Source organism: Gossypium hirsutum, chromosome D10 (assembly GCF_007990345.1).
Source record: "Gossypium hirsutum isolate 1008001.06 chromosome D10, Gossypium_hirsutum_v2.1, whole genome shotgun sequence".
Lineage (NCBI taxonomy): Eukaryota > Viridiplantae > Streptophyta > Magnoliopsida > Malvales > Malvaceae > Gossypium > Gossypium hirsutum.
Genome location: NC_053446.1, coordinates 58405528 through 58476904, shown reverse-complemented (window position 1 = coordinate 58476904; position 71377 = coordinate 58405528). Strand labels below are relative to the sequence as shown.

General features: G+C 32.1%; 7 protein-coding genes and 1 pseudogene across 13 annotated transcripts in view; 3 read left to right on the top strand and 5 right to left on the bottom strand.

The window, feature by feature from the left end:
• Positions 1-7759: 7759 nt before the first annotated feature.
• On the bottom strand, positions 7760-10024 carry LOC107915738 (deoxyhypusine synthase). 2 transcript variants are annotated; one of them, XM_016844875.2, is made up of 8 exons: positions 9902-10024; positions 9570-9802; positions 9222-9389; positions 8909-9127; positions 8680-8766; positions 8373-8478; positions 8057-8292; positions 7760-7970 (listed from the first exon to the last, which is right to left on the bottom strand). In XM_016844875.2, exons 2-8 carry the CDS (start codon positions 9762-9764, stop codon positions 7893-7895), a joined length of 1089 nt encoding a protein of 362 aa, XP_016700364.2. In that variant the 5' UTR covers positions 9765-9802; positions 9902-10024; the 3' UTR covers positions 7760-7892. The 2 variants fall into 2 exon arrangements, with proteins under 2 accessions (XP_016700364.2, XP_016700363.2); XM_016844874.2 differs by having other exon boundaries at positions 9570-9964.
• Positions 10025-16987: 6963 nt separating this feature from the next.
• Positions 16988-19854, top strand: LOC121222100 (TIP41-like protein; annotated as a pseudogene).
• Positions 19855-23106: 3252 nt separating this feature from the next.
• On the bottom strand, positions 23107-26224 carry LOC107915737 (deoxyhypusine synthase). 2 transcript variants are annotated; one of them, XM_016844873.2, is made up of 8 exons: positions 26004-26224; positions 25663-25901; positions 25124-25291; positions 24758-24976; positions 24190-24276; positions 23940-24045; positions 23611-23846; positions 23107-23464 (listed from the first exon to the last, which is right to left on the bottom strand). In XM_016844873.2, exons 2-8 carry the CDS (start codon positions 25855-25857, stop codon positions 23384-23386), a joined length of 1092 nt encoding a protein of 363 aa, XP_016700362.1. In that variant the 5' UTR covers positions 25858-25901; positions 26004-26224; the 3' UTR covers positions 23107-23383. The 2 variants fall into 2 exon arrangements, with proteins under 2 accessions (XP_016700362.1, XP_040959368.1); XM_041103434.1 differs by lacking the exon at positions 26004-26224 and having other exon boundaries at positions 25124-25287; positions 25663-25800.
• Positions 26225-35248: 9024 nt separating this feature from the next.
• Positions 35249-41911, top strand: LOC107915740 (phospholipid-transporting ATPase 1). 2 transcript variants are annotated; one of them, XM_041103432.1, is made up of 8 exons: positions 35342-35655; positions 36032-37599; positions 37699-38005; positions 38495-39212; positions 39313-39436; positions 39579-39798; positions 40374-40832; positions 41411-41911. In XM_041103432.1, the coding sequence occupies exons 2-8, from the start codon at positions 36084-36086 to the stop codon at positions 41628-41630; spliced, it is 3564 nt and encodes a 1187-aa protein (XP_040959366.1). In that variant the 5' UTR covers positions 35342-35655; positions 36032-36083; the 3' UTR covers positions 41631-41911. The 2 variants fall into 2 exon arrangements, with proteins under 2 accessions (XP_016700367.2, XP_040959366.1); XM_016844878.2 differs by having other exon boundaries at positions 35249-37599.
• A 133-nt stretch (positions 41912-42044) lies between these two features.
• Positions 42045-49702, bottom strand: LOC107915739 (chlorophyll(ide) b reductase NOL, chloroplastic). Of its 2 annotated transcripts, XM_016844877.2 has the most exons (13): positions 49391-49702; positions 49219-49287; positions 48475-48536; positions 48266-48352; positions 47453-47520; positions 47306-47354; positions 47148-47233; positions 45850-45907; positions 44901-44951; positions 42971-43021; positions 42854-42895; positions 42413-42523; positions 42045-42243 (listed from the first exon to the last, which is right to left on the bottom strand). In XM_016844877.2, exons 1-13 carry the CDS (start codon positions 49662-49664, stop codon positions 42196-42198), a joined length of 1056 nt encoding a protein of 351 aa, XP_016700366.1. In that variant the 5' UTR covers positions 49665-49702; the 3' UTR covers positions 42045-42195. The 2 variants fall into 2 exon arrangements, with proteins under 2 accessions (XP_016700366.1, XP_040959367.1); XM_041103433.1 differs by having other exon boundaries at positions 42854-43021.
• A 592-nt stretch (positions 49703-50294) lies between these two features.
• Positions 50295-52058, top strand: LOC107915741 (pentatricopeptide repeat-containing protein At2g13420, mitochondrial). The gene has a single exon (XM_016844879.2). The coding sequence runs from the start codon at positions 50373-50375 to the stop codon at positions 51948-51950; it is 1578 nt and encodes a 525-aa protein (XP_016700368.1). The 5' UTR covers positions 50295-50372; the 3' UTR covers positions 51951-52058.
• A 2223-nt stretch (positions 52059-54281) lies between these two features.
• Positions 54282-66605, bottom strand: LOC107915742 (uncharacterized). Its single transcript, XM_016844880.2, has 15 exons — positions 66091-66605; positions 65334-65431; positions 64899-65061; positions 64691-64801; positions 63302-64351; positions 63062-63214; positions 62876-62975; positions 62674-62768; positions 62288-62479; positions 62135-62191; positions 61987-62058; positions 61721-61819; positions 55462-55593; positions 55171-55344; positions 54282-54924 (listed from the first exon to the last, which is right to left on the bottom strand). The coding sequence occupies exons 1-15, from the start codon at positions 66493-66495 to the stop codon at positions 54763-54765; spliced, it is 3063 nt and encodes a 1020-aa protein (XP_016700369.2). The 5' UTR covers positions 66496-66605; the 3' UTR covers positions 54282-54762.
• A 4217-nt stretch (positions 66606-70822) lies between these two features.
• LOC107915743 (ubiquitin carboxyl-terminal hydrolase 5) overlaps positions 70823-71377 on the bottom strand; it is a 13017-nt gene continuing 12462 nt past the window's right edge. For 2 of the 3 annotated variants that reach the window (XM_016844881.2, XM_016844882.2), the window contains exon 13: positions 70823-71362. In XM_016844881.2, coding sequence (XP_016700370.1) covers positions 71183-71362 — 180 coding nt within the window. In that variant the 3' untranslated portion in view covers positions 70823-71182. The remainder of the gene's footprint in view (positions 71363-71377) is intronic. The other variant, XR_001689268.2, reaches the window with a different exon arrangement.

Below are 71377 nucleotides of genomic sequence, written 5' to 3'. Positions count from 1 at the left end.
ACATCGCATTAGTAAACACGAACAAGTAACGAGGTAAGTTCGTGTAACTTGAATTATATTCTTAAATGCCTGAAATGTTTGTTATTGATGTGAATATGATTTGAATGTTCATTGTATGAAAATTGGTAAAACATTGATATATTTGATAAAAAGGGGAAGAAATCCCGGTTGAATGAAAGGAAAATTCGATGGATCTCTGAAAAGGAATTGACGGTAAAAAGGATCTAGCCCGGACGGGTGATCCTATCCTGATATAGGCCTCCCGAAGAATATGTGTGAAAAATATCTAGCCCAGATGGGTGATCTTGATATGGCACTCCCGAAGAATATGTGGAAAATGGATTTAGCCCAAACGGGTAATCCGAATTAGGGTCTGAATTTAGCCTGGACTGGTAATTCAGACCCAAGCTCATTAGAGTAATTGTCGTTGCAGGGAATTTAGCCTGGACTGGTAATCCCGACAATACTCTATGAGTTTATATTACAGGGGATTTAGCCTGGACTGGTAATCCCACTGTAAGGAATAAGGTTCGCGGGAGTGTGCTCTCTTGTAGGGGATTTAGCCTGGACTGGTAATCCTGCTGTAAGGATGAGGTTCGCGGGAGTGTGCTCTCTAAAATGGAAATGTGCGCACATGAATATGAATTGACGGACCCGGATTTGTACACTAAAAGTGTACCTCTGAAAATCCATCGAATTTCCAAAAAATTCAACGGGATTAATTTGGTAAATAATAAGGGTAGTAGAAAACATGGAATTGAACCATTATTGGAAATATATTATCGAATTTAATATCCAGTTTAGATTGAACGCGGGATTGAGTACAATCGCTCTGTGCTAAAGGATGAATTGATGGCAAATTACCCAAGTAAACCGAGGTTCAGCATTTGTTGCGGACTTTCGAGTTTACTATCTGTTTAGCTCTCATGAGCTTAAGCTTAGCCTTCGGGCTTCTGAGAACGATGTACTCATATCCGTAAGTCGTTCTTCGATACAGAAAGAAACGGTAAAAGACTTTTGTGGTTGAATTGAAAGATTGAAAGATTATTATTGGTATTGATCTAAAATAAATGTAACCATTGATGTTTAAATGATATAACGGGTAAAGTTCTAAAGTGAGATAACATGAGTTTGGAAATGAACTATTACCGGTATGTACGCGAAATTCATGAAAATGACGGTATATGAAATATCGAAATAATGAAATGAATGATACATGCCTACGAAGAAACGATAAGAGAATAATATGTATCATGACATGTAAATGTATGATTATCTTTAATATGTTGATACAAGAAAATTATGCATGATGAGTTTATATGTAACGTGTGCAAGTACACTAACTAGTATTCTTGGTTTATGCTTAGGCAAGTGCCAAGCTATTAGTTGAATGGTATTATGATTATTTATATAATGCATCGAATTGGAAAGTATTTAAGTGAAAATATGCTAGCACTCACTAAAAAGTGATAAGGCTTAGATTATGCAATTTCTTATGAAATGACTTATCATGTGATCAATTCGAAAAAGACTGTGATTAAATACATTAGCTTGTGACTATGGTTGAAAGATATATTTATGTCTTGTGTGATATGCATAGGAAACGGGAGAGGAAAAGAAACGAAATACTAAGTTCATACTTGAAGTGTAAAATGACGTTAAGTTAAACGATAAATATGTATTAGTATAGAACTTTATGAAATTGAACTGTACGTGAATTAAATGAATTATTGTGGTATTGAAATGTATATTGGATTGAGAAATTGAATTGAATCGTGAACATAAGAATCGTGAATTAAATGAAATGGAAATGAAGTATTGGATTGTATGAGTATGTATTAGGTCTTAGATGCCCTATTTGTTACAAATATAGTAATTTGAAGTTATAACTTGAAGATTTATAAAGGCACGTTGAAAATTTGAAGAGTTTAAATTTGAATGAAATTTTATAACTCGGTTTAACATGTTTATAAGTGTATGTGTTCTAGTAATGCCTCGTACTCTATTCCGGTGTTGAATACGGGTAAGGGGTGTTATGTAACAGCCCGATTTTGGGTCTAGATGGAACAGTGGTTCGGGACCACAAATCTGACGAGGAAAATTTATTTTAAAATTATGACATGGGTTTCATTATGATAAGAAGGTTGCATGAAAATACTGATATGAAAATTTTATTGAATCAGTGATTAATTAAGGAAATGACCTATTTGTATAAAATGTAGAATTTGAATTCGAAAAGCTAGAAAGGTTAACTAGCTATGAAATTGTAATACCTCGAAAATTTCTATAGTAAGAAAGTGAGATAATATCCCTGATATGGTAAATTAAGGAAATAAAGTGATAAAAAGAGTAATTGAGTTATGTCAACATTGGAAAGTATATTATGACATATTAATTCAACAAAGGATTAAATTGCAAAAGTGAGAAAATTTTATTACCCAAGAGTAAATAATCAAAATTTGAGGGGTTAAAGTGTAAATATGAAAAGTTGAAAGACCAATAGTGTAAATATTTTAAGGGTGGAATGATCTAGAAACTAAGAAAAATGGATGGATTAGGACCAAATTAAAAAAGGTGAAGAAGTTTGAGGGACTAAATCATAATTTTACCAAATTAAGTGATGACTCAATGATGGAATTTTAAAAGATCATAAAGGGCAAAATGGTCAATTAGAAGGGAGAGAAATCTAGAAGATAATGATGATGTTGGAGATATTTTATATTAATAAATAAATAAATAGTTTATTAATATTTTAATTTGATTTTTTTAAAAATATTATTTTATTATTTTATTATTAATTTATTTAGTATATATATGTGTGGAAAGAAAGATGAAAAACCAACCAACCCATCATCTTCCATGCACCAACCTGAGAAGAAGAAGAAAGAAAGAATGTTTTCTTTTCTTTACAATTTGGTCTTTTTTACCAAAAATCCACAATTTTCACTTAGAATTCAAAGAAATTTCCATAATCACCAAGAGAGAAAATTGATAAGGAGACTATGGGGAGCTAGAATGTCAAGTTAGATTCAAGAAATAGAGGCTGGAGGAGAGAGAAAATCAAGCTAAAGATTGAAATCAATAGAGCAAGGTAAGAACATCAATATTTCAATATATTTTTGAGTTTGATGTTATTGAAAAAGTATGAAATTGATGTTAATGTAGGGTTTTATTATATAAGGTTATATGTTCTTGATATGTTAGTGAAGAAAAATAAGAGAAAGTGATGGGAATTACTATAGAGAAAGGGAATAAGGGTGTTATAAATTTAGTAATCACCATTTTGCACTAAAACAGTTTTGGACAGCAGCAGTAGGTTAACTTTTAAAAATTACCATAAATTGTGGAAATTGAATTAGAGGATGAGAAAAATATGGAATTAAATATTATTGAGTCTAGTTTTTCATAGAAGAAACGGTGTAAGTAATGGAATTGTAAATCATGAGATATAATGACTTTTGTGAGACTAGGTCAGAATGAATTCGGGTTCCCCTGTACTGACTTTGGAAAATTATAAAAAATTGGAGAAAAATAATTAGAGGATTAAATTTATATTTTTAAATTCTTAATGAGTCTATTTTTAATAGAAACAAACGGTAACATCATTTGAATTCTGTACGAGGAGATAATTAATTTTTAGTGAAGAAGGGTCAGAACTGTCAGACAGCAGAATAGGGATGACTTTAAAGAATAAAATCTACTTATTGGATAAACCAAAAATTCTGAAAATTTTATGGTAAGAAGATATGTGAGTCTAGTTTCAGATAAATTTAACGGATCTTAATTTTAAGTTCTGTAGCTCAAGATATAAATAATTTAGTGACTATGACTCAAGTGGACAGCTTTCCATGAATATATAAGTAAATGGTGAAATTATAGATAATGTTACCTATAAGCATGTTATATACATTAAGGATGTGGAATGGAGAGGAGGAGGAGGAAAATATATGATTATTCAACTAGCATGAGTTTTCATTAAAAATGACCAACTTACATGTTTTAGGTTCAGGGACTAAATTGAACAAATGTGAAACTTTATGGGTAAATTTATAAAAATGTCAAAAAGTAACCAAATTGCATGAAGTGAATTGTTTTATTATTTAAATTAGTAAATTGAATGAAATATTAATTTAGATCAAGATTGGGTGGAAATTCGAGAAAAATAGAAAATTTTCAAAATGTCCCTGAATTTTGGTATTTCTGCAATTTAGCCTGTTAAGTTCGTATGAACTATATTTTTTATAATTTTAATTGCAGTGAATGCTATTTGGTAATGAATATTATATAGATATGTGATTTATTATCGTAATTGAATTATTATTGGTAATATGTACAATTATTAGATGTATTGAAATGATTATCGGAAGCTCGATTGTGGTTGGCAGGAAATGTTGCATTATTTATATTTTGAAGAATTATAAAGGCATGTTAATAATTTGAAAGTTTTAATAATTAATGAAATTTTATGACTCGATTTAATACGTTTACAAGTGTATGTTTCGGTAATGCCTCGTACCCTATTCCAACGTCGAATACGGGTAAGGGGTGTTACATGTTACACCAAGGCAGAGGAGCGGCAACAGCCGGAGGCTTAGAGGTGGCTAGGGTTTCTTGTTTAGTTTTTAGGTTTTGGGCTTTGGGCTTTTAGGGTTTTTTATGTTAGCATATTTGGGTCAGGGTAAATTGGGCTTGTAATTTGCACTTTAGTTATTATTTTGTTTGTTTTGTTGTTTTATTTATTGGGTCGGACGGATTTGAGCCCTTAAAATGGAAGTTGAAAGTGGTGAAGAGAGCTTCGTTTCGGTGGTCAAAAATGTTGATCAAGCATAGGCGATGGTGCCGGGGATGGGAAGAAAAGATGGGGAAGAAGTAATGACCGAAAAAAGAAACTATGGAGAAGAAATCAATTAAAAAAAATTGTATGGTTAATTAATTAAAAAAGATTTTTAATTAATAAAATAAATGGAAATGGAAATTGAAATTGAAAATGAAATTGAATTTAATTTAATTTAATTTAATTTAATTTAATTTTCCTTTTTAATACAAATGGCACAATATATTTGGTTCATTAATATATGTGGCATGATTTGATTGGATGAGATAAAAAAAATTAACCGCCATCAATCAAGTAGTTTTTAAGTCCAAAAAGTAATTTATATACCAAATAGATATAAATTATTAAGTTGAAGTACCTGTTTAGATATTAACCCATATCTATATGTCTATCCTTATATTCTTAACAATAATGATTGATTTTCAATTTTAGCCCCTCTACTTTTTATCTATACTACTGTATATAATGAAAGCCCTAAGGCCTGATTATTTTCTTTTATATTTTTAACAATAATTGTTAATTTGTAATTTTGGTTTCTCTACTTTTTAACTATATAAAAATAGTCAAAATTTCAATTCTAATCCCTATATTATGCTAAAATTTAAATTTTTATTTTTATAATTGAATTTTTATATAATGTGGTACCTCAACGTTTATAATGTCATTAGTTAGTATAAATATTTACTTTTAGATAAAATGCTGATGTAAATTAAAGAATTGTTAACATTGTCAATTTTTTTGTTAAATTCAAATCCATTGTAATGTCATTTTCTGTGGCATGATTATCGAGTGGCTATTTTTTTTTAATGTTAGAATGTCACACAAAAAATTTTAAAAGAAGAATTTTAACAGTATTAACAACTGGACCTAAATTTTTTTATGACATGATATGTTCATGTGAAATTCAATTTTGATGATATATATCATACTTTAAAATTTAATTCGATTTACGGAGTGTGTTAATAATAACTTATTTAGATAAAGTTGGCTAAATTTTTAAAAATAATCGGGAAAATAAAATAAGATTTTGAAAATAATGATAAATATAAGAAGGAAAGGATATGTTAAATATTAGGTAATTAGATAAAGTAAAAAAATATCATTTCAATTTATCAAATTTAAATAAAAATAAAAGGTCAATTTAATTTATCAAACTTAAACAAAAGAAAAGTCTCATAAATATGCTAAAAGATACAAAAGAAAAAGAAGTGTTATCCACATCACAACTTCAATTTTGGTTTTCTAAAATTTAAACACTAAATTATTAAAAATAATTTGAATAAAAAATCAATTTAAAATATAATTGTAATATTAATTAAGAGATATATATTCAACAATTTTCATATAACTACGCATAACTCCTCTCTAACTCATAAATAGGAGGATAATAATGTGTTTCACCGCACTCGAACCCATATCCTCTTACATTGACAATAATGCTCATGCCAATCGAATTAAGACTCAATCAACAATTAAATGATAACTAATTTAAAATAACAAGTGTAATTTAATATTGATACAAAATCTAACTAAGTGATCATAATTATAACACTAATAACAAAAATTATTAATATATTTAGTATAATTGTAATTAATTTTCGTATGTGTTTGTGTCTTAGTTCATCTCATATTTTTGTATAAATTATTATAATCATTAAATATTCAATTTTAACTTAAAATTCATTCAATTAAGAATTACATTATTTAATGAAAAAAATAAAAAATTATAAAAAAATATTATTGGAACTAATATTATATTAAACTTTAATTTAAGTGTAGAGAGAGTATATTCTAGTATTATTTTTAGTCTTAAGGGTATAAAAAGTCTTCAAACTTTTTTAAATAAAAAACAATTAAGTTCTTTTTTTTTCACTCAATTGGGTACTTGAACCGCCAAAATGCATCAAAAAACCCTTTGACCGTTAACTTTAACAGTTGACAGTTAAAGTTAGTTGCCTCTAATTTTTTTCAGTTAAAGCTACCACGTGTCACAATCATGATGTGATATGTGACAAAAAATGATAAAAATAAAAATCAATAAAAGTTAAAAATTATTAAGTTTTAATAATAAAAATTAGGAAAAAATAGAAAAATTATAAATATCGTAAAAAAATTATAAAATATATAGAAATATAACAAATTTAATAAAGTCATAAGAAAATTATAAAAAAATGTAAATAAATATAAAAATCGTAAAAAAATTATAAAAATTATCGTACCAAAAAAATCATTTTATAATTTTTTCTATAACTTTTAATGATTTTTATTTTTATCATTTTCCGCCAAATGTCACGCTGTGTTGCAACACGTGATGGCTTTAATTAAAAAAATTGACCATTAAAGTTAATGGTTAGAGGGCCTTTTTTATGCATTTTATAATTTCTTTATGATGTTTATAAAACTTACAGTTTTTTTTATTTTCTTTTACGATTTTTATAATTTTTTCTAATTTTTAATAAATAATTTTAAATATTTGTTATTATAAGTTAATGGGTAAAAGGATTTTCTGATGCATTTTGACCGTTCAAATACTCAATTGAGTGCAAAAATAAAAAAAAAATGCTTAATTGTTTTATTTGAAAAATTTTGAGGGTCTTTTTTATACATTTTAAAAGCTCAAGTATCTAATCAAGCGCAAAAAATATAAAGACTTAATTTTTTTAATTTTTTTTTAAAAAGTTTAAAAGTTGTTTACAGTAAATCTTATTTTTACTACACTTGTAATGAAAAGTGATGAGAGTTTTCACCATGCAACTAAATAACTCGTCATCCCCTCTTCTAATATTATAATAAAAAAGTTATGATACGTAGATTTTTAATATTATATTATCATAAGATATTTATATAATTATTGGCTTAGCTTTAATTGGATGGTTGTTGTTGCATTTAAATACAATGAAATATAAAAAAAGAATATGAACACAATCAACAAACAGTCATCATATATTATCATTTAGACTTTTGCACAGCCACATCAAAAAGAAACAATACAAACTTATCATAGCTGTGGGTTATGGGCTCACCACGCTTCTGATTTATTAATATAAAATGTTAATTATTATGCCAAATTTTTGGACTTTGAAGCAAATGTTTCTGCCACCAGCAGAGGGAAAGCAATAGTTGCATCACAATGTACCTGATTCCATATAATCATGGAAGGGAGTCAAGAACTTATTGAAGTTGAAAAGGGAGTGTCTATCAATGGAAGATGGAAAAGCATACCTTAACTGTTTTAGCAGAGCCTCGTATTTTCCCCCATGAAACAGCTTCGTCTGGGCGAGCTCCGGAATCACTCCCATCATACTCTTGAGCTGTATTTATGTAAACAGCGTAATCGGCACCATTACGCATCATATTGGCATTACAGATATGATGCTTCGGCAATCCGCCTCCTAAGATTATCATTCCTGTTTTCCTAGGACTTGCACGGACTGCTTCACCGTTCATGGCCCTAATATCTGCTCAAAAAGTAATCAAGTTAGATATGCATATCCCCAATCCTCGAGCAGGAGCAGTCAACAAGCAATGAAACACCTACCTTGCACTACATCGATTATCAGACCCGGGCTGCGAAAAGAATGAAAATACAACATATCCCCTAAAGAGCCATCTGTTAATCCAGGACAGAAAACAGGAATATTGTTCTGGAAATTACAAATAAATAACAAAAATGAGCATAGTTAAGGAATGGATAACTGCTCAGATCATCATATCTTCCCAATGCAAGTAATTCAATCAGTAACACAATATCTTCACAATGCAATATTGCTTAATAGATTACACATATACGACTTCAATGGGTGGCATAGTTAACGAATGGAGGCTAAATTGGTAATGAAACTTGCCTTGTACGCCCAGTAGAGGTATGAACTTCCATTGTTTATTTCTCGTCCCAAACGTGCAATTAAATTTGATGGAGTCCACAATACATTCTGTAAAACCGAAAACAAGAGGTAGGAGGATATCCATATCTGGATATGGATAGAACATGGATGCTGGATGCAAGTACTTCAAAAAAAAAAGTGGAGCAACATATGGTATGACATAACAGAATCTATGTGTGTGTGTGATTACCTCTTCATGCTGTTCCTTCAACATCTGATCAAAAATTGGAATGATCCAATCCTCAAATTTGCAGTAATTGTCATTAGGAACCAACAAGTTACCAATGCGATTCAATCCTCTTGAACGTAACTGAGCACCAGGTAGCGAAAAATCACCCTTATATGTTGGAGCAAGACACTTTATAAGATCTTCTTCTATGCCACCAGTTGTAGTAACTATGACATCTACCTACAATCCAGAAACACACGACGAAAGATTATGAATAAAATATGTATCCCGAAATACCAGTTCTACACAAAGGAAAGTCTGATTTGGAACTCACCATGTGGTGCTCAGTAAGATATCGAACAGTGTCTCGAACACCAGATGAAATAAGATTTGATGTGAACCCCAAAAACACCTTGGATCTCACAGATTCTCTGTAGGTAGGATCCTTCTCCTCTTCACTGCTGTCCTCAGCTATAGGCTCATCAGAAAGCCTCCAATTTAACTTAATTGATCATCAAGAATAATTTTAATGAATTTAGCTAACAACCCAACATCCAAAACATCAATGCTACGTTTGGGAACATATAAATTATGAGATTCAATACGCTTATGTAATTTTGAGAAATAATCATAAATATTACATTTCTAAGTGAAAAACGATCTAAAAAGAAAGGAAACCAACCATCTCATTGACAATTTCAATAGCTTCTCCAAAATTGGAAGCTTGAAATCCAGAGGAAAGCATGGATTTAAGAAGTCTGGAGTAGTTTACACCTTGATTGAAATCATAACCTTCGATTCTAGTACAAATTCCTTCAAGGGAATCTGAGCCTTTGAAAACTGCTGAGTGTGCAGACTTTATAAGCTTATCATCCATGATCTCCTTCTACCGCCTTTCGTCCTTCGCCAAGAAAACTGTCACCTCCATATGATTAGCTTTAAGACTTAGAAATGCAACCATAAGCGGAAATGAAAAAGAACACTACACTGTCACTGAAAGGTTACCCAACATACCAATGCGTAGATGGGTTTCCTGTATCAAGAATGCTAATTGGCGGGGCAGTGGTGCTAGTTTGATAACCGATACACCGATGGTTTAAACTATAGATTATGGGAGGCAATCAAAGTGGTTCTAATAACAAGGGTAAATTATAAAAACGGTCACTAGAGTATTACTTTCATTTTATTTTGATCACTGAATTATTAACTTTTTTTCAATTCAGTCATTAAACTTTTCGGAAGTGGAAGCTGATGTGAGTTTTTTTATTAGTCTAGTAACAAATTTAGTCTACTAATATTTATATATGCTATTAATTTGATCCTAAATATAAAATAATCAACAAATTTAACTCTTAATATTTACAAATTTTATCATTTAAATTTGAATTCTAAAAATTTTAATAATTAAGGACTCAAATTTAAGAAAAAAGTCATTAAATATAATCTTTTAATTACCATCAACAAAGATTGGCCATATCTTTTCAATGGAGGATTTTGTTTTGAACAAACCAATAATAATCACATCTTTTTTCTTTATTTATTTAATCAAATGCCATCATCCAATTAATGGATAATATATATTTATAAATTATTAATTCACCAAATATAAATTCTAATAATAATAAATGTTCTGGTTATAAGCAATAACAAGGAAATGTCTTTACGTACATCGATCACCAACATCAATTTTTTTTATATAAATATAAATTCGCAATGTATAAAATAATATTATATTTATACACTTAACTAAAGTGAAATGATTTTTTTTAAAATCACATTTTTTTAGAATTAGAACTAGATTTATAGTAATTAAAAATTGTTATTTAAAAAATAATTAAATTAGAACTAAATTGATAATTTTTATAAATTTTGAGGACTGAATTTAATAAAAGATGTTGATATTGGTGGGCTAAATTAATTATAAATCTAATTACAAAAAAACCCCACAATGATTTGATGACCAAAATAAAACAAAGGCAAATTGCCTAATAAAAACTAAATCTTTTCACATGGTGAATCTTCTAAAATCTTATATTACATGAGCTTTTTTGTTTTTAAAGATATAAAGATAATTTAAAATTATAATATTTAAATTATAATACACCCTGTTAATTTTAAAATGATATGAGGATTGGTATCACATACCAAAATTTAAAAGGAAAATTATTAATCAATTAGAGTTTTTAAATTCTACGGGCAGGTTTGATAAGTATATTTTTAAATTAATTACATAAATAATATGACACTTGTGATACTTTCAATCCATTTGTAGAGTCTTAAAAACTCCACTGACAGTGTATTAATTATTAAATTTAAAATGGGTTAATATTCTGTCCATTGTCAATAGAGTTTTTTAATTCCACAAATGTTTAGTACATGACACGTGTTTATTTAATTTATTTTTAATTTTTTAATATTCCTTAAAAACTCCTACTAGTGGAGTTTTTTTTAACCTCCCCCATTCGGCCTAGACGTTAGACCTGAATTCGGGATATTACATCGGTCACCAATATGACCTAGTATGATCGGAGTTTTATAAAATTGTTATTTTAGAAATTTTATTTATTTTAAAAGAAAACTTAGCCTATTTTTAGAAAAACCTAAGAGTTAACAAAAACCAATTAATTTTAACTTTTTTTTGTAAAGGTGACTATTTTTAAAATTTTAGTTAATTTCTATTTTATTTATTATTCAGAATTTTACTTATACTCTAGCAACAAAAAAGTGATAATAATTTATATTTTTAATAAAAAACAAAGTTCATGCATAATTAATTAATATTCATATTAATATCCTAAAATCAATTTAAATGTCATGTATACTAAAAGAAAACGAAACCCTAAGTCTCACGCCACAAATTAGATAAAATATTACAATTTTGAAATAACATAAATTATAAAAATAAACCTAATAATTCTTTCATATAACTAAAACGTTTATGAGCAACCACACTGTTTAAATATTAAATGAAGTAGAAAATAAACGAGTGTGGGCAATAACCCAATTGGTTAAACATCCTCTTGAAACCAATGGGGGAAATTGGCGTGACTTGAACTTAGAAAACCAAGGGGGAAGGGAGGATGCTTAAATAATTAGGCCACTGCCTATACTTATTTATTTTTTAATCCATTTAACATTTATTTTAGGATGTTCTTCATTCTAGTTTGTTGATATTAAAAAAAAAATGAGAGAGATGAGGTCTGAGTCTAGGAGCTCTAAGGAGAGTACTAGCTATTTAACCATTAAGCCTAAGGCTTATTTCTTGGTTATTTATTTTATCTAATCCTCTATATTTTGGGGTGTTGCATTTTTAACTCTACTAGCAGTGAACCAGATAATTTCCCTTTTAAAATTTAATGCATTTATTTTTTTATTTCAAATTTAAAACATAAAATTTATTTTAAATTCAAGATAAGTATAAAATATATTCAATATAAATGGAAATTGATAAATATTGAAATTATACGTGAACTTTGATCTAATGCGCAATGTTATACATGAACTTTTATTTTGTGCGACTTTATACATGAAATTTTTATTTAATTCGATTTTTACAACAAAAAAAAACACTAACGCTACTGTCGAATTAGCATAATTTTACATTGATGTATTGAATAAATAAATAATTATATTAATTTAATATGAAAATAAATATATGTATTCATTCATTTAAATGTGTATAATTGAATCAAAATACTAACATTATTTCTGGCAACAAGTCCAAGTGCTACTATTGCAGAGGAGAAGTAAATTTGGAACATAAATTCAACATCATCTTTACTTTTTCTTATATTCTATTTCTCTTTTCGTTTAAGAAAGAAAATAAAAACCTGTTCGGCCATCACGTACGGTTGCTCCGCCATCGTAAATCGGAAATCGTTGGATTCTCAGCCGGTAGAATAATCTGAAGGGAAAAGTTATTTGCATGTTTGGGACTGATTCTTTTTAAATAAAATAAAATTCTATATAGGATTTGGGGGGAAAAAATTAGTGACTCCAAATATGAAATGAAATAAATTCAAAATAATAAAATAAAATAAAATTTGGTTTAATTTTTTTTCTTTTTTAAATATTAATCTCATTATAGGTTATAATCATATTTACTATTTTTGATATAATATTTCCCCAACATCTAAATAGAAGAATAATATGTCACATCATTAGTGACATGACAAGTTGAGTGGTGAAGTGGCAAGTTGGTTGACATTGACCGTTGTTCATCAACAAAAAATCATTAAAATTATAGAAAATTATTTTAAAATGAATAAAATTATAAAAATTACCAAACAATTATTTAGAAAATTTTAAATTTTATATAAAAATATATAATTATTTAAAAATATTAAAATGTTTAAAAAAAAATTTAACAAGTTGTAAACAATTGTTAAAAAATTATTAAATTGTATTTTTTTTAAAACGTAAAAAATTTTAAAAAATTGTGAAAATCATTAAAAATGATTAAAAATTATAAGAATTTTTTAAAAAAAATTAAAAATTATTATAACAAAGAGAGCAATATTGTTCAAATAAAGCGCTTGCAGATTCATCCCTATGCACATGAGTTATTCATGTATTACTAGGTTAATTAGGCCTTACTGTTTAATTGAAATTTTCCAATAAAAAGTTAAGAAAATTTTAGCAAATGAACTAAACTTTGAATTAGAAAACAAGAATTGAATTTGAATATTGGAAGCTATATTTAAGAAAAATTGTAAATATATATATTTATGATTTTCACAATTTTTAAATAATATTTGTAATTTTAAATCATTTCTTTAAAAAATCAATGATTTTTACAAGTTTTTACATTTTTAAAATATTTTTAACAACTTTTAATGTCTTTAAATAATTCTTATATTTTTAAATAAATTTAAAAATTTTCCAAATAATGTTTTTTGCTAACTTTCATAATTTTTTTTATAACTTTTACAATTTTTAATGATTTTTTTGGTAAACGACTGGTCAACATCAATCAATATAGGTCAATGACCCATCAACATGGGTCAACATCCGATCCACTTGGTCAATATATCGCGTCACTAGTCAACTTGCTATGCCAATTAACATGCCACTTAACCAATCAATCTACCTTGTCACCGGTGACATGTCATGTTCTAATTGGCCAAGTTCTTTTTTAACATCATTAGCTTTTAGGTATTAAAATGGGTAACGATGTAAAGTTTTAAGCACTAAAATGAGACAAAAAAATTAGGTACTAAAATGAAAAAACCGGTATAATTCAAAGGCTAAATTATGAATAAAACCTTTCTTAAAATCAATTAATTCAACAAAATATGTTTAGATCTCCACAAAACATATATGTTTAAAATAATATAAAATATTTTAATCCTATTTAAAACTCATAACCAATGTGACATATGAAACTGAATCATGTCAACCTCTTCTAAATTTTATGTCGGAAGTACAACAAAGTATATATTACTCTTGAGACTATTCGTGTTGACCTAAAAATAGTTGATAAGTAACAAGTTAAGTAATAGCGAATGTAACACCTTTTACCTGATCTAGTCGTCGAACCGGAGTTACAGGATGTTACAATAGTTAACAGAATAGTTCACATAAATTTTTTACGTTAATATTCAATAAATCAACAAAACATTTTATAGTTCAACTATAATATGAATTACAACCAAAACCGAGCCTCAATCGAGCTTACGAAGCTTTTGAACCAACTCGAAAATAATTCAGGACTAATTTGAAACTTTTACAAAAAGATAAAAAAAGGCAAAACAGGGGTCACAAGGCCATGTGGTCAGGCCGTGCAACAGGTTGATAACGTGTCTAATAGGTCACACAGTCATGTCACCAAGCCGTGTAACAGATTAAAGTCGTGTGGACCTAAATGCAAAATTTCTAACAAAAGTCACACGGCTGTGTCCTAGACAATGTAATAGACTGAAGTTGTGTAAGATACTGAGACCGTATACAACAATCACATCCCAAAAACTAATGACCACACGACTGTTTCACATGCCCATGTGTGGCACATGGCCGTGTGTGATTCACATGTACCTTACAAAATAAGCTTTTAAACCCTATGTTCATTTATGCAACAAGCATGCTTTATACCATTCAATAAACCTATTCAAAACACACCAATAGCATTGCAAAACACAACCTAAAACACAATTCTATATGCCTAACCAATATGCCATAAGGCACATCACAAACAACATTCAATACCAAAATGTTTTCCTATTTCACACAAGTTTGAGCATAGCTAAGCAAATACCGCAAGAATCACCAAATACCAAGCATGTATAGAAATGTATTCACAATTTTATTTGCCATCAAAAGAACTATTATACATAGCATTTCTATAATCTCCAAATCAAAGATCAATTAATTATGTCATATGCTTCAACCAAGATTTCACCTACAATTCATTCCATAACAAATTGATACTTATCAACTATTCATCTCATTCCATCATTTACCAAACACAATCTCACAGATCTCATAAACTTGCTTTAATACATTACTCAAATAAACATACCAAAATGAGCAAGTTCATAAATTTGAAAACCAAGCACACATATATAAATCACATCTATTACATGTCACTTATAACCAAATCAAGATAAACCAAAGATTACCGAAAGAGACGCTGGATAGTGTAAGCCTTGGAAGTGATTCAATAGCCAAGTTCCGCAAAGATGCAACTACAGAAGACAGAAAAATAAAACAAGGTAAGCATTGACATGCTTAGTAAGACAGGAAATTTTAAACACTAAATTATTAAAAATAATTTGAATAAAATTTTAATTTAACAGATAAATATAGTAATGTTGTTGATTGAGTCTTAGCTTAATGGGCATGGGCATGGGCATTGTTGCCAATGCAAGAGGACATGGGTTCGAGTGCATTGAAGCGTATTATCCTCTTATTTATGGATTGAGAGGAACTATGGATAGTTCTAGATATTATGTCAAAAAGAGAAAAATATGATCGGAACCTATAATAAAATTATTCAAAAAAATATAGTAATGTTACATTATCAAATATTATTAAAAACTAGTTTTGGGTTCTTTAGATACTACTCAGAATGAAACTCTCTTAATCCACTTATTAATAGCGCTAAATCTTAGTTTTAAATAGGATATAACTATAATACTAATTAAAAGATAATTAATTTAAAATAATAAATATAATTTAATATTGATACAAGATTTAATTAAGTGATAATAATTATAACATTACTAACAAAAATTATTAATATAATAAATATAATTGTAATTAATTTTCGCTTTCGTTTTTATTATATCTCAAATCATCTCATATTTTATATAAATTATGATAATGATTCAAATATTCAATTTTAACTTTGAGTTCATTTATTTAATAATTACATTATTTAATGAAAAATTTTAAAAATTAGAAGGAAAAAACATTATTGTAACTAATATTTTAAGTTTATATGAAAAGTAGGTAGTTAAATTATGCAACTTTTCTCATTTAGGTTACTTTTTTTTTTTGTCAAAGTAGGTTGTTAAAGTTTTATCCCATTATTACTTTAGGCATCAACCATTCACTCTGGTTAAAAAAATATTTAAACCAATCAAATTATGAGACATAATATTTTTAATTAAATAAAAAATTTTAAAACATTAATTTTGGTTTAAAAAAAACCTCTGAACCAATCAAATTATGGCACGTGATTATTTAATTAAAAATGTCATGTGCCATAATTTAATTGGTTTTGAGATTTTTTTTAACCGGAGTTAACGGTTGATACCTAAAGTGATAACGGATAAAATTTTAAGTACCTAAAGTGAGAAAAGTTGTATAATTTGAGTATCTATTCTTCATATAAGCTTTATTTTTATTATACTTGTAATGAAGAGTGATTAGAGTTTCGACCAGGTAACTAAATTACATGTCATCCTCTCTCCTAATATTATAATAAAAAATTATTGATTTAATCTTAACTCGATTGACATCGTTGTTATTGAAACATATTAAGAATTGTGAACAGTTTAAATATTTATGTAATTATGTAAAATATTATATAATTCTAAAAGCATTAGTATTTTTATTATTTAAGAATAAGTACTCTTATTTATTGGTTAAGAAGAGACTATGGGTAGTTCTATGTATTGTGTCAAAAAGAGCATATATAATCAGAACCTATAATGAGATTGTTCAAATAATAAAAGTCTTGATGGTAAACACTTAAAACGAAATCAATTTTTGTCTTTCGACTCAACATTTAATAATTAAAATAAAATGAAATATAAAAATAATAATCAACAAACAAACGTGTTTATCTTATAAACAATTATGACAAAATGAAATCAAGTTGTTATATACCTTGCAAGAATAGAGCATGTTTGGTTGGGTGTATTGGCATAGCCATTAAACCCCTAATCGGTGGGCCCCACTTAATCCCCCTTTAATCATTTGTTTGGTTTAGTGTATTGCTATTACAGGTCTAATACATTACAGACCTAATCCCAAAATCCACCGATTTCTATTCCGGAAGAAAAGCTCAGTTTTGTTGCGTATTAAGTTCTCCCCATTTCTTCTACCCTGTTTTACCCTCCTAATTGCTTCTTCTGATTTCTTCTGATTCCATAACTTTTTCCTTCCTTTCGGCCGCCACAACTGCTTCTTCTTCATCACTCATCAGCAGACTGCTTCTTCTTCTTCATCCGCTCGACCCTATTGTTGTTTCATGGTGGTAACCGCTTGATTCTCAACTTATTGGCTCTCCAACAATGGGAACAGAGACTCCAAACTTCGCCACTTTACCGGAAATGATATTCGGTGAAAGTTGTTTAGTTCTCTTAAAGGCGTCGAAAGCGACAACGATATTCGTTTCAATGCATTAGATGCTTTTTCCGGTTGGAAGCATAAAGGTTTACCTCCTGTTGAAGTTCCTTCTGCTGCTCAATGGAAATTCATAAGGTAAAAAGAAATGTCGATTATTTTATTTAACATTTTTGGTGATTTAAATTCAGTTTTACGATCATTTAGTTTGATTTTATTTTACTTTTGAATATTAAACTAAAAGTGAAGCAAAATTGATTGTTTGGATGTTTCAGTAAACCGTTCCGGCAGGTGATATTGGACTATGATTGTGGAAGTGACATGGTTGAGCTTGATTCAGACAAGGTATATTTTCTTTTAAAGGAGCTGCTAGAATTAGGCTTTTGTTCTATGTCATGCATTAGCAATTTTTGTTTGAGAATTTAGAGACTAGGAAATTTTGCAAAGGTTTATTTTTGTGTCCCAGGATATTTAGGATAGTGATTGATGGTGATTTTGTTGTCATTTTAAATTGCAATCAGAACCCAAGGGAAGAAATTTTAGAGGGGAGCTCAGGCCTCCATTTGGAGGATTGCACACTACGGCTTGATGTCGCTGCGCTTACATGAAAAGAACCAATTCTTTTCTATGATGAGGTCAGCGTCTTAAACTATAAACATGGTATGAAAGACGATACATTGTATTTTGTATGCTTTTCTTAACATTCTTAAGTTTGCATTTAGGGAAGTATTCATGTTTGTTACGCAGGTAGTTTTGTATGAAGATGAATTGACTGATAATTAGGTGTCACTTCTAACTGTGAAAGTGGTAACTTAGACAAGTTTTGGTTTTTTTCAATGGGTATAATCTTGGAAAGGTTAGAATGGAAGGCAGCTGATTGCATTATTTTCTTTTGTCTAAAGAGTCATGCCAAGTTCTTGGTTTCTTTTACAATTTTGGGTAAGTGGGTGACTACAAAATGCTTTTGATTATGCAAATCTATGTGGTTGACATTTTCTTAACCATCTCTTCATTTTTTCACTCTGTATCCTGGAAGAAATGCTAATTTCAGGTTCATCTAGTTGCTTGAAAAACTCTTAATACATAAGCCACTGCACTCTTTTTCTCTCCTGAATTGATTTCCCCTTTCAGCCACTTGCTGGTTGATGGAGTGCTACTTAGATTGTGGGACACCCGCATCTATTGTGTTTTTAGTGGGAGTGCACATCCTGCCATTCGTCGAGAAAGATGTTGGAAGGAAGGCACATATCAATCTTTATCTACTGTAAGTATATAATCATTGACTTATTCTCTGGTTTTTTGTGTTTGCCTATGCCACACTAGCATGTTCACTTTTATATGTGTTTACTTGGGAATATTATCTGTCATACTTGTTAATTTCCTTGTAAGTTAAAGTGACAAATATTATTTCCTTGTTACTGCAACTTTAAAATGTACCATTTCAAGTAGCTACTCTCCCCTTATCCTTTTGGTGTGATTGGGGGTCAAAAAGTATACCTCGAGAGGCATTATTTCCAATGGTGCACCATTGACCCTTTTGTCGGTGCACCATTGTCCGACTGGTGGTAGCCAAGATGAAATGTTATGACGATACAAATTGCTCTACTGGAAAAGATAGTACTTCAACGCCAGGAAAATCAAGAAAGCCAAGAAAGCTTTGGATTTCATAAAAGTATCCATAGGAGGACATGGTGGGCACCCGAATTCAGATATTAAGATTCATACTTTAATTCTTTTTTGACAGTTGACTTGTTATTGCTTGGTTTTAATTCATAGGATCATTGATGGACATCATTCAGCTTCATTGTTTAGTTTCTGGCATTGGTGCTCATGACATACGCAGAGTAAGTAGAGATTTGATCATCTTGTATCTCTATACTCACTGCATTTTCATTCAATGGTATATTGACTCATTGATATACATTTCATGTTTCATTTAAAAGCTAGTGATTGATCACCTGATTTCTGATTTTTATTAATGTTAATCAGAAATATTGTTTTTTTCTTATAACTTAGGCTTTTATGTTGATGTAAGACTAGGTGGTTGGTATTTTCTGTGCATTGTCTTTTAGAATTATATAACTTTGATCTCTATTGGTCTCAATGTCAAGGTTGTGACCAATGCAAGACAAAATTTATCTAACATTATAGATGTGCTTTTCAGTGACAGGGTTTAATGAATTGTAGTATAAGTAAGCCAAAACCTAGAGTTTAAGCTTCGACTTTAGAAATTTGCTACTATCAGGGGAATGAAGACAACAAAGAGTGTAGAGGGAATAAATGGCAGATTCCCTTCTGCTGAAAACGAGGAACAAGTAAGCTTTTAATTTCTTCTGCTGAATGCTTGCTTTATTTTGTAGTTGAACTAAGATCTTGAGGCAGTACTGCAACTTGTCAACAAATATGCCTTCTGGTTTTTGGTGCTTTAGAGGAAACATGTGCTCTTGGCAATTTAGCCTTCCTGGAGAGGTAAATTACTTTTGATTCATTGTGATTTTTTAGCAACCTTACATCATGGCCTTCTTTTTCCTGATTTATCAATGCATCATATAAATCCAGAATTGGCAGAGATTGCTTTTTCCCTTAACTTGTGGAATGGACACATGAAGTTGGAGGTTATTTTCAATGGCAACTTTGGACAGTATTCGTTTTCCTGCTAGATTGGTGAGCTATTTTGTTTGAAGTGAAGAATTGGTTTCATGGAAGGCCAATTGGAGTTAAGAGCAGGGTGAAAGAGATATTCTATCGGCTTGAATTTCTTCTATTGAATGCTTGCTTTATATTTTTAGTTGAAGTGAGATATTGAGGCAGTACTTCCATTTAATTCAAAATTGTTGTAAATTCAATCGAGTTGTTGATGATAATTCGATATGGTTATGTTTTTTTTTTTTAGAGTTCGATTCTTACTCACTTATTATTTATTAGTTATAATTATTTTAAATTTTATTAAATCATATATTTTAATTAAAATATATTTAATATTAATTATTTCAAATTATCTTTTATAGTATCATATATTATGATTTGAGTAAATTCATATAAGAATATTAATTATTAAGAATTTTATTAAATTATATATTTTAATTATAATATATTTAATAATAATTATGTTAAATTATCTTTTATAGTATCATATATTATGATTTGAGTAAATTCATATAAGAATATTAATTATTAAGAATTTTATTAAATTATATATTTTAATTATAATATATTTAATAATAATTATGTTAAATTATCTTTTATAGTATCATATATTATGATTTGAGTAAATTCATATAAGAATATTAATTATTAAGAATTTTATTAAATTATATATTTTAATTATAATATATTTAATAATAATTATGTTAATTTATATTTTATAGTATCATATATTATGATTTGAGTAAATTCATATAAGAATATTGATTATTAAGAATTTTATTAAATTATATATTTTAATTATAATATATTTAATAATAATTATGTTTAAATATGATTAAATTATTTATTATTGATATTAATAATCTTATTAAAATTTAAATAACAATAACAATAATCATTTACCCAAACAAATTTATGCTAAGGGTATTCTAGTCATTTTAGTTTTTTCCATTATGCTATTAAACCTCTATTCCATTCAACCAAACATAAGATTACTATTACGCCTCGATTCCATTACGCCTCTATTCCAATACAGCTAACCAAACGTGCTGTAACAGTTATAATATATTACCATTTTTAGCGCAACATTAATTATATGAAAAATTAATTAAGTAGTTAATTGCACATGACATCCTCAAACTTAAAACCTTATTCTAAATTAGATCCTAAACTTCAAAACGTTTTAATTACACCTTCAAATCGTTAATTTTAACCATTAAATGACACATAAAATTTCATGTAACATAATTTAAATTGAAAATTTTAAAGAAGGTAGTGTGAAAGATAGTTTCAATAAAGGTTTCAAAACCTCAAAGCTAAGACTTTTATTACATCTATTTTATGATATTCATTTTTCTTTAAAACTTCCATCTTTATTTATGTCACACTCATTTGACGGTTAAATTAATGATTTTATTAATGGAAAGACTTTATTGATATAAGGTCAATAGTTTAAGAATGTAATTATCTTGATATTTGTTTAACTCGCCAAACTTAATTAGGGATATTAACTAAAAAAAACTTATATAGCATTTTGCCGGCAAGATGTGATCACAAGTAAGCATTTTGGTGCGAGGTAGAGGTGTTCATGGACAAGGTCGATCGGGCCCATATAAGATATTTAAACCAATTTTTCAAGCACAAGCCTAGTCTAATTTAAGAAAAATAAATTTGGACCTAGTTTGCCCATATTTGATTTTTTTTAGATTAGTTTTTATTTAAAAATAAAATTTTAAAAATATATAAAGTGCACTAAATGCACTAAAAACGTTAAAATAAAATCTTTCTAACACATTAAAAGTACATTAAAAATATTTATATTAAAAAACACTACCATAATATAATAAATGTTTTATTATATCAAAAAACACTACCATAAATATAATAAATATTTTTATTATATTAAATATAAATTTTAAAATTTTATATTTTGAGTTGAGTAAGTTTTTTTTTAGGTTTTAGATAATGAGATTAATTGTTATTGGGTTAGTATTGAATATAAATATAAATATATATAATTATTATTTAACATTTATAATTAATATAATATCTTTTTATAACATAGTCTATATTCGAACCGAATGAAACTCAAGCCAAAAGATTCTGCCCAAGATCCGACCTATATAAAATACAGATCTTAAATTTTACTTAAACTAATTTTTCGGACATTATATTTTCTTTAAACTCCCTTATTTTTCGGGGGTGGGCAAGGTGTTAAAAGAAGAGGATACACTCTCGTGTTATATTGAACAGTATTTAAGTTACAAAATATTGTGTTTAAATGGTATTATATATATGACAGTTAAATGTCAAAAAATAGAGTGATGCAGTGGAAGTATGGATAGTCTGTAACCCGCAGGAGGGTTTTATTTTTTCCACATATAACTATTCAATTTCGCTGAGAACCATTGATGTGGGCCACCCATGGCCCACTGGGCTGAGAGCATTGGTTTTCTCTGTTTGGGTTTTACTCAATTTCCTAACTAATAATATTAGAAAAATAGAAATTACTCGTAAAAAATGTAGACACTGATTTTATATTGTTTTTTTAATAAACAAATTTGTAATTTTCACCGTCATGCACCAAGGTGAAGCTTTTAAAGAGGTTGCAGAGTTTATGAATGCTTTAATAACTCAAAATAGTTCGAGTTTGACTCAAAACTTAACAATGAATGGTGCATTAGTAACTCTCCCTGTGCATTTAAACAAGCAAATTGCTGCAAATTCTTCAACCATCAGATGGGTGCATTAGGAGAGGATAATGGTGACATATTGCCATAAAATGAAAGCAATTTCATCAATAGCATCTACACTACAACCAAAATTCTTATACAACGAACTAGAAAGAGTGATAACAGATTCGTCTGACTCTTCTACACTATAATAAACTCTCCCTTTAAAACAAATTTCGACAACTCTCAGCATGGTTTGGTTACCATGGAAAAGTACAAGTTACCTGATAAATAATATCATGAGAAATCATCTGTCTTCATTAGGATGCCACCACAGAGATAAATAATAAGATATTTAGATGAATCTGTGCGGTTGAAAAAAATGGTACTAGGCCACAAAATTTTTCGACCTCGAAGCAAATGTTTCAGCTACCAGAAGAGGGAAAGCAATAGTTGCATCACAATGTACCTGATTCCATACAAATCATGGAAGGAGTCAGGAACTAAGATGATATATTTGTTTATTTGAGGAAAAAGATATAGGGTAAGCAAAAGTTGAAAAGAGAGTGTATAACAATGGAAGATGAAAAGCAATAGGGTAGACAAAAGGCATACCTTAACTGTTTTAGCAGAGCCTCGTATTTTCCCCCATGAAACAGCTTCATCTGGGCGGGCTCCGGAATCGCTCCCATCATACTCTTGAGCAGTATTTATGTAAACAGCATAATCGGCACCATTACGCATCATATTAGCATTACAGATATGATGCTTCGGCAATCCCCCTCCTAGAATAATCATTCCTGTTTTCCTAGGACTTGCATGGACTGCTTCACCATTCATGGCCCTAATATCTGCTCAAAAAGTAATCAAGTTAGATATTCACGTCCCCAGTTCTTGAACAGGAGCAGTTAACAAGCAATGTAGATGGAACATAGAGCACCTACCTTGCACTACATCAATTATCAGACCTGGGTTGCGAAAAGAATGAAAATACAACATATCCCCTAAAGAGCCATCTGTTAATCCAGGACAGAAAACAGGAATATTGTTCTGGAAAATACAAATAAATAACAAAAATGAGCATAGTTAACGAATGGACAGCTGTACAGATCATCATTGACACCAACAAAAAAGCAGAGGCGAAAAAGTAGTTACATGCTCATAGCATTAGGCTAAACTGGTAATGATACTTGCCTTGTATGCCCAGTAGAGGTATGAATCTCCATTATTTATTTCTTGTCCCAAACGTGCAATTAACTTTGATGGAGTCCACAACACATTCTGTACAGACCAAAAGCATGAGGTAGGAGGAAATTAACAGAAATAATAGAAACCACCAGACACAAGAGAAACATGTACTGATGGTAACTGAAATCACTGGAAAAGACTACAAATGAAAGCTGAGCTATTCTACCATACACAATAATTAGATTCAAGAAATCAATCATCCTTTCAACATTTATGGAAAACTAAAAGGTCCCAAAATCATTGTGACAATTCAAAAATATCAGACTGACTAGAGGGCATGACCTATGTAACTCAAATTCAGATGTACCAGATATGTGTGAGTCTGACTTGAATATGTTCAAATTTTTTTTATCCAACACTTTTCCATTTATTTGGAAAGTCCTTGGAGGGTCATATCTCATACTCATATCTAGATATGTAATTGACATGGATGCTGAATGCCAGTACTTCAAAAATAAAGTGGAGCAACATCTATGACATAACAGAATCGGTGTGTGTATTTGTGTAAAAGTACCTCTTCATGCTGTTCCTTCAACATCTGATCAAAAATTGGAATGATCCAATCCTCAAATTTGCAGTAATTGTCATTAGGAACCAACAAGTTACCAATGCGATTCAATCCTCTTGAACGTAACTGAGCACCAGGTAACGAAAAATCACCCTTATATGTTGGAGCAAGACATTTTATAAGATCTTCTTCTATGCCACCAGTTGTAGTAACTATTACATCTACCTAAAATCATTTCAAAAGTAACAGTACTCAAAATCCAGAGGCACTAGGGCATCAAGAACATGACAGATTTTTAAATGAAGCCAAAGACTAAATGCGTATTCCAAAAATACCAATTCTACACAAAAGAAAGTCTGATTTGGAACTCACCATGTGATGCTCAGTAAGATATCGAACAGTGTCTCGAACACCAGATGAAATAAGATTTGATGTGAACCCCAAAAACACCTTGGATCTCACAGATTCTCTGTAGGTAGGATCCTTCTCCTCTTCACTGCTGTCCTCAGCTATAGGCTCATCAGAAAGCCTCCAATCTAACTTCATTGATCAAGAATACCTTTATGAATTAAGAAAACAATGCTACGTTTGGGAACATAAATCAGAAAGATTCGGATTTGGATTTCATTTAACATATAAATTGTAAGGATGAATAGTATACATTAGGTATAAACTAGTAGAGATCCAATACGATTATATAATTTATTTAAAAGGCATGAAGTTCAAATTCACAAATATCTAAAAGAATTTCAAATTCACTACTAAACATGCACCCAATATATCTATTATTTTGAGAAATAATCATAAATATTACATTGCTAAGTACTTTTAAAATCCAAATCTATCTTTTTGAATTTTAAGTTCCCAAAAACCATCTAAAAGGGGAAAAAATCTAAATAAACAAAACCAACCATCTCATTGACAATTTCAACAGCTTCTCCAAAATTGGAAGCTTGAAATCCAGTGGAAAGCATGGATTTGAGAAGCCTGGAGTAGTTTACACCCTGATTGAAATCATAACCTTCAATTCTAGTGCAAGTCCCTTCAAGGGAATCTGAGTCTTTGAAAACAGTAGAGCGTACAGAGTTTACAAGCTTATCATCCATTATCTCCTTTTACCGCCTTTCGTCCTTCGCAAAGAAAACTGCCACTGGAGAAAAAAAAAACTCCATATGATTAGCTTTGATACTTAGAACTGCAACCATAAGCGGAAAAGAAAAAGAACTCTACACTGATAGGTTACCAAACATACCAATGCGTAGATTGCTTTATTGTATCAAGAATACTTAATTGCAGGGTTGTCGCCAGTAGACGGTGGCGGTGCGGTGAAGATGAGAAGATAACGGTGGCGGAGATGGGATATGAAGAAAAAGAGTAGCTGAAGAATGGGAGCAGAGTGCTGAGGTTGAGGCTGCGTGCAACAAAAGCTAGTTTGATAACCGATAAAACGAGGGTTTAAACTATAACTAGATTATGGGAGGCAGCAAAAGTGGGTCAAAAATAATAATAATAATAATAATAATAATAATAATAATAATAATAATAATAATAATAATAATTTAAGTGAAAAAACAATTAGAAAAATGATAATTATTTGTTTTTTTGAGCTATAAATTGTTTTTTTAAACAAAACTAATACTTTTTTTTTGAAAGTCTAATAGTAATTTTTTAAATGAAAATGAAAGGTAATTTTTTTTTTAAATTATTTATATAATATTCATTTCATTTATTATTTTGTATATTATTTTATGTTTAATAAATTTAAAAACTAAGATAGTTAGTAAATTTATATGAAAAGATTATTTGATATATTAGGAAAAAATTAAGTATTAAATATTTTTTAAAATAATCTCATTATAAGTACTGATTAGACATGCTTGCTCACCCGAAAAGTGACAGGATTTGAGTAAAAATATTGGCCTGGAAAAAGGGCTTGGACAAAAAAATAAAGCCTTCTTAGAAAAAGGGTCGGACCTCAGGTAATGTATTTTTGCCCAAGCCCGGCCCGACCCGAATATACAAAAAAATGCAATTTTTTGCCTTTTTTGTTGTTTTTCACTATTTTGCTATCATTTCACTAGTATATTGCTATTATTTTGTTGTTATTGTATTACTCTTGTTTTATTGTTAATTGTGTTACTGTTTTAGAGGCATTTACTTGTTAAGTTGCACCTATATTAGTGTTATTTAACTATACATATTTTTTTTAAAATTTATTTTCAATTTGTTGGGAATATTTATTTTAATATTTTTAGTATTTTTGATGTATTATATTTTTAAATATATATAATTAATATGGGTCGGGCTCGGGTTTTAATACTTTTATCCAGGCTGGGCTTGGGTAAAATTTTAGGCTCATTTTCGAACCGAGCCTAGGCCTAGCAAACGTGCCTAAAATTTTGGTTGGACCCGGCCCAACCCATGAGCACCTCTAGTACCAATCATATCTGTTGTCCCACTCCAACTCATAAATAGGAGGATAATGCGCTTTAGCGCACTCGAACTCACATATTCCTACATTGGTAACAATGTCCATGCCAATCGAACTAAGATTTAATCGACAATATTCTTATCTTTTTATTATGGTAAAACTTGAAAATTATTCATTTAATATTTTTAACCTTTTTAATATAATATTTTTTTATTTTGAAAGCTTTATATAAAAGCAATAATTTTTTCATAAATTTGAAATATAATTGATTTAATACTTTCTAATTTAACATTCAGCATCTTTTGTTAAAAATTCATATTAACTAAAATTTAATATAAGGTATCAAATAAAAAAAATTAGTGTTAAATGTTTTACTTTTCTTTGAATATGTAAAATTTTGTCTTTGAATGTAATATCGAAATACTTTTTTTTTATTAATCTCATTATAAGTTCTTTATCATATCTACTCTTTTTGATAGTATGTCTAGCAATAATCCCTCCCCAACCCCCGTAGTTCCTCTCTAACCCTTAAAGAGCAGGATAATGCGTTTTAGTACACTCGAACCTACGTCCTTCTGCAATGATAATAAAAACTCAAGTCGTCAATATGTTTTGTATTGATTCACTTCAAATGAGGAGTTCTTTTTTAAAGTGGATTTGTGTAATGGAGAGGCAATTTTGGTTAAGTTATTGTTTTACTCCATCTCATTTCACTTTTAAAAACTTTCATTTTAGCCCCTTATAATATTGTACAATCTTTTTTTATATTTTTATTAAATATACAAAATTATATTAACATGTTATATATTTTTTAAATATATTAAATTATAGTACACTTATAACGCGAGAAAAAGAAATTATATAATAATATATTTATTAAAAGTTTATGTTAGAATTGTGTGACCCAAATTCTAAGAGATTTAGTATTTATTAGTATAATATATTTAGCATTTATTAGTATAGTTTATTTGACTTACTAATTTAGCCTATAAATAGGCTCCTTTACAATCTTAGAATAAAAGAGACACCCATTAGATTAGAACTCATAACACATTCAGAGAATTTTGTGTTTACGTTTGAGGGTTCTTTGTTTTTCGGGTTTTCAGGGTTTAGTTTTTATCTCCATCTTTTGTACTCTTCATTCTTTTGCCATTATAGTAAATTTATCTTTGCCCGTGGTTTTTATCCTCTTTTGAGGGGTTTTTCCACGTTAAATTTGTGTGTTCATCTTCTCAATTTCTTCTACTATTTTTACTTGTTAGTTGCTTAATCGGGACGATCCTAACAAGTGGTATCAGAGCTAGTTTAACTTTCATAGATCAGTCCGGTCAGAGATGGCAGCAACAAGGTTTGAAATTGAGAAGTTCGATGGTCAGACAAATTTCAATCTGTGGCAAGTTCGGATGATGGCAATTCTAGTTCAAAATGGCTTGAAAAAGGTTATTACAGGGAAAAAGCCTGAGAATCTAAATCAAACAGAATGGGAAGAGCTTGATGAAAAGGCCTTGTCTGCAATCCAGTTGTGCCTCGCGAATACAGTATTGCAGGAGGTATTAATGGAGAAGACCTCATTCGCCTTGTGGAAAAGGTTAGAAACTCTTTATGCGACTAAGTCTCTGGCTAACCGTTTAGTGTTGAAACAACGTCTATTTACGTTTCGCATGAACGAAGGTGAGCTTCTTAAAGATCACATCAGTCAATTCATTACTCTTTTAAATGATTTAAAGAATGTTGAGGTTCATATTGACGATGAAGATCAAGCTATGCTATTATTGTGCTCTTTACCCTCTTCATACAAATCTTTCAGGGAGACCCTAATTTATGGCAGAGACAAACTCTCGTTCAAAGATGTGAAGGGTCATTTGTTGAGTAGAGACAAACTCGACAATGAGTTTGATTTGAATAGCAAAGCAGATAGACAAGCTTCCGTTTTGGTAGCATCAAAGAAACGAGACAAAAGGTGTCGCTATTGCAAAAAGTTAGGTCACGTCAAAGCAGATTGTTATAAACTGCGAAATAAAAGAGCTGCTGAGAGTAACGAGGAAAATGTAGCTAGTGCTAATTTGGTCGATGAAGGCGGTGATGATTTCTTGTTAGTGTCAACGAGCGAAAACTCCAAGCTTACGTCTGAGTGGATCCTAGATTCAGGATGTTCTTTCCACATGTGTCCCAATAGAGAATGATTCTCCACATACAGTTCAGTTGAAGGTGGAGTTGTGCACATGGGAAACGATTCATCTAGTAAAATAATCGGTATTGGTATTGTTAAAATTAGGATACACGATGGGACGATTAGGACACTCTCAGATGTCAGGTATGTACCTGATTTACGAAAGAATCTCATCTCCTTGAGTATTTTAGACTTGAAAGGATGCAGAATCAACATCGAGTCGAGCAACATTAAAGTATCTCGTGGAGCTCTCGTTTTGTTAAAAGGTAAAAGAACCGGCAGTCTTTATATTCTGGAAGGTTCTACAGTGACTGGTGAAATCGGACGTCCTTCGTCCGTTACGGAGTCAAAGTCAACTCATTTGAAGCGGAGGCAACTTGGTCATAGGAGGGAAAAAGGTATGACCGTTTCGTTGAAGAGAGGTTCTCTTTTGGATGCAGGTTTTGAAAAGTTAGGGCACTGTATTCGTGAAAATCAGACCCGGGTTAGTTTTGATTTGGCAGTGCACAAGTCGAAGGCTAGAAGTCTTCCAGCTTCTAAGCATAGATTCGACTCAGTTAATTCCCTGCATAGTTCAAGATAGGCCCGTGGCGGGTTTTGGCAAAGATGGCATTGAAAGAATTTGTGTCAAGGTGGAGATTGTTAGAATTGTGTGACCCAAATTCTAAGAGATTGCTTGCAAGTCAAGTTAAACAAAAATATATTTTCTTTCTAGAAGATTTAGTATTTATTAGTATAATATATTTAGCATTTATTAGTATAGTTTATTTGACTTACTAATTTAGCCTATAAATAGGCTCCTTTACAATCTTAGAATAAAAGAGACACCCATTAGATTAGAACTCATAACACATTCAGAGAATTTTGTGTTTACGTTTGAGGGTTCTTTGTTTTTCGGGTTTTCGGGGTTTAGTTTTTATCTCCATCTTTTGTACTCTTCATTCTTTTGCCATTATAGTAAATTTATCTTTGCCCGTGGTTTTTTATCCTATTTTGAGGGGTTTTTCCACGTTAAATTTGTGTGTTCATCTTCTCAATTTCTTCTACTATTTTTACTTGTTCGTTGCTTAATCGGGACGATCCTAACAGTTTAATAATCAAATGAACTTATCAATGAAGAGATCTTTGTATGTAGTCTAAAGGTTTTGAAGATCCAAGATATCCTAATCATGATTATAAACTTACCCTAGACTTGTATGGTTTAAAGCAAGCTTCAGAGTATATTATGAGAAACTTTCAAAATTCATGCTTGAATAAAGTTAAATGAAGGGCAATGTATAGAAATTTTGTTTATAAAGAAAAAGGAATGTGAGATGATAGTTGCACATGTATATATGGATGATAGATTTTTGGATTAATATCTGAGCAAGCTAAAAAGAAGCTTTTGTTAGAATGATATAGTTAGAGTTTGAGATAAGGATGGTAGAAGAATTATCCTACTTCTCAAGTTTTTAGATCAAGATGGAATCTTTCTATCTTCAAAAAAGTATGCTCGCGACTTAGTTAAGAAGTTTGATTTGAAAGGATCAACAGTAATTAAGACATTTATGAGAGTTTTAAAGGAACCAAGCTCAGATGTAGAGGGAGTTGCAACTAACCTTAACAATTGTTGTAGTATGATTGATAGCCCTTTTTATCTCACTACAAATAAGCAAGATTTGTGCTACAATATAGAGTGCGTGTGTGTAAAGTATCAATCTAATCCTAAAGAGGCTCAATTAAAAATTTTAAATTCATATGATTTAGATAATGTGCTAAATGATCTTGAGGGTCTCCTCCACCATCATACATTAAAAATTTAAATATAAAGAAACAAGATGTCGCAATATCTTCTTAGCTAAGGGTTCATTTTTATATTTCTTTACTAATCTAAATGATCCCATTGTTTTTCTAAGTTCTCTACTTTTTGGGTGTTTTGACTAGCACAACTATAACTGTCATCATAATCCTCATCATAGCTATAATCTCAATCATCCATATCGACATCCTCATCTACTAAATTTTCGATACCTTGGTCTGCATGCTGTTGATCTTACCCTGAATGAATGGGTTCTTCCCTTCTACTCCTGGGTTTTTTTTCCCTAATTCATCCTATTTGCTCTAAGCTTCCTAATGAGTTTTTCATTTCTTTCATTTCTCTCATCCGCCTATCATTGCCTTTCCATCTGCTCCTGGATAATTTTTTGTTGTTTTTGGTATCTCTTTTGTTGAGAGGACATTTACTCTTTCATAACTCTTATTTTCTCTTGCATGTTAAAATACTGTTAACTACTAGACTAGTGATGTTAGCAGCCTTGACTCGTCGGTGATGCTCCAACTTGGTGCTAGTTTTAGGTGGGTTATAATACCATGGGGGATATTGGTAAAACTAGTGGCATGAATTTTGTAGATTTTGATTTTGTAGTTTGGTTGGTTTTGTGGGGGACATTGTTAACCAACATGCAATGGGTCCTGGTTCCATTTCCTAGTCTACTCCATATTTGCTTTAATGTTATGACCAATAGAGCCTGTAACTTGATCATTGGCTGAGTCAAACTCAATACTAGGAGGATCATTAGTGTGTGAATGCACCATATCTTTCCACGCTCACCGCACCAATTGTTAATGAGGTGAACAAAGGGAAGAAGAAGAAGGTTTGGTGAAGAAGGGAGAAGAAACAAAGGTTGGGAGGAAGTCTTAAATTCTCTTGGGAGAGAAGGAGATTTGGTGGGTTGTCTACATGAGTTTGTGAGCTATTTGCATGGCTCTTTTATAGGGAATGACAAATTTAGCTACGTGTCCTAAAATTATTGACGTGGAAGTTTGATTTGATATCCTTTATAGTGGCAATGATGTAATATCTTAAGACGAGACATGTTAGGGTGGCTAACAATTAACTACTCTAGATTTTCACGTGATCCTCATATAGCCTTAATAAAGATGCATAATTCGCTAAGTTGAGGTTTGCAAACTAATCATAAATGAGGAGGTGCATAGTTCGCCAGGTTGAGGTTCGCGAACTAATCACGGGAAGTTGTAAGGTCCATTATACGAGGCATAACAAAAATTTAAAAATTCATAACTTATTTTCTAAAATTATAAAAATATTTTTAAAATATAGTTATGCAAAAAAAACCATAAAACTCTAGAAAAACCTTAAAATTTTGAAAGAAACTAAAATAATTTTTTCCCCAATTTAATGATGTTTTTGTCGTTGACAAATCTCAATGTTTTGGTGAAGTACTTATCTTTTATTATTATTTTTTTAGAATTTCAGATTTTTCATATAGCAATAATAATCTTATTTATTTCACAAAAAAATAAAAAATAAAAAAAATGTTGAATATGGGGATATGATTTTTCTTTTAAAGTTTTTTTTATATATTAGAAAATCATATGCAGTATTTATGTCCAAATAAGAGTTTAATAGGTGAAAATATCAGATATGAGAGTTGATACTGTTGGCCAGGTAAAATAGCAGTTGAGTTTCTTGGGCGTTGTTCTTCCCCTACCAAATTTATGTGCCCACAATTAAGAAGGAATTTCTCAAATTTGGTAGGGACGAAAAAATTACGGGTTTAGTTGTATATATCAATTAAAATATATTAAAATTATTTTATAATTTGTATAAATATAACTTTATGATTATATTATAAATAAATTTAAGTTATTTTATTGTAAGTAAAATTTAATAAAAATGTGATAATTAATTTTTTTTTAAAAATTATGTGAAAATCAAAATTAACAATAGATAATAAATAAATATTTAAGTTAAATCATATGGATAAACTTATCTATTTTTTATTTAATTAAATATTTATTTTTGATTATCTAATTAAATATTTAAGATAATATAAATATCTAATATTCATTTTAAAGTTATTTGGAAATAATGATAAAACCTGAGGAATAGATACATTATCTAATTAAAAAAATACTTTTTAAAATGTGATAATTAGTTTTTTTTGTTAAAATCGAAATTAAAAAAAGATAATAAATATTTAAGTTAAATTAGATAAATAAATTATCTAATTAATTTTTAAAATTCTGATTATCTAATTAAATATTTAAGATAACATAACAAGTTATTTGAGAATAATGATAAAACCTAAGGAATGGGTAAATTACGTAATTTTAAAAAATACTTTTTTTAAATGTGGTAATTAATTTTTTAATTTTTATATTGAAATCAAATTTTAAAATGCATAAGAATATAGATAATAAAATAAATATTTAATTTAAACTAAATAGATAATTTATTTATTTAATATTTATCTAAATACAAAAAAAAAGCTATATATAATACAGTAAAAAATCATGTGTTAACTTCTCTCTTTTTTTTTATTCTTTTTTTTAAAACATTAAAAAAACCTTAAATAATTTCAATAATCTTTGCATATATATATATACATGATCCTAAAGAATATGACAAAAAAATGAAAAATAGAGAGAAAAAGAAAAGCATTACTGGGTGGGATTGGGTTGTGATAATGGATGATATTCTCATTTATTTATTTTTTAACCTTTAAACATTCTTTTAGAATTTTAAAAATAATTTTGAAATTATTATTAAAAAAATCTAAAAGTACTAAATTAATATTTTAGCCATAATTCAAATGTCAAATTAAAATTTAACCATTAAATTAACATGTCATATCATCGGTTAAGTGCCTAAAACATTAAAAGTTATATAATTAATCCTTAAATTAACATGCCATATCATCGGTTAAGTGACTAAACCCACATCTTCCTACGCCGACAATAATGTCAATACCAATCGAATTAAAACTTAATCAATTATAATTTTTCATAATTAAACGACTTTAAAAATTTACTTAATAATAGTGAGATGACGTTATCTTAACTTATACAGAACGCATTTAATATAAATTTGAATCGTGTGATCTCATTTCCCGACTCCATCCAATATTATTGAGAATGGCCATTTAATAATTTACCTCAAAAATATTTAGGGGATTGGCCCCTCCCTGATTATCAATGTATCAAAATTATATTGATGAATAAAAAAATATTAAAATGAAATGGGGTGGAGTTGTATGAAGTGGTTAAGCACCAATTATGTATACAAATATGGAATGGAACAGTCGCATCATATTATAGGCTCTTTTCAATATACATTTCCCTTCCTCACATTTTCTTAACAGGAGGGATCTATTTATTTATAAAATTAATATTTTGCTTTTTTGGATATTGGATATTGGCTTCAACAATTTTATTATATTCATTGATTTAATATATACCAAACCCAATTTTCCAATTACTGGCTTCAATTTTTGTGAAAAGATAGAGAATTATAAAATTAATATTAAATTTATTTGAGTATATACTCAAAATTAAGTAAAATTATTTGATAAATGTAAATTTTATAGGTAAAAGATTTAAAAGATAATATTAAAAGAATTAGAAATTTTTGTATATTAAGTGATAAGTTTTTATATGAGTTATCTGTTATATATAGTAATGAAATTCTCCCTTTGTAAAAAATTAGAAGAAAAAAATACGGATTGTCTAATAGAACTCCTCCTACAGTATGGTAGTTGATACGTTAAGAAAGTTTTACCGGTAATAAAAGAACAAAAAAAATTGAATTCATGAAAATTTAATTAGTAAATCGCAAAAATAATTTCCAGTTAATTTAATTTTTCGGTCATTAATCAAATCAAATTTTAGCCAAGATGAATTTCACTTTTTTTGAAGTTGTAATTTATTTTATTAAAAGTTCGTATCCAACTCAAACACAGATAAAAAAATAAATTTATTCAATAATTAATGTAATTTAATTTATTATTATTATTTTTCCAATTACTGTGTGAAGATCGAACAGCATACGAATACGACAGTGATGAGTTGTTATGAACGATTAAACGAGTAAACGACAGTCCAGAGCTTCTAGAAACAGGAATTAAAAATGGTTGTTTTTTTAATCAGAATCCAAGAACCTTCTTCTCTCACCATGTAAAGAATTTTTATTTATTTTTAATGGTCAAATAATAATTCGGGATTGAAATTTTCTGGAAAAAGACTTGATTTCAACTTTTTCATTGATTGCTTTGTTAGTACAAAAATTTTTCTTGAAAAACCCGCTCTCTCTTTCCTATTGGTTTTCCATTGCAATGCGTTTTGACTTTTGGACATTTTCATCTCTCAGCAGCTAAAAGAAAACAACAACAGAATCGAAAACCTCGAAACCCCAAGCTCCATAATGAGTGGTACATCTACCATCATTATGACTCATATTCCATTGTCTTGTTCTTGAACGTACTCGCTTTCAAGTTATATTACCAAAGGATCATAAACTGAAAGGTTCTTACTGCTTTCTCCTTCCTTTCTGCTTTGTACTTTGTATAAGTTGAATTTGTTTTTGAACTGGGAGAGTAGCTTTGGCTTTACTCGGCTGATTGGAATTCTGGGTTGTTTTCTGTTTCTTATTATCTGTTGCTGAAGTTTGGTTTTCTAGCAAACCGTAAGCTGGGTATTATATTCCTCTGATCTGGGATCCTGCATTTGTTTCTGGGATGGATTTAAAAACCCCAGTTTTGAGATCTCTTGTTGAGCATTAAACCAGCAAATTTGGTTGAAACCATAATCTGTGCCTTTTTTTTCATGATTTTTGTTGGTTTGTTGACTTTGAGCTGTTAGAGATGTATTTGATCCATAGATAGTGGTTTTTGTATTATAGTCCTCTGATCTAGAAGAAGAAAGTTGGAGGGGATCCTGCATTTGTTTTTGGGATGGATTCAAGAACCTCATTTGAGGATTTTTATAGTATTGAATCTGCCTTCAGTTCCTCATCAAGAAGGAGCAATTTTTCTGTTCAGTCCAAAGCTTCGGGTGGGAATTCGATTAGGGAAGTGAATTTTGGTGATTTGGGAACTAAGCCTGTGAGATATGGATCTCATGGTGCTGATTCAGAAACGTATAGCATTAGCATGTCACAAAAAGAGATCAACGATGAAGATGCTAGGTTGGTACAGATAAATGATCCTGTCCAGACAAATGAGAGGTTTGAGTTTTCTGGGAATTCGATTCGGACCGGGAAGTACTCGATCCTAACATTTTTGCCTAGGAACTTGTTTGAGCAGTTTCATAGAGTTGCCTATATATACTTCCTTCTCATTGCTGTGCTTAATCAGCTGCCTCAGCTCGCAGTATTTGGTCGTGGAGCTTCCATTCTACCATTGGCATTTGTCCTTTTGGTTACAGCAGTTAAAGATGCATATGAGGACTATAGGCGCCATAGGTCGGACCGGATTGAGAATAACAGGCTAGCATCAGTTTTGGTAGATGACCAATTTCAAGAAAAGAAATGGAAGAACATTCAGGTTGGTGAGATAATCAAGATTTATGCAAATGAAACCATTCCTTGTGATATGGTTCTGCTCTCAACTAGCGATCCAACTGGGGTTGCATATGTGCAGACTATTAATTTGGATGGAGAATCCAATTTGAAGACACGCTATGCAAAACAAGAGACCCTTATGAAGATTCCTGAAAATGATAAGGTTATTGGGTTGATCAAGTGTGAGAAACCCAACAGGAACATATATGGATTTCAGGCGAATATGGAAGTGGATGGGAAACAACTGTCACTTGGTCCCTCCAATATTATTCTTCGTGGCTGTGAGCTAAAAAATACTGCTTGGGCTGTTGGGGTTGCTGTCTATGCTGGTCGTGAGACTAAAGCTATGCTTAACAGCTCAGGAGCCCCATCTAAGAGGAGCCGGCTTGAGACTCATATGAACTTGGAGATCATCTTCCTCTCACTGTTTCTTATTGCTTTGTGTACAGTTGTCTCTATTTGTGCCGCTGTTTGGTTGAGGCGCCACAGGAAGCAGTTGGATTACTTGCCTTTCTATAGAAGAAAGGAATTCTCTGATGGAGAAGAAGAGAATTATAATTATTATGGATGGGGATTGGAAATATGTTTCACATTCCTAATGTCAGTAATTGTGTTCCAGATCATGATTCCCATCTCATTGTATATTTCCATGGAGCTAGTCCGGGTTGGTCAAGCTTACTTCATGATTCGAGATACCCAGATGTACGATGAGTCTTCAAATTCGAGATTTCAGTGCAGGGCTTTGAATATAAATGAGGACCTAGGACAAATAAAATATGTTTTCTCTGACAAAACGGGTACACTTACTGAGAACAAGATGGAATTTCAGTGTGCAAGCATTTGGGGGGTAGATTACAGTGGTGGAAATGCCATTTCACTAGATCAGAATGATGGTTACTTTGTCAAAGGTAAACAACAAATATGTTTCTAATACTTTTTTTCATAGAAAGGAATGTTTTTGAGGTCTCTTTAGCATTTTCTGACTTTGTTTCCTTCTTTCTAATCAGTGGATGGAAAGGTTTTGAGGCCTCAGATGAAGGTTAGGACTGATCCGGAGCTTCTACAATTCGCAAGGAACAGAAAAGAGACACAAGAAGGCAGTCATGTATATGATTTCTTCCTTGCATTGGCAGCTTGCAATACAATTGTGCCTCTAATTGTAGATACGCCTGATCCTACCGTAAAGTTGATAGATTACCAAGGAGAGTCTCCAGATGAACAAGCATTGGTTTATGCTGCTGCATCATATGGATTTATGCTGATAGAACGAACCTCTGGCCATATTGTGATTGATATTCAAGGAGAAAGGCAAAGGTAATCCAAATTGCTGACTTCTATATTCTTGAATTTATTTTCAGCATACATACATACGCACGTACATACATAAATATGAGTCTTTGGAATTTTCCTCAACTAATTTTGCACGAATATCATGATTTTGAACTAAACTCTTAACCTGTAAAAGTGGAATGACCTGTATCTTTCATGGTTCAAATATAGTTTTTATAGTAGTTGAGGTTATTATCATTATTTATGCTACTTATTCTTTGCATATTTACCTAGTACTAAGGTAGGTGAAAAGTCTGTGAAAACCTGTCTTATTTTTGCTGTCACTTTCCTTTTCCTTTTATTGTTGAAAATTTGAGACATTGAGATAACGTAAGGTTAAGAATTGACATTGAAATTTTCATGGTTTGGGAGAAAAAAAAGGGAGATGTGCTGCTAGTTTTGCCAGTGTTGTACTCCTGGATTTTAATTATATTTTTCTTCTGTTGATGAATAAAAATATTTTGGGCCATGCAGGTTCAATGTTTTTGGTTTGCACGAGTTTGATAGTGATCGGAAGAGGATGTCTGTTATATTGGGGTTCCCCGACAGATCTGTAAAAGTGTTTGTAAAAGGCGCTGACACATCAATCTTTAGTGTCATAGATAGATCCATGGATATGAAGGTAATACGTACTACTGAAGCCCATCTTCACTCTTACTCCTCTTTAGGTTTGAGAACACTTGTTGTTGGGATGAGAGAACTGAGTACTTCAGAATTCAAGCAATGGCACTCCACATTTGAAGCAGCAAGTACTGCTCTAATAGGTAGAGCCAGTTTACTTCGGAAGGTTGCGAACAATATTGAGAACAATCTCCATATACTAGGTGCCTCTGGTATTGAAGATAAACTGCAACAAGGAGTGCCAGAAGCCATTGAATCTCTTAGAACAGCGGGGATAAAAGTATGGGTGTTGACTGGGGACAAGCAGGAAACTGCCATATCAATTGGGTATTCCTCAAAGCTCTTGACTAGTAAAATGACACAAATCATAATTAACAGCAAATCTATGGAGTCATGTAGAAAGAGTTTAGAAGATGCCATCATTATGTCTAAGAAACCCACAACTACATCGGCTATATCAGGCACTACAAATAACACAGGAGGAACGTCAGGAGCTGGTTCAACTCCTATAGCCTTGATTATGGATGGCACTAGTCTTGTATATATTCTTGACAGTGAACTGGAAGAAAGGGTAAGGAGTCATAAATTCATGTTTCTTTTTGGTTTTTTTTTTTTTACACTTATGATGTTCTGCATGCTGGTTTGACTTAGTTTTTCATCTTTGCTTGCAGCTCTTCCAGTTATCCTGTAACTGTTCTGTGGTATTGTGTTGTCGGGTTGCCCCACTACAGAAAGCCGGAATTGTTTCCCTTGTAAAGAAGAGGACTGCAGACAAGACACTTGCCATTGGGGATGGTAATCATCAATCAATTTATTTTCTAATCATCGTCATCATCATCATCATCATCATCTTATGATCTAGAATATAGCAAAAAATTAGCTGCTTTCTTATTGGTGATTTGGGCTAAATTATTTCACACTGCCGAATGCTTGACAGGTGCCAATGATGTTTCAATGATCCAAATGGCGGATGTCGGAGTTGGCATCAGTGGCCAAGAGGGTAGGCAAGCTGTAATGGCATCTGACTTCGCAATGGGGCAGTTCAGATTCTTAGTTCCTCTTTTGTTGGTCCATGGCCATTGGAATTACCAGAGGATGGGCTACATGATACTTTACAATTTTTACAGGAATGCAGTATTTGTCCTTGTTTTATTTTGGTGAGTTACAATTTTTAGTAAATGCATATATTCAACCTACATTAGGTGTTTGAGCATGTTGGTGGTCTAAGCCAACATTATTTTCACCTTAGATTCACTGCATAGTCCTCCATCACACCAATAGTATAAAAAAAATGTATCAAATAGCCTCCATCACACCAGATGCACATAGTGCAATAATACAAATATATAGACATCAATCCCGTACTCTTCCATACCCCGTACACTATAATACAGGGTACCAGTAAGGTTTTGTTGGCATGCCAACTATATCTAAATCTATTCCTACCAGTTTACTAGGGCATTTCAATCAATAGCTGCATGCAAGTATTGATCTTTTACTTGTACACCCCTCTTGTACTAGGGATTTAGACTACCTTACCTCCCCACTGAACAAAGAAAAAGTATAATTCTTCCGGTGCTCACTTGGATTAAGATAACTGAATTTTGATCGCCGTTGGTTCAAAATCATTACTTATGTTGGGTTCAGAAATAGAAGTTGAATCACATTTTGGTCAAACAAAATGAAATTCTTTTGTAGATTACTTTTTAAACTTCTCTATGTTTATTTGCAGGTATGTGCTCTTTACTAGTTTCACATTGACCACTGCAATCACTGAGTGGAGCAGTGTGTTGTATTCTGTAATCTATACAGCATTGCCTACGATTGTGGTTGGTATTCTTGACAACGACCTGAGCCGAAGGACTCTTTTAAAGTACCCTCAGCTGTATAGGGCTGGTCAAAATCAAGAATGCTACAACAAAAAGCTTTTCTGGATTACAATGATCGATACTTTCTGGCAGAGTGCAGTCGCCTTCTTTATTCCTCTTCTTGCGTACTGGGGCAGCACCATTGATACATCGAGCATAGGAGATCTTTGGACTCTTGCGGTTGTCATATTGGTTAATTTACACTTGGCCATGGATGTTAACCGGTGGAATTGGTTAACTCATGCAGCTATTTGGGGATCTATAATTGCAACTTTCATTTGCGTTATGGTTATTGATGCTTTACCATTTTTAGTCGGTTACTGGTAAGCCTCTTTTATCATCATATAGTATATATATTTCTGTTAGTTTTATTTACTTTAATCGAGCGAATTGAGAAATATTTTCAACAGTTACCCCATGAAATACCTTAAAACATTAGGTTTTTTCATTTCCTGCTAACACAAAGGCCTATGTTCTACAAGTACGTATAAGTACATATAGAGGTGGTAAATATAGGATCGACTTTGTATTCGAGTCATTTTATGTTCAGATTTCTTTGAGTTTCCCTTCTATATATCAAATAGATATGCATGTATGCATGTGCACGTGTGTGTGCTCTCATGAACGTGCATATAACGTACGTCAGCATGATCATCCTCGAGTTTAGAGATCTATGTACTTAGCAGCAATCTCGAGATTAGAACATCTCAAATTCTCAATTATGATCTTTTGACCTTAGCAAAATGGAAATAATTATTCATGGTAAAAGATTTACTTAGTTGATTCTATGCTGCTAATGATTTGCAATATATTGGTACTCCCAAGTAAATGATTCATTGATATTTTGCAATGTCCATTGTATGATATGTTTTGACCCTTACCAACTGATGTGCTTTGACAGGGCCATCTTTGAAATCGCGAAGACCGGATTGTTTTGGTTGTGTTTGCTGGCAATCATCGTAGCCGCACTAATTCCTCGTTTTGTTGTCAAAGCTCTTTATCAGTTGTATGCACCATGCGATGTTCAGATCGCAAGGGAAGCGGAGAAGTTTCGGACTCTGTGTGAATCTGGAGCTGTAGAAATAGAAATGAATTCAATCTTGGAGGTTCCTAGGAGATGAAAAGGATGAGTTTGTTCTTCACCCCTCTTTCTATCATGTTCGTTAGGCTTTGCAGAGCATTATTCTCCGTTGCGGACGTTGCTTAGACTCTTCATTATTTCTTGAAGCAATCGTGACATATGTCCGGCTCATATTTGCACATGGAAATGGTCATCACATGATTGTTTGCTATCCGAAGGATAGAATTAGTACACCTTAGGTTGGTGTTTATGTTGTTATATATCTTATAACATTATTTCATGTAAATTCTTTAATGAAAATGAAATGATACAGTTTGATTACACTTTTTGTTGTCCATTCTTGAAATTCTTTTTATTTGCTTTCCAAGTCCAAGTTGGGTCAGATTAACCCTAGAGCCCATTTTAATATTAAAACAACCAATTTTGGCATAGAAAATTAAAGAAAATAAAAGAGTGAAGCATTAAAAAGCACTAGGGATGGAATTCTTGCTAAACAAAAAACAATATGTACATGAATTCTGCGGATGTTACACACCAATTTTGGCATAGAAAAATGGGGGTGGGATCTTAAAGATTTAGGAACTTTTCATATCGGATGATGTTCTTCAATCTTCAAGCACGTATCGGTTTCGTCTTGCACCGAATGCTAGTCTCTGCATCATGAAGGCAGCCCAAAAACACATAAAATAAGTGGACATCTATTTTACTACACTAAAGGTTAAATATTTGATGCCAGTAAGTTCAGGAATGATTAAAAAGAAAAAAAGAGAGAGAGAGAGAGAGAGAGAGAGAGAGAGAGAGAAACTGCTTTCATTTCTTAACTGAAAATATTTGAGAGTAAGCTTTCAATCCCGTGAGGAACCGAATATAAGTTGGCTTCCATGATCCACTTGCTGGGATCGACCTGATATTCGGCACGAGGTAGTCTGCAACCTATGAACCCCACCCACAAAACAGTGAACAACGAGGAAAAATAAGGAACAAATTGTTGACCCTTAGATAACAATTACTAATTTGATCAAGTTTACCAAGTAACACACTGTCCATGCAAAATTATTCCGCAAGTGACCAGATTTCAATAAATTTATTATATTAAGGTACTGCAATCTTATTTCAGCTCAGGTCTTCACCATATTTAGACAGAGACTTCGAGCCCATATATTTTCTTTAATTTGATCAAGTGAAATCTCGACATGTCAAAACTAAAAAGCTATAAATAAAGAACCATAGATTAAGCTTGTAGATTACTACCCTAAGTCTTACCACTTCAGCAGGTTCTGCTAAAACATTGATGAAAAACTTGGCCTGAAAATGACAAAAAATTAGAAAATTTCTTTTAAAAACTGAACTAACAGGAGAAGGATATGATGTGTGGTCAACCTGCTTTGTGGTTGCACCAGACATGAGAAGATCAGTTGTAACCATTCCAGGCTGAAAAGGAAAAGAAAAATAAATGACAGTATGAAAAAAGTTTAAAAATATAACAGATACAGATAGCATTTACGGACCCAGATGGGTGTTAGACACCTGTATATATCCAATATGGGTATGTTTAATTTTTTAAAAAGATTTTGATGTATTTGAAGGGTCCTAGGAGGGCCATATCCTCATACCTACTACTGGATATGTGTTCACGAGTGCTTGAGATATAGATCCTTCGTGAAAAATGAAGAGTTGGAATGACATATTTCACAGAAAGGGGAGGCATTTCAAATAATCAATTACAACAAGCACTCAGATGACATCTCACCTCTGGAACCCCACATGAGGTCCATAAATTCTTTTCTAAAACTTGCAAAGCAAACAAAACTGAAGGGGCAAGTAGCTAAAATGCGTGGATTTAACAATGGAGAATGAAAGGAGAGTAAAGGTATACTTTAGGTTAGCACAGTAAACCAAATTATGAGATAAAACTTAAAACTATCATGTACATTCTTCTTCACCAGAGCATCTTTTCACTCAAGGCACGCCATTTACCTAACAGCAGTGAGAGAGCTGCGCATTTTTCTCTCCCACTTCAAGGGATATGCTAACTTCACAATAAACTGTTAACAATTTTATGATGCATAGGTGCCTTCCCTAATAAGAAATGCATGTATTGTCACCTTCATGAATTGCATGAAAACAGTCTTTGTTAAAGCATTCCAAAAATCAAATCCTTATCTGGTCACTGCTTGATCAAAACTGGGATTAAAAATGAAGATTGAACAAAGCTAAAATTGGTCTTGAAAGGAATATTGTTAACAAGATTGGAGGAGCACTATGTATTCACCAGTCTGGCATTGCTTCCCACAAGCATACAAATCCAAATGGAGCTACTTATTCTCTGAATCGTAGTTTCTCTTGAAAGGTCGAAAGAAGTACGCCTAATTTATACTTAATGTCTTAATCAGTAGAACCCATTTTTTTATCTCACCAGTGGTAACATTTAAACTAACCACCAAGGCATTTTGGCTCATGTAGAATACTTCTGCTATACAATGAGTACATATAAAACCGTGACCTTCTGAGGACTGAAGGCCCTATTCAAGGACCATGAACAACAGTCGTTTCGGTAGAAGTTTTAGCTAGAAACATGTATGCAGGTGGTTAGATTGTAATTTTGGAAGAGATAAGCCCACAACATCAACATAGGCTAGCTACTATTAGACCTTCACAGAAGAATGATATTAAAGGGCCTGTGTATTACTGTCGTACTTGCTAGCTTTGTTGCATAGGCTAAGAAATAAAGAATGGTTTTTTTTTCCTTTGCCTTATGAACCTTAAACTATGTCTTGGGACTATCTAAAACTTCTAAATGTCATGATTTGATGAATGTTGTGATTGATATAATATTTTGCTCCAAGTCAGTTCCAGTGGTTCGTATTGAATGGAAAGGTTAATCATCCTCTGATCTTGTTGATCAGCTTAATACCTTAGACCTGAAACCTTGGGTGATATTTGCAATTTAATTCTCCGAAACTAAGGTCCTTCTGACTGAAAGAGAGTAATCGGATAGTGTGTCTAAATTTTTGAGGCACATATTGAGATGGAAATTTAGAAAATACAGTTGGTGTAAAAAACTCCAATACTGTTTAGCTTCCTTGATTTTTTGTTTTAAGCATTTTTGTGTGTGCATAATTTATCTGGAGGAAATCCTGAGGAACTAATACGAAAGCAACAAAATTTAGCCTAAAGCATAAATGCATCAGGCAGATTTAAGATTAAAAACAAGATAAGTAGAGAAGAGAAATATACAAGCATCATTCAGTATGCCAGGCTTAACATTAAGAGATGGAAATTAAATGATTTGTTTAACGTAAAAACATACCGATAAATTATGTACTACGACATTTTTAACATCTTGCATCTGCAGTTCAGCCTGTGAATAGGTAAGAAAACCAGCATTACAGATGAACTTCCATAGGAAATGTCCTTACCAGAGAAGATAAATAAAAATTATAGTCATTGAGAAGATTGTTTACATTAGTTTTTTTGACTGACCACATACAAAATATTATAAGAAAAATAAGAGAGAATAATAAACTGTTGACAAGGTCCCAATGCATTTATATCCTCAAATGTGTCACTATGATGCCTATTGTGCTCATTTTGTCAAAAACTAAACTATTCCTATTTCAAATCATTAGAAGAGAGCAACTCCCAAGATTCCAAATTGTACTCACTTATACAATCATTTTGGGGGAGAAAGATGCAAGGAAATCATTTTAACCAAAGACATTATGTCAGCTTGAGGCTCAATTTTCTGCCAGCCTCTACATAACAAGTACAAATGGTATATGATTTGTCCTTATCCTACATGCATAAAATACAACTTGGATCCTACTTTATTTCCTTATCTAGAATTCTACTACATGCATGCATAATAGGTGCATTTACACACCCTCAAATATTATAAATTCTGACAATGAGGATGGTGAACTTTGAGCCTCTGCATAAAAACTTATAAAAAGGAAAACAAAGTCCTCCTTAAAACTTGAATGGTTATGGTTTCATGTCCAAAAGAAGCAAATAACCAGACAAAATTGGATTTCTGACTTAAGGTACTTATTTAACCCATCACACCCTGATTTTTTACAGTAAGCTTTTTATACCGCTCAGAAAATATGCCATAAAGAAAAGGAATCTTGAGTTGTTTCAAAAGGAAAATAGACAATATACCGAATTGCAAACATGAACAAAAAAGAAAACAATTGAATTTGTTTCCTCCCAAGAAGTTATAGAATGCAAGACACTATGCAAGACGAGTTGAACATTACCTGCAGCGATTTTGTCAAATGCACAACACTACGTTTGGTTGCTCCATATGCAGCAAACCTGTGTAAAAAGAAGACAGATAATCAAAGAAGTAAAAACCCGAACAAAAATATGACATAATGATTTGAGATACACAATGTAATTCATATGCATGGAAGAATGGAAGTTAAGATATTTAATACAGCCTCCTATGTTCTTAAGCTGCAATAACAGGGAGAGGACTCTATTAGCCTAACCAGAGAACATAACAGAACACTTTAATGTAATTTTCCTATCCTAGAAACGACATGCTAGGAAAGACTTGTACAATCCTTCTTGACAGATGTCATGCTCGATTAAACAGTATCACTTAAATGAAGCATAAAAATTCAACATAAACCTGCTATGAGGTTGTGATAAAGCAAGATGATGGTGAACAAAAGGCAATACATATGGCAATTGGAAAGTAGAGTGCAGTGATCAGGTAATTTACAATTACCACGAAAACTGGGTTGGAATACCAGAAGGTATGAAGCTGAGACAATGTTATGGCACTGCACATGCAAGATATAGATATACTCATTTGCTTATCTTTTAAAGGAAAACTTTTCATCCTTTGAGCATCCTCCCTCTTACCTTTACCACATTTAAGGTCACCTTACTAACCATAACCAAAAGAAACATAGAACTGAATTATCCATTTAAAGCATCAATGAAGATCCAAGATTGGTTTTTCCATCAGAACATAAAGAAAACAAAGAATGAAAGCACTCACATTTTTCACCTGGTTTCATCAAATTAAACTCTTAATGAACAAGTTGAATAGGCTGATGAAGAACTTCACACGGTAACTATCAATGTATTCATGAACTACTGGAAGAAACAGCACAAATTTTGACTCATTTCGGCAGCAATAATGCAAGCCGCATAAATTCTAGGCAACAACAAACACAAGCTCGGGAAAGGGAAAAAAAAGTTCAGGTAGGAATTCACCCAAAAGAAATTCAGGAGATAAAGGATCAAGCATGAGCAGAATACTCATTCACACCGCTTCCTCTGATGTTGATGACCATAAAATTGTTACCAGCAGTATTTATTCTCAACAAGAACACGTAATCAGGACATCAACTATGATAGTAGAAATTTCCCATTCGGAAAGCCCCTTTAACTAGTAAATGCAACTGTATTTGATAGATAAAGCCATAAAACAACTTCCAGAAAATTGATTGCACTTTATCCAAGAAGAATTAACTAGAAATTAAACAAAACAGCTCCCAATATTTCCGGGCTACAGTACAGCAATTAAGTAAAAGAGGAATACCTAGGGGTTGGTCTTCCATCTGAACCAGCTCCATCAATGTTAAAAATATGACCACCTCGAGGCTGCTGCAACATCATCTTGATGGCCTGAGAGACAACTATATGCATCAGAACAGAACTAAAACAATCCAAGCAAGAAAAATGAAAATTTGTTTTTACCTCTCGGCAGCAAATCATCAACCCAAGGGTGTTTGTAGAAACAACTTCACTGCATAAGGACAACCCAAATTATAAATCATTGGAACAACATACCAAAAACGGATACAGAACAAAAAGGGAAAAAAAAGATTGTATATGCAAGCTCACATAAGATCTTCATCTGATGCTTCTGCCAATGGTTTATAACTATAGGCATTGGATCCTGCATTATTAATCTGCATCATTCTCAACGTAGAGCAAGATTATAACAAAGGAAGAGAAGCATTGCCAGAGTAATATGCAAAGCTTTGTACAGAAAAGAGCATAAGACATCAAAATCAATTAAGGCAACAAATGAAAAAAGGAAATCTCTTTGGGGATTGATAAAGACATGTCACACAAATAAGTGCCATGATATAAAACCCAGCTTTGAGGTAAATGAAAAACATGTGCAGCAGCAAACATTAATGTTTTAGTACAAGTTCGAATGGAAAATGTCCTAGCAGTGGACTTTTGATCTTAAAAGCATCATGTTTTATTGCAACAAACATCGATGGAAGGTTCTGTGGCTTAAACCAAACAAACAAATATTTGCATGTTGTGACACAGTAGACGTTAATTTTCAAGGCTGTTTCCAGTGGCAGAACTAAAAGAACCCATCAACTCATAGTCATGATTTTTTTTTAATATTCATTCCTTGATTACAAACTTTATTATTGTTCGCTGATAATATGATCTATTCTTAAAATTAAATTCAAAAAATTTTGTTAAAAAGTGAAAGACCAGATAAGAACTCATCTTCAACACAATTCTCCTAAGCAGCTGCTTGTTGAATCCTATTCATCAAGAACATCTAACAGATCTCATAAATCATCATGTAACAAGCTAGACTGTGAGTTTCCAGAGATATCAGAGTTATTCTCCGGATGGAAATTTTCCACCAAAATATAAAGTAGAGGGACCAAGATAAGACATAAATACCCATATGTCGATGTACCCCAGGTTCTTTTGTGCAAATAAAACTAAATTCTTCACACTCTCTGCCTCTCTAACGTCACACTGAGTACCCTGTGAAAGAGATTTGTTCAAAGCAGCAACAAGCTTAAATTAGAGAAAATTTATGCATGGAAAATGAAGTCGCAAGCATGCATGAAGAATTGGAAGTCATGAAAATGTCATAGCAGATGTACCCACACACGTTGTTCCCCATATTCTTCTCTGAGGTTGTTAACAGCTGATTCCACCCGTTCAGCTGTCAAAATATCAGTGCAAAACTAGTCACTCAATTCCAATTTCCAATTAGCTTTCTGACCATAACTCTACTTTCTGATGATTCATCACATAGCGTGATAATCAAGTACAAGTGATGCAAACTCAACACATAATTTCAAGCAGTATTACAAAGCTAATTAACTGGTGGAAAGATGATAAAAATATTATTCAAGAATAGCAAACATTCCACTGCATCAAATTTGATATCATTAAACAAACGTTCAAAGTTATACTCTAATTTAACTTTGTGTTCAACTCTTATTCCTTACCAATGATTTCCAGCAATAGAACTGAAGGCTGGGAAAACCAACAGGACAAGACAAAATACAAAAGGGAGAAACGACCAATTGTATTAGTAGTTCCTCCAACCAGAAGATAAAGCTCTCCCCAATATGTTCAAGGAAAAATAATACACGAAAAAAATTTCAATTCTCTCTGGCTATCCAACACAAGCATATTCAACTTTTCTAATAAGAATCAAAGCAACATAGCTGTTTGGTACCCTTTAATATCTTCAAGGTAACAAATACTTTTTCATTACATATATATTAATCACATGAAACAAAAAGTATACAACTTTAGCCAGTTATATAATAGGTATATTGCAATACAGCATAATGGCTTTGCTGATAAGAAATGAGATAAAGCAATAGAAGTCTTACCAGATCTTGAGCAAATTATGACATTGTCACCTGCTATCAGAAATTTTTTCGCCAAGGCATACCCTATTCCTGAAACCAATAAATTACTTTCATAGTTTTTCTCACAGAGAGAATAGTTAAATGCTTCTACATTTGCTTATTTAAGTTCATTCTACAGATTATCCTCACTAACCTTTGCTTGAGCCAGTTATAAGAACATTGTAAGGAGGAACCATGGGTTCTCTTTCTCCGTTGACGGAAGCTTGAGCTTTTACTAGCAGTGGAGAATTGGAGGAGATTGTTGGAGTTGGAGAGAAGTAGTTATTTCGGAGTGAACCATTAGCTATGATTCTGTAAGGTTGAAAATGGGTCTGTTTGGAGATGGGAGAGAAGATAATTGGATGAGGTCTTGGAGACCCAAAATGAGTCAAGAATTGGCAAGTAGAAGAAGAAGTTGCAGTCGCCATTGATGATTGAGTTCCAGTGTTTGATTGATTAGTTTCAAAGCGCTGTGGGCTATACTATATCTGCAACCGCTTCATCCTTACCCACGTGGCGTGCTTCACATGCTGCCACATAGGAAAGCCAGCCCATTTTGGCCAAATTTATAAAAGATCCTTGTGTTATCCATTTTTCACGGATTTGGCACCTTTACTATATTTTTTTCTTTCTGAACAGTATATTTTTACCCCTTAGCTTAACTTTTTCCATTGATTTCATTAAAAGTAATTTGATATAATTTATTTGAGGTTTTTTACTCTTGGATAGATATTGTACTTTTTTTAAATGATGAAACTCATAGTTGAATTAAGTAAGGGATCTGTTTTCGGTTTGTCGGATACATCTAGTTTAAATCAAATAAATCATTTAAAAATGCATAAAATTAAAATTATTATAAAATTATAAAATTTGATTCAATTAATTCAACCAATTTTTTTATCTATTTTAATTGATTCAATCAATTTTTTACTCGAAAAATCCGATACCATAACAAAAAAATGCTAAGGTAATATATATGAATCACGTCGCATTAAATTATTTAATGAAATTAAAATATATATTGATCTAAGAATTGAAAATACCAGGGACCTTGTAAAGAAATTGACCCTTTTTTTCTCTCGCAAAGCAAACATCAAAAACCAGAGATGGTGTTTTGTTGAGGCTGAGGATCAAAAATGGCGTTTAGATTATCAGCAAAATGCAGTCTCACCTCCTCCATTAGCTACCGTTTCTTTCCTTCCACTTCCCTCCGTTTCCTCTCATCTCCTTCCCTCAACCTTCCCAAACTAGAACCCTCAAATGAAGCCGACACCCTTTCCCAAATCCTCCTCGCCCACCACAACCCTTTCCACTTCATGGAATCTTCCCTCCAAATCCATGGCGTCTCCCTTACCCCCTTCCTTCTCCACCAGACTCTCCTCCGCCTCCAACACTCTTCCAAAATTGCCCTCTCCTTTTTCCTCTTTTCCAAATCCCTCCCTCCTTCTCCCTCTCCTCTCCTCTCCACATCCTCCTACAACCTCATCATCGACATTCTCGGCAAGGTCCGCCAATTCGACGTCGTTTGGCAGCTCATCCTCGAAATGGACCAATCCGACGTTTCTCCCGATCCCTCCACTTTCATGATTTTAATCCGTCGCTTAATCGCCGCTGGCTTTACCCGTCAAGCCATTCGCGCTTACGATGATATTGGGTGTTTCGTTACTGCTGGCACTGACACCGACAGTCAAAACGAATCGTTTTGCTTCTGTTTCCTTCTCGATACACTCTGTAAATACGGCTACGTGAAGGTGGCGGTTGAGGATTTTAACAAAAGGAAATCTGGGTTTCGTGTTGATTCGAAAATGTACACGATTTTAATAAGCGGGTGGTGCAAGATAGGCAGAATCGATAAGGCAGAGAGGTTTTTAAAGGAGATGATAGAAAGAGGAATGGAACCCAATGTTGTCACTTACAACGTGATGTTAAACGGGATTTGTAGAAGAGCCAGTTTGCATCCAGATGAAAGGTTTGATAGAACAATAAGGAATGCCGAGAAACTGTTCGATGAAATGCGCCAACGAGGGATCGAACCTGACGTGACCAGCTTTTCAATCGTGTTACATGTATACAGCAGAGCACATAAGCCTGAGTTAACGCTTGATAAGTTAAAGTATATGAAGGAGAAAGGTATTTGCCCTAGTGTGGTTACTTATACTTCAGTTATCAAGTGTCTTTGCTCCTGTGGGAGACTCGAAGAGGCGGAGAAGGTGCTTGGTGAGATGGTGAGTAATGGGATTAGCCCTACGGCTGCAACTTATAATTGTTTCTTTAAGGAGTATAGAGGGAGAAAGGATGTCAATGGTGCTTTGAATTTGTATAGGAAGATGAAGGAAGAAAAATTATGTGATTTGAGTTTGCATACATATAATATCTTACTAGGGATGTTCATGAAGCTGGATCGAATCGACGTCGTTAAGGAAATATGGAATGATGTTAAAGGAAGTACACCAGGGCCTAATTTAGATTCTTATACATTGTTGGTTAATGGGTTTTGTGAGAAGGAAAAATGGATAGATGCATGCCAACTGTTCGTGGAAATGATTGAGAAGGGTTTACTTCCTCAAAAAGTAACATTTGAGACATTGTATAAGGGTTTAATACAGTCTAATATGTTGAGGACTTGGAGAAGGATAAAGAAGAAACTTGATGAAGAATCAATAACTTTTGGTTCTGAATTTCAGGATTATCATTTTAAGCCATACAGGAGGTAAACTTCACCCTGTTTTCTATGTTCTTTGATTTGCCCAGTTATATTATAAGCTTCACAAATGTCACTAATTTCATACTAAGAAGATTGAATCATTAGTTTTTGACATTCACCTCATCTGTGTTCGACTGTTCATTTTTATTTTTCTAATATATATAATTATCTAAAAAGTTAAAATAATATATCAAAATTAAAAAAGATATTTAAATTTCAAACAATTGCAAAAAAAAACTTGAAATTTAAATTACCTTTTTAGAATTTTATAATTATATGTTTTAGAATTTTATAAAATCATTTATTTTAAAGCCTTTTTAATTTTTTTTTACAATTTTTACAATTTTTGTAATGATATTATTAATTTCAACTAATTTCTTTTCAATTATCATATTTTTTTGTAAATGTTATTTTTATAATTTTTTATAATTTATGTTTTTTTTCTAGATTATATATATTTTTCTGAACTTTTTATATATTTATTTTCATTTTTATATATTTTTTAACGTGTATGCATTTAATGAAAGTAAAAGAATTACTTGAGGATGCCATGTGGCATTTTATGATTGGCTATAAGGCTTTTTTAACGTTTTCGAAGAATGAACTAAAAAATAGGGGTGAGCAAAACTTGATTCGATTCGAAAAAATAAAAAAAAATCCGAATTTCAAGTTAAACGAATCGAGTTATTCGAATCAACTCGAATTTTTTTTCAAATTTCGAGTTCGAATCGAGTTGAGTTTTTAAATTCGAATAACTTGAATAATTCGAATAATTCGAATATTAAACTATAATATTTTACATTTTTACCTCAAACTCCCAAACTTTTTTACTTTTCCCTCAAAACTTTTACTCTATCCCACTTTCCCCCCAAAACTTTTACTCCCCTCCCCTCTCAACCCTCCAATCTATCCAAAATTCATTTTCCACCAAGATTTTACTCTCCCATTTACTTTTTCTTAAAATTTTACTCTTAAGAACCCTCAAAACCTTTTATTTTCTCCTAAAATTTTTACTCCCTCCCACTTTTCCCTAAAACTTTTATTCTCTTCCCATCTCACTTCCCGTCTACCTCAAACCCTCCCCCTCTAATTTTTTTTAAATATTTTTCCTCTAAAATTTTACTCCCCTATTTACTTTTCCTCAAACTTTTATTCCCCAAAACTTTTTATTTTCCCCCTATATTTTTACTTCTCACCCTTTACTCTCAAATAAAAAATCAAAATTATCCAAAAAAAATCACTAAACATAAATAGTAATAATTTTATTTATATCTACTATTTATATTATTAAATTAAATTTCACATTTTATATTATTTATATTATTAAATTGTTTAATCATATTGAATATTTATATTAAAATTGAATTATTAATTATGCCATAAAATATTCGTGTTAACATTTTATATTGGGATCAATTTCACATTTTATTTTTAAGATAACTTTTATTAAAAAATCATATTTTTACATTTAATATATTTTTTAATTCCAAAATACATAGTGACAAGAATCTGAAGATAACTGAAACAACTAAGCAAGCAAAGAAGCTAACCAATATATAAAAAATTAATAAATAAATTATGAGGTGATGAAAGTTAATAAAAATTTTGATTAAGGTGGACAAATTTTTTTACGATGGGTGACAGCGGTTATAATGACCCAAAATTATTTTTTAAAATTTAACTCGAACAAATATATTCGATTCGATTCGAATTTCATCTCACTCGACTCGATTCGAGAAAACTTCAAATAAATTTAAGATGATAAAATGATATTCGAAAACTCGATTAGCTCGAAAATTTTCGATTCGATCGAATGTTCACCCGATTCGATCGAATGTTCACCCCTACTAAAGAATGTAACAAAAGCGTACAAAATGGGTATACTTTAGGGATAAAACCCATGAATTAAGCTTTTATAAAATTTCACTTTTTTTTACCGAATTCAAACCATATGCAAAAGACTTTAATTGACACATCTATCTAGAGTTAAATTCTTGGATTAAAAACAAATTAACTTTTCATTTTAATGGATTTGTTTGTTTGAAATACATTCATCATTGAATCTAAAGTTAGAATCTTAATTTTTATAGAATGATATTTTGGTTAATTTAGGAGTGCTAGATTTAAATCATTCTGGTTTAACCATTCATTGTAAAGCTGTTATGGCATTATATTTGGACAACACAAGTGTGAAGCACGGATAAAGACCAACATAAGTCAACGGCATGCAATGGATTATCTTGAGATGATATTTGATAATAGGTTTCTCAAATTGGAATGTTCATATTTTCCTATACGAAAAATCCTTATACTCATATCACATGAACATTGCACACAAAAATATTCACTTACTATTCCTCTTTGCTTTCTTTCTTTTAATACAAATATATATATTCCTAACAAGATATCACATTCATGATGACGTTAACAATTATCATGAACATGTAAAATTAAGTAAAATCAGGACCTAATATCAACATGTTGCCAACTGCCTAAAATCAACAAAACACCACACCATACCATTTCCACAACATCATCAACCTGAAATATAACGGAAACATGGTACTTTTTATACCAGGATTTCAATTACAAACTGAACAATCAGACTGCAAAGGCAGACGGTTGATCAACTCCAAATTTAGATGCAAAGACTTTAGCCCCCACCGCCGAACTAATTGATTTCTTTAAACTCACCTTGTATATAACAAACTCAAAGATCATATGTATGAGCAGCTTTAGAGACTTATCATTCAAATTGCCTTGATCGTACCTGGTTTGGAGATCAGGCACCACCGTAAGTAACAGAATCAACTGTATTTTGTTCAACTTGCAAAGGCCTTCCCAGGTCTTGCAGCGGCAGTTTCAGAGCTAGGGGCAGTCATCAAATTTCCACCATCAGACATGTAGAAATTGTTGTAATTAATTCTAGTAACCAGATCAGCCAAATGAGGAAAGTGCCCCACATTGAGCTTGAAAGACAGGACCTGCATTTTGAAGACAAAGCCTTTGGATTAGAGAATCCAATTTAGGATATTATATTTTTCAGCTCCCTAAACTAAAATTTCTTCATGCTTTCTGAAAAAAAAAAACATAGTATTCACAAGTAAGGATGCATGTTGGTCTCTTTGAATGCATATTTAGCATTCTCGGCAAACATGAATGAGATGCAAACTATAGAAACCCTGAATTCAAATAAAAGGCTAAAGCAACTGGGAAGGGTTAGAGGGTACTCTAAGAAGGAAAGCAATGCAATCGTCAAACTGCTTCTCAACCCGGTCTACTTCCATTTCACATCTGGCCTTAATTGCAGAAACTGCTCCAGCACTGCTTAAAGTCTGTTGTAGGGAGTAAAAGTCCAGAGCTAGTGCAAGAATGCTGTTGATTCGGCTTGCAATCAAAGCCCACTGAAAATCAATGAGATCATTAAGCAATAATCAAATGTAACACCTCAAACCTTTTCAACCTACAAAGAGTATTCATGATTTTTAAAAGATTACAAATATAAAAGTATATGATCCTACCAGCTTATCTGGAGCCACAAAGCATTGCCGATGAATTGATAATAAGTAGGCCTCATGTACTTCTATAACCTCATCTAGAGACCCAGCTGCTGCCATTCCTTCACAAAGTTCACGCCATGCACTATGATACACCTGATTACCAAAAGCTAGTCAGAGACCCATCTGCTGCCAGTATTTTTCTTACTTGTTTTACCCTATGGTTCCACCACACTAAGTTTCTCTCTCCTGAGGCAAAACTTACTATTAACAGTTGTTACAACTTCTGCATCATGATACATTGGAAATTGACCTGCTAACAATATTTGTCTAGAAATAAAATGTGACCCTTGAACAGTTGTTATTTAATTCAAACAAATCTATATATGGAAATTGTAGGAATATTCTGTAAATATTTTAGGAATATTTTGTAGATATTTTTTTTATTAAAATCCCTTATTTTAAGGGATCATATCTCCTATTTAGTATCTTTCCTAACTTAGAGTTTCCTAAAGTAGTGTCATAGGTTGTATATAAAAACTCTGATTTATGTTCTATTTAGTATAAAATACTCTGATTTCTACATGGTATCAGCTTAGGTTACGATTTCTTTTTCAACCTAGACCATGTCCGAAACTCCTTCTCCTACTTCGGAGATTACTTCAAATCCAGAAAATTTTTCTGGTTCCGATGCTCCATCAGATTCGTCTGGTCTGACTATCACCTGCCATCGATTGAATGGCAACAATTTTCTTGAATGGTCCCAATCAGTTAAGATTTTTCTCTTGGGCAGAGAAAGATTGGACTACGTTACTGGTGAAATCAAGAAGCCTGCTGTGACTGATGCTGGTTTTGCTAAGTGGATGCGTGACAATGGTCAGGTTATGACTTGGCTCCTTAATTCCATGACCCCGAGTATAAGAAAAAACTTTCTTCTTTACACCACAGCCGCTGAAATTTGGAGTGCAGTCCGCGAAACCTACTCTAGCACGGATAACATTGCTGAATTATATCATGTTGAAGATCAAGCAGCCACCCTTAAACAAGGAACCATGCCTGTTACTCTCTACTACAATACCCTTACTGCTCTTTGGCAACAATTAGATTTGTATGCACATTATGATTGGGTAGATCCAAGAGATGCTGCTCTTTATCAGCAAATTGTTACTCAACGAAGACTTTTTCAATTTCTCCAAGGCTTAAATAAGGACCTGGACGAGGTTCGCGGCAGGGTCCTGGCTATTTCTCCTCTTCCCTCCCTTCGAGAGGCTTTCTCTATGGTCAAGAAGGAAGAAAGCCGAAGGTGTGTGATGCTGTCTGATGAACCATATTCCACTTCTGAAAGATCTGCCTTACTGACCCATCAATCATCTCCCTCTTCCAAACGGGGGAGACCTTGGTGTGATCATTGCAAAAAGCCCGGCCACTCTAAGGAGAAGTGTTGGAAGCTTCATGGTAAGCCTCAGGACTGGAAGTCCAAGCACTCTCGAGATAATAAATCAAGCCTTGTCGTTGCCACCTCTGTCACTAGTTTCACTAAAGAACAGATTGCTGAACTTCAAAAACTATTTGGAAAGTTTCAAGGGTCTTGTGAAGGTAATCTGGTCATAAAAGATCCAGAAGGTAACCTTTCTTCTACTGCATTTTTCTCCTCCCAGTTGACTCCTAATTGGATCCTCGATTCTGGTGCTACGGATCATATGACTGGTAACAAGGCATTGTTTCACAATTTTTTCCATACCTTTGGTAAAGCTGTCAAAACGGCTGATGGTACCTTGTGCAAAATAGAGGGACATGGCACTGTTATTCTCAATGAACAGATTGCACTTAAAAATGTTCTCTTTGTACCAAATCTGGCGTGCAATCTCATCTCTGTTAGTAAATTGTCCACAGACTTGCACTGCTCTGTAATTTTTAATGATCGTGATTGTACTTTGCAGGCACTGAACTCGTAGAAGATGATTGGTAAGGCCAGCTTGCATAATGGTCTCTACATCCTCCCTACCTCTCCTAAAATCGAGATCTCCAAGTCATTTACCGCTTTAGGAAAAGTTGATACTGTTATGTTATGGCACTTTCGTTTAGGCCATCCTAGTTTCCAATACCTTGCAAAATTGTTTCCTGCTCTATTCATTAATAAAAGGCCTAATTCTTTTTCTTGCAAAGTTTGCTCTCTTGCCAAGCATACTAAATCATCTTATTTTCCTTCTACATACAAGCCTTCTTACCCTTTTTCTTTGATCCATAGTGATATTTGGGGCCCTTCTCGGGTGAAGAATGCTGATAATTGTAAGTGGTTTATCACTTTTATTGATGATCACAGTAGGATAACTTGGACTTATTTGCTGAAAGATAAATCTGAAACTGCTAGTGTTTTTGTGCAATTTTATAACATGGTTCTCACTCAATTTGGGTCTAAAATCCAGCTCTTTAAATCTGATAATGGCAGTGAATTTTTTGCTAGGTCTTTAGGTGATTTTTTTAAGGAAAAGGGCATAGTTCAGATTAGTTCTTGTGTTGGAACCCCACAGCAAAACGGCGTTGCCGAAAGGAAAAATAGGCACCTTCTTGAAGTTACTCGTTCTCTTCTATTTACCACTAATGTTCCTAAATATTTGTGGGGGGAGCCTTATTAACTGCCACATATTTAATCAACCGGATGCCTAGTAAGGTTTTAAAATTTCAAACGCCTCAATCTATATTTTTGCAGCACTTTCCTCATTTTAAGCCTATCTCCTCCATTCTGCCACTTAAAATTTTTGGCTGCACTGTTTTTATCCAAAATATCGCTCCTAATAAGTCCAAGTTAGATCCTAAGTCTTTAAAATGTGTATTGGTTGGGTATTCTTCACTTAAGAAGGGTTCTAAATGCTATCATCCTCCTTCTAAACGATTTTTCACCACTATGGATATAACATTTTATGAACAGGATTCCTATTTCACTCAGGCTGAAATTCAGGGGGAAACATGGAGTGATTTTCAGCCACAACAGGTATCTCCTTCTAATCTTCATTCTCAACCTTCAAAATTGCCATCTTGTTCGCCATTACCTGCAGATCTGTCACCTGTGAATGCTCCCATTGATTCTCCTGTAGTACCTATGACTAATTCACCTACACCCACTTTAAACACTCTTCCTGAAAATACACCTACTCCAATTGACAGTCTTCAAAAAACACCATCACCCAAACAGCTTCGTGTCTACACAAGAAAAAGAAGACATATCCCTGAGACTGTTTTGCAATCTGATTCTTGCCGAGAATTGGATTTGGGTCCAGCTGCCGAAATGGAAGAAGAAATCAGTAAGTCCACTACTCTAGATGACTTTCCTATTGCTATTAGAAAAGGGGTTAGACAGTGCACCAAGCATCCTATTGAAAAATTTACTGGTTATAATTCATTGATGCCGTCTTTTCAAGCATTTACAGCAACTTTGGATAAAGAACAGGTTCCCACAAGCATAGCTGAAGCTCTAAAGGATCCAAAATGGAGAAGGGCTGTTGAAGAGGAAATTTGTGCACTAGAGAAAAATGCTACTTGGACCATTACAGACCTTCCTCAAGGAAAAAAGGCTGTCGGCTGTAAATGGATCTTTGCTGTAAAGTATAACTCCAATGGCAGTATCCAACGATACAAAGCTAGACTAGTGGCCAGAGGTTTCACGCAAACATATGGGATAGACTTCACAGAAACTTTTGCACCTGTGGCAAAGCTTAACACTATTCGAGTACTCCTAAGTTTGGCTGTAAATTGCGATTGGAAATTACACCAACTTGATGTAAAAAACGCATTTCTTAATGGCAAGCTTGAGGAAGAAATCTATATGCAATTGCCACCTGGCTCAAAGTCTATTGAAGGTAGCAACAAGGTTTGCAAGCTCAACAAGTCTCTATACGGGTTAAAACAATCACCCAGAGCTTGGTTCGAGAGGTTCACTAAAGTCATTCTTCAAAATGGCTACAAGCAGTCCCTTGCCGATCATACGCTTTTCATCAAGGTAACTTCTACAAATAAGAAAGCTATCCTAATTGTGTATGTGGATGACATCATTCTTACTGGTGATGATGAGGAAGAGATTAGCAATTTGAAGAAGTTGTTAAACAGGGAATTCGAAACCAAGGACTTGGGAAAGCTAAGGTATTTCCTAGGAATGGAGGTGGCAAGATCAAAAGAAGGACTTGTGATCAACCAAAGAAAGTATGTACTTGATTTACTCAAAGAAACTGGTTTTCTTGACTGTAAGCCGGCTGATACACCAATGGAGGCAAACTTGAGATTCAATAAAGAAGATGAGTCCTTAGTAGACAGAGAGAAATTTCAAAGGTTAGTTGGGAAACTAATCTACTTATCCTTGACAAGGCCAGATATAGCTTTTCCCGTAAATGTGATAAGTCAACACATGACTAATCCTACTGAAGAGCATATGGCAGCAGCAAATAGAATTCTCAAGTACTTGAAGAAAACTCCAGGACACGGCTTAATGTTTAAGAAGACACAAGACAGAACTGTTAAGATTTTTACAGACTCTAGTTGGGCTGGAGATCTCACTGAAAGAAGATCCACTAGTGGGTACTGCACTTTTGTTTGGGGTAACCTTACAACTTGGAGAAGTAAGAAACAATCTGTTGTTTCAAGAAGTAGTGCTGAAGCTGAATTTAGAGCACTAGCTTTGGGGATATGCGAAGGAATTTGGCTACTTAAATTACTAAAAGAACTTGGCACAAATCAGGAGGATCACTTTGAAGTTTTGTGTGATAATCAATCTGCCATTCAGATTGCCAAGAACCCAGTTCAACATGACCGAACAAAGCATGTTGAAATTGATAGGCATTTTATTGCTGATCAAGTCAACAAAAAGACAGCCACTCTTTCTTACATTCCTTCAGAAGGACAGATTGCAGACATTCTTACCAAGGCTTTGCCAAAACCTGTGTTCAATAAATTCCTATTCAAGCTGGGATTATACAATGTATATTCTCCAGCTTGAGGGGGAGTGTAGGAATATTCTGTAAATATTTTAGGAATATTTTGTAGATATTTTTTTATTAAAATCCCTTATTTTAAGGGATCATATCTCCTATTTAGTATCTTTCCTAACTTAGAGTTTCCTAAAGTAGTGTCATAGGTTGTATATAAAAACTCTGATTTATGTTCTATTTAGTATAAAATACTCTGATTTCTACAGAAATCAGCTGCTACAACATGAAAAGCCTTCGTGATCAACCGACCGAGGTGGTATCAAATATTGTCATCGATATATGAAACTTAATTTGAAACCCAAAAGATAGATACACGCATTTAGGTTCTCAATTATCTATCCATGTTGTAACAGTATAATTCCTAAGAATGGAACACAATAGAAATGCAACAAAACTAGCAATTCCGTTGTGTTAAAATAAAAGAGTTGGATCTCCAGTGTGAGAGAGGTCTGCTAAACATTGAGTTAACTCATTTCATCCATCACAGAGAGGAGCCACAGACAAATTATAGAAACCACATCCTGCTATAAAAGCACCAAACAATTGCGGCATATGGATAAGCGAAGAGGATTCTACAAACAGATATGATGCAACAGTAAGATATAGGTTTTATTTTTTCTTACAAGGTTTTCTTGATGTTGTGAAATGTTAGACATATTCCAGTTATTTCTGGGAGCCATACAGTCAATGATTTATCAAGTCTGCAGCTCATAATTTTATAAATTTATACTTAATTCGAAACTCAATCCAAGAATGGATGGTCATATTTCATTTGAGGAAATTTTGAGAAGTGATATTGAGGATATTTATATCTGAAGAGTGACGAAAGCATGATACTTGTGGTATAGTGATTCCATTATACAAAGAACAAAGGTTAAAGCTAACTCCATTTAGCCTTTGAAATGAAATTATCTACCCTTTTAAGCTTATAGCTTGTTTCTAAACTTCTACATCAGCTAAGTTACTAATACCTGAATCCTTTGGAAGCTATGGCTCAGACTTAGCTATCTTGATCTCTTATTTATGGGCATTCAAGTTATGCCTTGAGCCATTTGTGAATAACATGGTTTAACTGTATGTTTCTTTTTATATTCGACCAGATGGTTGCTACTTGTCCTTTCTTTTCATTTTTCATTTGTGTAATTACAGGAAATCTACCATAACATTTCTTGGACAATCAATCAGCGCAAAAAATTAGAGAGAACCAGAAAAAGGAAAAAACTTTAAGGTAAAAAAAAAAACAGTAGACAAAAGTTATAAAATAAACGATATCTTACTCTACCAATTTCAAAAAGAGAACTTACTCTGTCCATCACATATTGGTGAAAAGCATCAACAAAGTGAAGGAGTTTTTGCACCACTAACCAATGGTGCTTGCGGCTGTTTCTTACAGTGCCTTTATCCTGGAAATAGAATTATCAAAGACTGACTCATGAATCAAAGAAATAGTGACAACTGCATGATTGGTTCTCACAAGCACATGTCTATGTGTTCTTTGTGAAAATGCACTAACATGGAGAAAACAATGAATATTTGATAGAAGAACACTCTCAAAAAAATTTAAAATAACCTTCCACATCCATCTCCGAGCTTTATCAAGTGCAAACTTTGCCCGCTTGACCTTCAGCAAGAATGCCATGACCTACATTACATAAAATATTTGAGGAACAAGCATATTTCTAGATAAAAACACCTTACAACCAAAATGAGATTAGTACCTGATTATACTTCTTAATTGCCTCTGAATTAGCTATCAGTTCAAGAGGCCAAGAGACCTGCCACATCCAGTGCATGTATATAAAGGCCATTACACACTTGTTAAGGAGAATGGATTAAAATTGGGGAAGAAACTATTGGTCTCAGGAATGGACCTTGTAAGTGAATTTCAGAGAATCAAGGCCATCAATTCCATAGCTTTGTGAACGAATTTTACGAGGAGTTGAACCAACAGTAGCTGTATTACTTAGCTCATCACTATCAAAACCATGAGTCTTGGAAATGGACACCACCAAAGCCTCCGGTGCACTCAATAGCAAACCATCAGCTGAGTTTCTAATAGATTCCTGTGGTTTATAAGGATGTATAACATTATCCCAATAGAAGTAATATAGAAATTGAACTGCAAAGCAGATAATTGTACATTGCATGACCGAGGGTGGCAATTGGCAACTTTGCAATGTGCACAAAAGCAACAAATTAGGCATCCAAAAAGATATGAAGGATTCTAAAAAACTAAATTGTTACGCCAAGTATTCACCTGTAATATTGTGTTCAACTCAAAATCATCATCCCAGGTTTCTCCTCTATCTAACTTATTAAATATCACTGTTAAAAAGTGTTGCAGCAAATCACCTGAAAGGAAGGTATGAAGGAAATGTCAGAGAAATAGTATACCGCATGCAGCACAAACAAGTATAAGGCGACCAATATACATAAGAAGTCAACAAACCATATAGTACCTGAACCTAACAAGTATATGGCACGCAGCACTGCGAGCTCATCCATTAATCTCCAATCATTCATTAACTTTGACAGAATAAGGCTGCCAATATAATCCATCTATGACATATCCAAACATTTTAGATTTATGAAAATGTTCACACTAAAAAAAATGTGAATAAAAAATGCATATTTCAACAATTTACCTGCTTCTTGATGTACACATTGAGACATTCCTGCATAATAACTGTAGGAAGTGGGCTAATTCTTGGTTGAACAGTTTGAATCCAGCTAAGTACACTTGACGAAAGGGTGCTATTCTTCTGGAAAGGCAAGAGCTTTGACATGCTGATATTATCCTGTTTCCAGATTCAGTTACATTTGAAAAATGCTTGTATGGGGTTTGCATTACATATTGAGTTTAAAAAACATCAGTCTAGCAATACCTGTAGAGAAGGAAGAAGAGTAGGAAAGGGTAACAAAACTTCCAATAACTTAGTGTCATGCTGGGCACGAAGATGTTCAGATTCACTAAACTGGAAACCAAACATATAGTTGGTTCCATGAGGTCCAGAAACATTCTCACTTTTTTCTCCAAGAACAGCTTTTCTTAAGCATTCATCATTTAAAGGGGGTAAGCAAAACTTTTGTGATAAGTTCAGTGCCTCCCATGAATTCCTGTTCTTGTCGAGCAATGTTTGACAAACAGTAATGACTGGATTTTCAGGACAAAAAGATCTTTGGGACAAATATTTATTTTCAATTCCGACAATCACATTTTCTGCTTTTATATCAGGGAAACAACAAGAATCCTCATCTGCAGGCTCTATATCTAAAACCTCTTTCTTTAACAATGAGTTAACTAAGAACTTATACCAGATTTTCTCTGAGTATGTTGAAGGTGGCAAGGCTCCATCAGTACCAGATTCCATAATCTGTTCTTTCATACATGCAGACAAGGAAGAAATAGTCTCTGCTTTGCATTGGTCACCTTCGAAGAAATATCGAGAGATACGATCACCATGGCCTAAAAGGCCTGCTAAAGACACACAAAAGATTTCAGCTAAAGTTACCCCTGCCATGCCCCGCCAATGGTTCATCTTATTTATATCACAATCATTATAATTCCCAGAACCATCATCTACTTTATCACTATTTTTGCAAGAAGGGACTGTTGATGCCATAGGAACATGACGGATCAGCTGCAATGATTTCCCAGCAGAAACAATGGACTTTGCTATGTCCTTAATAAATAAAGGACACACTATAAGGTCTCTACTGTTTTGTTCTTTTCCTTTCACAGAACCAGATGTAGAAACAAACTCCTTTTCAGTAGTTTCCTTTTTGTTACTCATCCCATGTACATAATCATGGCTATAATTTGGGGCAGAGGGGTCAACTTTTAGATTGTAATTTTGCATTATCCTTGGTAAACAACTCTTTTCCCAGAACTCAGGCTCATCAACTGAGATTGCTTTATTAGCATACAAGAACATCTGCCACAAGAGACAAAAGACAATAACTGGGAATTCAGTGAGGAACTTGCAAAAATGCATTTGAACCTGAAAATAGAAACGCATCATGGAAAACCACCTAATCTCCCTTGTGTAAAGATATTGCAACTTCGTATTATTATGTCAACAGTACATATGTCAGAGACATGAAGCATACTAAAGTCCAGCTAACATTTAATGCAAAATGGAACTCTAATTGCAAACTATCATAATCATTCACAAAAAGAATGAGTTCATGTGCCAAAAAGAATTTCTGAGAGATATTAAATTGAAGAAATTGTTTCAGGCTTTAGAATAAATTTCAGCTTGAATCAAAATTACCTCCTCGAAAGGATCATCCAGTGTCCCTTCAAAAAGCCAAGAATCAAGACCCTCAATGTATGGTAGTAAGCTTCCGACAAATATATGAATCAACATCTTATATTCATCCCCCTGAAATTAGCATGAGCTCCAAGTTTGTATTTGTCAGATGTTCATACAAATGGGGAGAATCAAGGACAGTAATCAACAATGAGAAAATAGATACAACCTCACCACCTTGTACGAGGCATGCTTCATCAAGCTTTATATAGAGATAGTCAAGGATATAAGTAGCAATGTCAGCAGCTGAAATATTTGAAGTGGGCTCAAAGTATGCTTGGGGAATGGCTCCATGAACTATTTGCAAAAGATATTCAGCACCTGAACAAAGGCTAATATCATCGAAAAAGAATCAGAAATTTTCAATATAATAAGACAAATAATGCAATGACTGGACAAAAAGAATGAAAATAATCTTGGAGATGGAGTTTAAATTTATCTGTAAACATGTCTATCTCTAACACTCAAAATTATTCTAAACCACAGGTGCTCTTCAATACAAATACCATAATGGCAACAACTCAAAAAAATGAGAATAATGAAAAACAAAACTAAATGCCTAGAGTTTGTTAAGGTGAAAGTTTGTAAGACAAAACATACCAACCTTGATAAAGAACTTGTTAATCCCAGCAAGGTCAGCGTAGATCCCGCATTTGAACTACTGATCTTCGTTTCTTCGTTCAAAGCAATATCACGCAACCTCTGCTCTAGACATAATAATTTGACTAAGCTTTCAAAGAATTCATGCCAACACAAGACAATTTAACCTTTCCATATGATGGTAAAAACATCTTAACTAAATACGCTTCTAGATACAAAATCAAATAATGTAGCAGTAACTTTTTAGAAGAAGATAAATCAACGGTTATGGTTATTTCTCTATATATGGAAATTATGTTAATCACGGGGTATTACATATTATACTCACAAGTCCATCTTAATCAATTATGTGTGTGTGTGTGTTTTCTTACTAAGATTCTATCATTACCGAACAGAACCTCAAACAAAAAACATTTGGATAAATACATCATAATTTTTTTTAAAAAAGTTTGGATTAATAATTGAATGTTACATAAAAAAATCCTAATGTTATGGCTATTACTTCTATATCAAAAATATATATATGTTAATAATGGGTATTACATATTATACTCACTAGTCCATCTTAATCAACTATAATGTATGTATTCTATCTAAACAGAAACTCCAACAAAAACATTTGGATATATACAGAAAAATTATACATTTAAAAAAAAAGTATTGGGTCAACAATCGAATGTTACATTTGCTTAGAAAACCGAATTGAAATCAATTTTCATCAATAAAACAAGAATAAAAGAAAAAGAAGTGCAAATTATGACCTTGAGCCAAGAAGAAACTGAGGAAGCAAAAGCTCTCAAAGTGGGAGGAGGAGATCTAAGCTGCGATTCCACTTTAGAAACCGCAATTTGCACAAGTTCAAGAGACGTAGCGGCGTACATGAATTGGTTGAGGATTACGGCCAAGCTTGACTGAGACAAATGGGGGACGTAAATCCCATTTCTGACGCAAAATCGCCGCCCCTTTTCGTCCCAAGAAAACAAGGAACCCGAGAAGCCTTGCAACATTCGAACAACGCCTCGAACCAACTCCATTTCGGTAGTCCTGGAAGACGAAATCGGGAACGAAAATCGGGCGTCATTGTTTGAGAAAACGCCGTAGATTTTGTTGATTAAACTTTGAGAAGCTTCTGGGTTTGAATTGATTGAATTACTCGTAGTTTTCATTATAAACCTGCAGTATCGGAAAGTTAAAGAAATACTAAGGATTTGAACCCAAAAACAAGGACATATTCTGTTGGAATCAAAGAGTGTCGTAGGCAGTCTTCAAAGTTTTTTTTTTTTTTTAAATAGAGAGACCCTTGTTATTATTTATTTATTTATTTATTTTCTATTTCATTTATTTATTTATTTTAGTTTTAATTATATGATAGTGAAATTTTGAGAGTAAATTACATCAACACTTACTCTTCATACAGCTTATAAAAATTTACTTTAATTTTAATTCAGTTATTCAACTTTTGAAAGATAACAAATCAACCCCTAATGTTATTGAAAAGTGATAAACCAGTCACCCATTAATATTTTTCCTCATAGGCTTAACGGAACCGCTGACGTAGGCAATTAACTAGTTGATATGGTCAGTTAACTTGTCATGTTGAACGAGTCAAAGTTGAGTGGTTGTTTCTTTTTCGTCCTTCCTTTTCCGAATTTTAATAAATGACCCAATATTTTACTTTTTGTGTAAATGGCTTAATATGTTTATACTTCTTCTCTATTCCAACAATCTCTACTTCCAAATATGGTGATCTGCTTCACTTTACCATCAATCTCTTTTGTTTCCTCTACCTTCCAATCTCTCCCCATCTAAATTCTGCCATGCCAAAACCCAAACCACAACTTTCAAACTATGCCCTCGTGGTCGCCATTGTTGTGTCACAAAACTACAACTTCCAATCTTGTGTCGCTAAAACCATAAACAAATATTGGAATCCAATTGTTTGTGGAAATGCTACAATGAGCTACCCTTTTCGATTACCAACCCAAACTCCCAAATGCAACGACCATCAATTTGAACGGAACTGCGACAGCAACATCTGCACCATTTTATCCCTAAACCATGGCAGATTCTACGTCCAAAGCATCTAGTACGACTACTCTACGATTCGAGCTATCGACATGGCTAGTTAACAGTAAAAGAAGAAGAAAAAGAAATGGAGATGGCATGAGATAAGATGAGATGGTGCATTTGGCCGAATACAATGAAGAAAAGCTCTCGACTGTTCTTGTCACCGGAACTATTCTTTGTGAAGCTTGTCCCACCGCCTTCGTCCCGATCCACAACCTTATGCTGTTGCTGAACCACTTTAGAATTTTTCTCTTCTCCTCCTCCTCCTCTTCTTCTTCTTTTTCTTTTACTCCCCAACCCAACTAGGGTTTTAAATTGAGGTCCTTTACACATTAGGATGACATGTCACTTTTCCGTTACGTCTATATGTTTAAAAGGATTGATTTGTTACTTTTCAAAAGTTGAGTGACTGAATTGAAATCAGAGTGACTGTTTGGTCAATTGCATCAAAGTTGAATGACTCTTGATGTAATTTACCCAAATTATAATTACTTGCCATAAAATTAAATATATTTTACTTTTTCATTAAAAAATTATATTTGACTTCAACTAAATTTAAATATTCCAAATGTATATTTAATTTAATTATATATTAATCTTGAGATGAATTTATTAAATTATTTGATGTAAGATTAATTAGTTATCATTATTTTGAATGCCCTAAAAAATAATTAAAATAGAAAAATAGAAAGATAGAGGAAAAATAATAATTTTATTATATATTAACCCTAAAGTTAATTCATTGAATCAATTTAGCTGCGGTTCATTTTAAAATCGCCAATTTTTGACCCAACCAATTGGTCTGATTTGGAGAATATTAACCTCAAGGCAGGTAAGTGGAAGTATGAAAAGGTTGGAATACTTTTTCCATGTACTTAGAATTACTAAATCTCTTGAATAATTGTCCACACTTTACAATTTACTTTAACTTTTTAAATTTTACTAACATCAGGGAATGGAATAGCATTCCCCCGTTATTCTTATTCATTGAATGGTAAATCATTCTTTTATTTGGTTGAACGTAATATTTATTTAATATAATGACCATTACTTCTCTATTACTTGTCTTCCCGTAATAGCTATTCTTTGGTATCACCAAAAAGTGATTATTCCATGTAACATTGAATAACAAAAAAAAATTAATTTTCAGATTAGTCCTTTAAAACTTGGACTTAGAAAATATAAAAATAAAATATTTTAAAAATAATTATATTAAAAATATTATTAAATTATATATTATTTTTATTAATTTATATTTAATAATAGTCCGAGTAAAATTTTATAGCAATAATAATAATCATTTACTTAAAAAGATTTCTGCTAAAGGTACCCTCGTCATTTCAGTTTTTTTTACCTTATGCTATTACAACATCATTTCATTCAATCAAATACTGTTACATTTCTATTTTATTCTATTCAACCAAACAATTAAATTACTGATTACCGCTTTATTCCATTACAGCTCTATTATATTACAACGAATCAAATGCAGTGTAAATGCCTCAAAAGATTATAAAATATCTTACAATAACTTACTATTTGCCTAATTTATTATCACTTTGTAAATTAGTGAATTTTCTTATAACTTAACAGAATTTCTTTGATGATTACTAAATTTCTTACAAAGTAAATTGTTGAAATTCTTACACAGTTACTCAATTTGTTACAGAAATATCTAATTTCTCACAGGATTATTGAATCTCTTAAACTGAATTCCTTTACAGATTAATGAATCTGTTAGAAGTTACTAGTTCTTTTTTTTCACTTAAAATTTGTTAAAATTCTTACAACATTTTAATATTTATCTAACACTGAATTTTCTTATAAAATTTACTAAAGCTCTTATAAGATTACTTAATTACTTATGTATTCCCTTTGGAGAACAGGGAAATAATAAAAGATAATGAATTCAATCATTGTTTAAGCCTTTTGGCAATCTTGTAAATGATTCAGTAATTACTAAAAATTCAGTAATTTTGAAGGACATCATCTGCTTAAAATTATTGAATTTTTTATAATGTTGTAATGATTTCTACAAAAATAGTATAAAATTCTTTACAATATGAATTATTGATTCTTTCACAAAACTATGGAAATTCTTACAAAATTTATAATTCTCTTACAAAGTTACTTATAACCTAGTAATGCATGTTTCTTAATATCTTACTTGGAGCTTATAAGAAGCTCGCTTTAAAGAGCTCACTAGAATTTCCCCTTGGAGTCGGGATGATTCAAATTTATGCAATATATATTTATTTATTTAATTTCGACTTAAGACCCAAAAAAATATAAGTATAATATTTTATCTAAATCTTTCATGATAAATGGTTAATTCAAATTTTTTTAGAATATAATTAGATTTGAATGTAATTATTTATAATTTCACGTATTTACATGTTTTGATAATCATTGCAATTAGTAAATCTCATGACTGTAATTGGATTACACTACTCAAATTCTTAAAGAGTGGGCAAGAATGGAATAATAACATGGATGTGATTGGTAAGAATTAAAATAATTCCATAAGCAATTACAGATAATTATACTAAAATTTTTCATGCATTTCTTTTGATAAAATGCCTACACTAAGAGTAACCCTTCACTCTCCAAAGTGGAAGATATTAGATGCTTTAGCGCATTTAAACTTTTAGGTTGTTACAAGAATAATGTCTAAGACTTAACAATTTTATTTTGACCAATTAACCATTTGACTAAATTACATATTATTTATATAACTAAATTACATAGAATACCTCATTCATCGTACCTATGATTTTTTTTGTTCTTAATTTGACACCAATAGTTTAATCCCATTCACCACTTTACCCCAAACTATTACAAAAAGTGATATGGCAATATTGGACCAATCAACACCGGAGATATAGCATAATATTTGTTAATAAACATAATTTTTCATTTGAATTTCCCCTTTATTTACATTTTAGTTCCAGGTAGATTGATCATCAAGGTGGTGGTCTGGGTCTATGGTTTTCAGTCAACAGTTTCATGATTGAATTGAGATTTTTCATTACCAAATAAAAATAATAGGTATTAAAAACTTAGCAGGATCTTCAACCTGACGTTAAATACTCAAAACTCATTCCATAACTCACCACTCAAACTCAAGTATCATCTTAATCAAGTTAAATTCGAGTAGCTTGTAAACATAAATATCTCATTTCCGATATAGTGTTACTCTTGATACAATAAAAAATTTTCATCACTTCAAATAATAATAATAATAATAATAATAATAAAGACTCAATTAGGTTGGCTGCCACTTGAGCCGGGTGTTAAAATACTCATATTCCATCGATAACTTGTTACTCAAGCTTGACCTTTGCCTTGATATTGACCAAGCATACTTCAAGTTTTTCTCAAATAGCTTGTAAACCAAGATAACAGAAATAAAAATACAAGAATTCATATTTGAATTGAGATTTTTCATTACTAAAAATAGTAAAAATACATATTAAAAATACTCGATTTGGTTGGCAAGCCACTTGAGCTGCGTGTTAAGATGCTCAATAACTCACCACTCATGCTTGAGTTTTGACTTGACAATGACTAAGCCGAATCTGAGTATGTCTCATTTTCGATCAAATATTACTCTTGACACAAAATATTTTTGTCCAGGCAATAGGTTAGCGATTGAAGTAAAGCAGCACATTGAACAGATCACTAAATTAATATTTTGCAAAGACACAACACTCTTTGTTGCTTTAGCACTCTACAGTCGTGAACTTACATGCATGGCAGCGAATAGTTTAGGCATGTACCTTCACTTCAATGCTTATAAGATGTTTTATCCCGAGCTCTACGAGACCCTGCAGAACTGGTACCTGAGGTATCGGACTTTGCCCTTCGATAAAACAGGACATATGCAGCAGCTGACTTTACATCTTCTTCATTTATAGGTGATATATGGCTGTCATCAAAGTTGTACCACTTATTCTCATCTAGAAGCTGCAAACAACAAAA

Coding starts and splice junctions, on each gene's coding strand:
- LOC107915737 (XM_016844873.2), bottom strand. CDS start 25,857: ATGGATGATAAGCTTGTAAACTCTGTACGCTCTACTGTTTTCAAAGAC. Junction 24,046..24,189: donor ACCTCTACTGGGCATACAAG/GCAAGTATCATT, acceptor TGTATTTTCCAG/AACAATATTCCTGTTTTCTG. Junction 23,847..23,939: donor GATAATTGATGTAGTGCAAG/GTAGGTGCTCTA, acceptor CTTTTTGAGCAG/ATATTAGGGCCATGAATGGT.
- LOC107915738 (XM_016844875.2), bottom strand. CDS start 9,764: ATGGATGATAAGCTTATAAAGTCTGCACACTCAGCAGTTTTCAAAGGC. Junction 8,293..8,372: donor GATAATCGATGTAGTGCAAG/GTAGGTGTTTCA, acceptor CTTTTTGAGCAG/ATATTAGGGCCATGAACGGT. Junction 7,971..8,056: donor GCTCTGCTAAAACAGTTAAG/GTATGCTTTTCC, acceptor ATATGGAATCAG/GTACATTGTGATGCAACTAT.
- LOC107915740 (XM_016844878.2), top strand. CDS start 36,084: ATGGATTCAAGAACCTCATTTGAGGATTTTTATAGTATTGAATCTGCC. Junction 37,600..37,698: donor TGATGGTTACTTTGTCAAAG/GTAAACAACAAA, acceptor CTTTCTAATCAG/TGGATGGAAAGGTTTTGAGG. Junction 39,213..39,312: donor ACAGTGAACTGGAAGAAAGG/GTAAGGAGTCAT, acceptor CTTTGCTTGCAG/CTCTTCCAGTTATCCTGTAA.
- LOC107915742 (XM_016844880.2), bottom strand. CDS start 66,495: ATGAAAACTACGAGTAATTCAATCAATTCAAACCCAGAAGCTTCTCAA. Junction 65,432..66,090: donor CAGTTTCTTCTTGGCTCAAG/GTCATAATTTGC, acceptor TGTCTAGAGCAG/AGGTTGCGTGATATTGCTTT. Junction 62,480..62,673: donor AGTTGAACACAATATTACAG/GTGAATACTTGG, acceptor TATAAACCACAG/GAATCTATTAGAAACTCAGC.
- LOC107915739 (XM_041103433.1), bottom strand. CDS start 49,664: ATGGCGACTGCAACTTCTTCTTCTACTTGCCAATTCTTGACTCATTTT. Junction 48,537..49,218: donor CATAATTTGCTCAAGATCTG/GTAAGACTTCTA, acceptor ATATTTTGACAG/CTGAACGGGTGGAATCAGCT. Junction 42,244..42,412: donor CTTACTCTCAAATATTTTCA/GTTAAGAAATGA, acceptor TTCATGATGCAG/AGACTAGCATTCGGTGCAAG.
- LOC107915741 (XM_016844879.2), top strand. CDS start 50,373: ATGGCGTTTAGATTATCAGCAAAATGCAGTCTCACCTCCTCCATTAGC.